The sequence below is a fragment of the Rhyacophila brunnea genome, unplaced genomic scaffold, assembly GCF_057557595.1.
Source record: "Rhyacophila brunnea isolate RB1 unplaced genomic scaffold, BYU_Rbru_1.0 scaffold_13, whole genome shotgun sequence".
NCBI lineage: Eukaryota > Metazoa > Arthropoda > Insecta > Trichoptera > Rhyacophilidae > Rhyacophila > Rhyacophila brunnea.
In genome coordinates this window covers 32,554,476-32,626,564 of record NW_028232785.1, presented here as the reverse complement: position 1 = coordinate 32,626,564, position 72,089 = coordinate 32,554,476, and the positions used below count along the sequence as shown (strand labels likewise).

The 72,089-nt window shown below is 36.4% G+C and overlaps 2 protein-coding genes and 1 pseudogene across 2 annotated transcripts; 1 reads left to right on the top strand and 2 right to left on the bottom strand.

The window, feature by feature from the left end:
* Nucleotides 1-32,453: 32,453 nt before the first annotated feature.
* LOC147077312 (uncharacterized) lies at nt 32,454-33,566 on the bottom strand (annotated as a pseudogene).
* An 83-nt stretch (nt 33,567-33,649) lies between these two features.
* Nucleotides 33,650-37,394, bottom strand: LOC147077311 (uncharacterized). Its single transcript, XM_085941050.1, has 4 exons — nt 37,185-37,394; nt 36,757-36,912; nt 33,783-34,907; nt 33,650-33,658 (listed from the first exon to the last, which is right to left on the bottom strand). Exons 1-4 carry the CDS (start codon nt 37,374-37,376, stop codon nt 33,650-33,652), a joined length of 1,482 nt encoding a protein of 493 aa, XP_085797176.1. The 5' UTR covers nt 37,377-37,394.
* Nucleotides 37,395-43,947: 6,553 nt separating this feature from the next.
* On the top strand, nt 43,948-48,081 carry LOC147077310 (uncharacterized). Its single transcript, XM_085940761.1, has 4 exons — nt 43,948-44,133; nt 44,941-45,072; nt 46,599-46,754; nt 47,737-48,081. Exons 1-4 carry the CDS (start codon nt 43,984-43,986, stop codon nt 47,839-47,841), a joined length of 543 nt encoding a protein of 180 aa, XP_085796887.1. The 5' UTR covers nt 43,948-43,983; the 3' UTR covers nt 47,842-48,081.
* Nucleotides 48,082-72,089: the final 24,008 nt, after the last annotated feature.

Genomic DNA, 72,089 nt, shown 5'->3' with positions numbered 1-72,089 from the left:
ACGGAGTATATAACTTTTACGAAAATAATTATAGTCAAACTCGGTTATTACGATCTCGGACATAGCGAGATCTCGGATGTAATAACGAAACATTTGTTGACAATTGGTTTATGATTTTCGCCATACATTTAATTTTTTCACTGTTATAACGAGCAACTTATCGGATATACCGAGCTAAAATACTGTTAATGTGTCGACCGTTTTAAAACATTTCGACCCTAAGCAATAAAATCCGATTGGACAGGATGCCGCCGGGGTCGGATTACGTTTATGACACTAGTAAAGTGTCTAAGTACCTACCTTATTGGTGTTTCACCGACAATAATAAAAAAGTATCCACGCATATGGTTGAAAAATCCAAGGTTTGTGAAGTCCGTAGGTACCTACCAGCGTTAATTACAATAAACAACTTCTTTTGTAGTTTATGAATGCCATGCTCGTTTCGGGGATTTTTACGATGGTTTCCAAATTTTTTATTTTCGACTTTTTGTGTAATGTGACATGCTCATTTAAAAATACCTATTCTCTGATATAACGAGTAACGCTTATAACAAGCAAATTCAGTCGGTCCCATCTTCCTCGTAATAACCAAGTTCGACTGTATGTTGTCTTGAAATTTAATTGTATTCATCAACATAAAATGTAGCTATACAGGTTGATTGTAATCAAGACGTACTTTTCTGACATTTCGTGAATACCTACAGTTCTAGGTATTAAATCTAATCGAGTACACATTTCTGTTAAACGTGACAAAAAAATACTTTTTCATACATTTTTATAAATTTCTATGCCTAAAATGTATGGAGAAGTTTTAAAATTTTGGTGGCGTATAACAGAAAGAGTATGACAGAGCCAGTGCCTGTCTCGCAATTATTTCAGTCTGGTGTTTTTTCTTTTCCTTCTGTTGTTTTTTTTTATCTCCATACTTTTATGTGCGCTATTTTTGCGTATTCAGATATATCACATACTTTTTTAATCTTTATTATATTATTATATTATAGTCAGGTTATTTTCTATATTTTTTAATGAAAATATTTTTGTTTTTCATACGAACAGACAAAATAAAATTTTTATAATCTATGAAGAACTAAACACACACTGTAAACCCAACTTTATGCATGCCATTTCGTTACTTTTACATTCCACATATACGTTACCACCAATATAGTTTCGGAATGGAAGTAACGGATTCTGTTTCAGAAGTGTTTGAAGCCAAAATTTAGCTTAGTTTTATTGTTAAACCTGCGATATGTTTTATTATATCTGTAGTATGAAAGATAAGCTCAATATGTGTAGTATGTGAAATAGAAATATGTGTTTTCTTACCTTATAAATCGTGGTAACAGTAGTGGAACTTCTTAAATGACCAACCCAGAAAGCAACCTGTTCCGATAGCGATACCGACACACACCAACAATTTAAAGTGTACATGGCGATCAGTGTTATACAAAAATGTTGCTACATTAAAAAAAAACATATTTATAGTGAAAATTTTTCGCCTTCATGCTAAAATCGTGGTAACGGAATGTGGAGTTCCACTTTTTCAAATATCCTGGGACACACTTTAAACGTGATTTTTTTTCAATATTGGTACAAATTTACGAAAAAACTATATATTTTCCAAAAATATATAATGTAAGCTGTTGAAAACACTACGAATTTAATTTTACACACTCAAAATTAATGACGAAATTAGACTTTGTTTATTTGAATTTATGGGTGGGACATGGTAAAAACGCACTACCTTTCGATCTAAATAATCAATTAAAAATATATACAGGTCAGATAGTTGTATTTAACTGATTGAATAGAGTAAATTAATAAATTTGCATGTTAAAAGTACATAACTTTCCAACATTTTATAATATAATAACTATGAAAAAATCAATCAAAGTCATGGGACATGCCAAAAACGCAATGTACAAACTTTGGCGAAAATGCCCATTTATCAAAATCGGTGATATTATATTTAAAAACATATTCATATCGTCATCATCATCATCAACCAGGATCCATCCACTGCTTAATAAAGACCTCCCTAGCCTGATTCTACTCCTTTTGTCATATGAATGTATGTATTTATCAAAATCTGTGATATTATATGTATCTACACATTCATATCGTCATCATCATCATCATCATTATCATATACCTGAACCAATCCACTGCTTAATAAAGACCCCCTTAGCCTAATTCTCCTCCTTTCTGTCATATGAATTTCTGTATTTATCAAAATCTGTGATATTATATTTATCTACATATTCATATCGTCATCATCATCATCATCATCGACCTGAACCAATCCACTGCTTAATAAAGACCTCCCTAGCCAGATTCTACTCCTTTCTGTCATATGGATTTCTGTATTTATCAAAATCGGTGATATTATATTTATTTACATATTCATATCGTCATCATCATCATCATTGACCTGAACCAATCCACTACTTAAAGACCTCCTTAGCCTGATTCTACTCCTTTCTGTCATATGCATTGCTGTATTTATCAAAATCGGTGATATTATATTTATCTACATATTCATATGGTCATTATCATTATCATCATCATTGACCTGAACCAATCCAATGCTTAATAAAGACCTTCCTAGCCAGATTCTACTCCTTTCTGTCATATGAATTGCTGTATTTATCAAAATTGGTGATATTATATTTATCTACATATTCATATCGTCATCATCATCATCATCGACCTAAACCAATCCACTGCTTAATAAAGACCTCCCTAGCTTGATTCTACTCCTTTCTGTCATATGAATTGCTGTATTTATCAAAATCGGTGATATTATATTTATTTACATATTCATATCGTCATCATCATCATCATTGACCTGAACCAATCCACTACTTAAAGACCTCCTTAGCCTGATTCTACTCCTTTCTGTCATATGCATTGCTGTATTTATCAAAATCGGTGATATTATATTTATCTACATATTCATATGGTCATTATCATCATCATCATCATCGACCTGAAACAATCCACTGCTTAATAAAGACCTCGCTAGCCTGATTCTACTCTTTTCTGTCATATGAATTTCTGTATTTATCAAAATCGGTGATATTATATTTATCTACATATTCATATCATCATTATCATCGACCTAAACCAATCCACTACTTAAAGACCTCCTTAGCCTGATTCTACTCCTTTCTGTGATATGAATTTCTGTATTTATCAAAATCGGTGATATTACATTTATCTACATATTCATATCGTCATCATCATCAACCAGGATCAATTCACTGCTGGATGAAGAGTTCCGCAACCTGATTCTACTACTATATTATACCTATTTCTATCGTCCTTATCATCATTGACCTGAACCCATCTATTGCTGGATAAAGGCCCCCCATGCCTGATTCTACTCCTTTCTGTCATTTGAATTGCTGTATTTATCAAAATCGGTGATAATATATTATGTCTATTTCCATTATCATTATGAACCTGAATCAATCCACCGGTGGATGAAGGCCTCTCTAAGTTGTTTGAATTTCTGTCGGTCATATGAATTACTATATTTATCAAAATTGCTGATATTATATTTTCCCATTCATAATATCGTCATTATCATCATCAACCAAGATTAATCCACTGCTGGATGAAGGTTATCCCAACCTAATTCTACTCTTCTTGGTCATATAAACTGCAATATTTTTTAAATTTGTGATTTTATATACCTACCCATTTATATCGTCATTATCGTCATCAACCTGTATCAATCCACTGCTGGATGAAGGCCTTTTTAAGCTGATTCCACATCTTTAGGTCTTATAAATTCCTATTCTTATCAGATATAATATGTATTACTTCATTATTTATCAACATTTGTCTCGATATGAATGTCCCGCACCGGGAAACTATATTGTTTAAGTTTAATTTTTAAAACAAAATATGATTTTTAAAATATTATTCTGTGGCTCCAAGCATTTATTTTTTATAGACAATGAGACAAAATAATGTTTAAATTTAATTTTTATGCTGCTAACCTTTTTCTATTATGTAAATGGGACCCGAAAGAGATTAATATTCGCGTTATATTGGATCGCTATTTATGATAATCACGATTGAGATGTATAACTATTTATCATATTTAAATGCACATACCTACACATATATTGTATTAAAATTAAAATGACAGTGGTAGCAATCGGCGATTGCCAGCTGTTTTGCTAGGCTTAGCAGCCTGAAATGGTGTCAGATGATATTGAGAAGGCCAGACTCCAGAATAGACTACGCACATGACTCCAAATTTGTATTTGCAGTGACGACATGCATATCGTAAAACTGACAAATCAGATAAATTTTCAATTGTCTGACGTGAATGAAAATCCATCCCGAAGGGACAACTATGGCGCCGTCTATACACACTTTACAATTATTATATTAAAATCCAACACCAAGTCACTATGATGAAAAGCTGTCTGCAAGACCTAGCGAGACAGACTGGCGAGAGCCAGCTGGCTCAGCTAGTAATTATTAATTATACATGATTCATACGCTGTCATTCGAAACGATAAGGTGGATAATAACTACTTATAATTTTGTTTATTGGTTGTCTTATTATTAAACGTACTTGAAATTGGGATTTTTAAAGTAACTAGCGTTGGATATAAAGCTTGCTCGTCATAAATTAATGCATAACGAAACATTTATGAACGCACGAGGTCTAAAGATACAGTGAAAGCCATCAATAATTTGTAAGATAAATAACAATAAATAGTAGGTATAATATTATTATATTGTGACATTGGAGTGATGAAAACGGTTTTTGGTGACAGCTATGACTGTTGCGAATGGCTTTGAAAAGTATATTTTGACGACGCACCAATAAAAATATATACAGGTGCTTTCCAAATTGACGCACGAAGATGTTGATTATCATTAATTAGTATAAATGGAAAACAGGTAGATAGGAGCCGTATTGGCTGTTTTGCGAAACTCTTTTGACCAGACCATCCATGCGGATGCGGTTGTTTTTGTTCGGGATATTTTGACGGGGTACTTAGTGAAAATGGAAAAATGCGAATTTTTCGCGTAATTTACATGGAAAAACAATAAAAAATATTTGAAAAATCATATAATTAAATTACTCAAAGGTATGCATTTAAAAAATGTGGAAAAAAAATGTTTGGTGTTAAAACTTGACGGCCAATCAAAATTAATTTTCTAAGTTAATATATAAGATAAAAATTTAAAAAATCGTGTTAAATTTTAAATAAATATACATAATCGTATGCACTTAACAAAAATTTTTTTAAGCAAATTTAATTGTTCAAGTATCAAGTCACTGAATTTAGAGAACTAATATCTCTCACGATATAATCTCGAAAACAAAAAAAGCACGTGCACAAACGTAAGCTAATAATAGGCAAATTGATGACTTAATAAAAAATTTAAAAAGTTTGTTGGATGGTTCTACTTAACGTTCATCAAATATTTCATATCGAATAACTCACGCACTATATGAGAAAAAAATAAAAAAGTATGCAGGATTGCGCATTAGCTATGCGACAAGAGATTTTACTACAAGAAATATTTTTAAACCCACGCAGTCAGGTTTTGCATACAAACTTAAAAATTTAATAGTGCGCTGAATACAGATGAAAAGACAAAAAAGAATCATGCACTAACGTTCACTACCAATGCACTAGTGTTTACAATTTAAATTTTGAAAAAAATCCAAGTTTTGTGACACAAGTATCCAGCATTTAGCTGGGTCACCCAAATTGAAATGCAAATAACCCCCTTAATGTGCGTGCACAAACGAAAAAAACGCGTGCACAAACGTGCACTAACGATGCACAAACGAATGCACTAAAAAAAAGTTGAAATTTCAACATTGGGTGACCCAACGTTTAGCTGGAACACCCAATTTGAAATTGGAATTTTCGGTTATTATAGGTGCACAAACGAAAAAAAATCGTGCACAAACGTGCACTAACGATGCACAAACAAATGCACACAAAAAAAGTTGGAGTTTTAACATTGGGTGATCCAGGTAAATGGACCTTCGCTGGAGAGTAGTAGAGAGTGAAGCCGTCACGAAAAAGATATCGTCAGTGTTGACATTATAGGAGAAAAAAAACCCAATTTCAATCATTTGTTATTATATCCTGAGATGCGCTGTTCTCGTTATGATTGAGGAAATGCTGACGATCATTTTCGCAACATTGTGTTGTTTAGACAACAAAACATACTTACCTACTTTGTGTGCTAATAAAATGTAAATTTTCGAAAAATTGTTTTTTTTACACTATTACGCTGCAATTTGAAATATTCCTTTGGAATTATCTAATTTAATTTAAATTCAACAATTTATTTTTATGGTACGTCAAAATCTTTCTCATCATTATAAGAGTTGTGAAACTATGCAAATGGTGGCAAAACTTGTTTTGTCACAAAACCACCATTTTTTACAGCTTAACCATGTAAACTATACCAATGTGCAATTGTTTAATTATTTGCCAGATGAGTGAGGCACCAATTAGTGATAGAATTAAAAGAATAATAATTATCCTTTAATTTTGATTTTTATTAGCCATCAAACTATATTTATTTCTTCTCCTGTAAAAAAGGACTTAAATTAAAACGAACATTTATCAACTTCTGCCATAACGCCACTAACTATTAATTATCCCCGCATGTGAAAAAAAAACGTAAAAATTAAATTGATCATGCAAAATAATCCCATTTTGTAAGGTGAGGTGGGAATTACAAACCTTTTGCTGAAATGAATCAGCCCTTTTGACAGTTATAGGTATGTGCATAGCATTATGATAGGATTGAAGGAAGGGGAGGTTTATAGGTACCTAGGTACATACCTAAATGAAATAAATTTAAAAGCATTAATTTTTCCATTATTTCAATGCATTTATAATAAAATTATTCATACTTTAATAGACAAACAGCAGGTCATGTTAAAAATATGCATTAATATAAAAGTAATATTTTAACACACAACTTTCGAGATTTATTATAGGTACTTACTTTGCAAAGTGTGGGTACGTAGGAATTACATTATTTTCAATTTTTACCTACATAATAATATTATCTAAAACAACCGGCGTTATCCTACCTGCAATACGTAGGTATTTGTAATTAATAATTAAAAAGGTCCTCTAACCTGAGGTACGCAACATTAATAATATAATTTCCCCTATTCTAAACGGGTCTCCAATTAAATTTACGAGAAAACGTTTTCATTTTTACTTAAATTTTACAATTTAATTTCAACGCACTACTATGATATTATAATATTATGTGTTTTAAATGCATACTATTATGCAATGCGTGATGATTTTTTCAGAATCCTCATTAACATTTTGTCGAGTTCCCTTTGGTATTTTGCTGCACCTCTGTATAGGAAAACCTTCGCGGATATTTAAAAAAAAAAGGGGTAACTTTAAGCCACACGATGTACAAATAATAATTGTTTCTATGTTAGTTTAACTGTTGGCAACACTGCTCAAAATGATGCGACGCCAATATTTTTTTGTATCACCGTTTGGTGAGCCCACGCTACAAATAATGATGTGTTCTCGTCCTAAGTCTAATTAAAACAGATCTATGAGTGTTCATCTTAATATTATCATATAAAAGTGATCTTTGTTCGCTATATAAATGAGTTAGTAATGAATAAAATGCTATTATAACAATACTTACGGAGATTAGCAGTCTTTTATAACCTATTCTCACACGTGGTATAATTGTTAATATTGTTAAAATGGATATCAAAAGTGAACCGTTAGACGTTGAGTCAGTTATAGAATATAATGTTATACCAAATTACCATTCGCTTTGTCCGGAAGGTCATCGATCAACACCAGAACTTGACGTCAACCCAATTCAGGTTATTTAAATAATGCCTTATTTATGTATACCTAGGTATTGCATTAAACGATGTTTTTACTTCGAAATGTCAAATTGAAACTGTATAGGTACCTAGATAATATATATTGGTTTGTTTGTAGGTTGATGTCAAACCTGACGTCGGTGTTTGCTCGACTGGGCCGCTGTTAAATGATGATTCACAGGTGGGTACCTACCTAACTGATTAATTATTTATTATTTATTATTATACTTATCTAGAAATGGATTGACTCTGGCTGATCATAATGGTGTTACTGTTACATAATATTATTAATCATGTTGTTATTTTCAGGAGTGTGAAGACAGCCTGATCAATATAAATTCAGAGAATGATAATGAGGATGTCATCATCAAACAAGAATTTGTTGACGTTGCAATTCGCCAAATCAATAATGAGACTCCTCAACCCGGCTCCTCCGATCAACAATACAGCCCAGTAGATCAGGTACGTTCATTTACAGGTTCATTTATAATACGACTTTTCAACATTTTTGGCATTAAAATGTTTATGGTCACCGCAGTTGTTTGAAGTTGAAATAATCCAGATATATCAAATCGCACCTCCTTAGAGGAGGCCAATAATTGTCAGGTTCATTTTTCAAAATCAACTGAAGCAATCGCTTATAATCGGTTCCCGAAAGAAAATAAATGACAATCGTGTCATACTTACCTCAACTCCACAAAAACTTGGTGGAGCTAGTAGTAGTAATTCTGAATGACAGTGAAAATGGAAAACCGTTCAGTTATGGGAATTCTATAAAAGAAGCGTGGTTAAAATAATCCGACGACCTTTTTGAAAAACCTGAAAACAGGAAAAATATATTTGAAGGATAAAAGATATGCCTTCGTCTAGAAACACGGTGAAATCTCAATGTTATTATTTCAACTTTTTATTAGAATACTCAAAAACTACTTTTTCTTTTTTTCTCAATTAAAAACTGCTCGGCACGTCAGACAGTCGAATGATTATATTTGGAAAATTTTGGCACTCGTGCCTACGTAAAAAGGTTCACCAACACCGTGTCTAGGTATAATATTTCTACCTCGATCTCATACTTATAATGAACTGTTATTTAAAAATCTCATAATTTATTAATACTTTCAAATGTATTTTTTAGATTATCGCTAGAAGCACTGTACCGGCCAATGTTGCGAGCCTCATGTCGTCCTGGGACGTGACTGAAGCACAAGCGTCTAGCGAAGACGTACATATTGAGGAACACGACATTAAGCAAGAACTCAAGGAATATGTTGAAAGGAACAAAGATGTCGCCTGTCGCAATAGTAAACGTGATATTTGTCAATCGAATATGGTAAACACAGGATTATTAGTGGCTGTTATACTACTAGAAAAAAAATCGTTTCATAAACAAAATTTTGTGTGCAGTATCTGTTTTGATTTTTTTTCATCGTTAGACCTAATGTTGCTTCACAAAGCGATACACAAAACCGCAATTGGGAAAACGACCAAATCCGATAATCATTTTTCAAGATATCGTTCTGGTCACGTCATGAAGTTACACAAAATGACTTATTCTGGTGAAAAGCCATTTAACTGTGATAAATGCAATTACTCATGCACGACGTCTGGTACCATGAAAAAACATAAAATGACTCATTCTGGTGAAAAGCCATTTAACTCTGATAATTGCAATTACTCATGCACGTCGTCTGGTACCATGAAAACACACAAAATGACCCATTCTGGTGAAAAGCCATTTAAATGTGACAAATGCAATTATTCATGCAAACGATTAGTCAACATGATAAGACAAAAAATGACGCATTCTGGTGAAAAGCTATTTAACTGTGATATATGTAAATACTCATGCAGACAGTCAGGAAACATGAAAACACACAAAATGACTCATTCTGGTGAAAAGCCATTTAACTGTGATAAATGCAATTACTCGTGCACGACTTCTAGTAGCATGAAAACACATAAAATGACTCATTCTGGCGAAAAGCCATTTCACTGTGATATATGCAAATACTCATGCACGACGTCTGGTACCATGAAAAAACATAAAATGACTCATTCTGGCGAAAAGCCATTTAACTGTGATAAATGCAATTACTCGTGCACGACTTCTAGTAGCATGAAAACCCATAAAATGACTCATTCTGGCAAAAAGCCATTTAACTGTGATAAATGCAATTACTCGTGCACGACTTCTAGTAACATGAAAACACATAAAATAACTCATTCTGGTGAAAACGCCTTTAAGTGTGATAAATGCAATTACTCATGCAGATTTTCTAGTAGCATGAAATTACATAAAATGACTCATTCGGGTGAAACGCCATTTAAATGCGATAAGTGCAATTACACATGCAGACAGTCAGGTAACATGAAAACACACAAAATAACCCATTCTGGTCAAAAGCCATTTAAATGTGGCAAGTGCGAATACTCGTGCAGACGTTCAAGTAACATGAAAAGACACAAATTGACTCATTCTGGTGAAAAGCCATTCAACTGTGATATATGTAATTACTCATGTAAACAATATAGTCATTTAAAAACACACAAAATGACTCATTCTAGTGAAAAGCCATTTTAAATGTGTCAAGTGCAAATACTCATGCAGACGTTCAAGTGAGATGAAAATACACAAAATGACTCATTCTAGTGAACACCAATTAAATGTGACACATGTACTTACTCATGCACGACGTCTGGTAACATGAAAAGACACAAACTGACTCATACTGGTAAAAAGTCATAATGTGATAAATGTAATTACCCATGTATAACGTTTAGTAGCATGAAAATGCACACGAAGACTCATTTTGGTGAAAGTTTTTTAAATGTGATTTATCTAATATTTACTCATGCATTTGATCTGGTAGCATGAAATGGCATAAAAAGACTCATTCTCGTGAGAAGCCATTTAAATCTTATATTTATGTAATTACTCATGCACAAGGTCCAGTGTCATAATATCGCAAAAATTGACTCTTTCTGTTTAAAGATCATTTTAATGAGATAAGTGTAGTAATAATTTTAATAAGATGAAATTACATGAAAGGACCCATTCCGGTAAAAAGCCAATTCATGTAAATTCTTATACGTATGCAAATTGTATGTAAAAACACTTAAATAAAAGACACTGCCTTTGCTTTTCAGTGAACTGTATACTGTGAAGGAATGATTTGAATGTAGGGAAGGGAGGATATGTCTAGAATGCCTGGCACTGACCTTTTATACTATTGAGGCTGGCTCCATGGCTTGGTTGTCAAGCCTGGTCGTATTATCGGTCTCGTTCGGTATTGTTCATTGGGTTATCCGGTGCGTGCACTTGACATTCTAGCTTAAGTAAGTGTTTATATGCGCACTGTTGATGAATGACTGACCATTATTTGTCGTGCCAAGCAAGGGTCAAGTTGTCAGGTGGGTAGGAATTTATCTCTTGCATTAAGGCCATCCTAATTGGCGTATTCTGACACGGCCATTTGAATGTGTAACACATGCATAACTTCTGATAGCATATTTCTTTATATTTTTTAAGAGATTCCGGATTTTTGGGACCTATTTTCAATATACTATAATATACCTATAAAGGCGTTGGCTACCCGTTCACTAATTAGCTAGGATAACGTATCTGTAGTAAAGACTTTGGAATAATGGTCAGTCGAGAAGGGACCGAACGTGCGTACGTCATTTTTATTATCAACCAATAACGTAAACAATTAATATATTTGTAGCCCATTCTATAGCGACATAATATTATTATGTAACCGTATGTTATATTATTTTAAATCATACAATAATAATTATTGGCTCTGTGCTTAATACAGTTTTTGAATACTTCAAACCCACTTGCTCTAAGATATCTCGTTTGTTGTTTGGTGTATTTTGGATTTGTTTAAGTGGACGTTAGGTCTTAGTGACATAAATTGAAGTGTATCGAACTCCACTTCCGTAAGCTAGTTGATTTTTTAAACCATATCCGATCCTAATAGGACCACATGGGCCTCCAACGGATTTTGTTTTTACGAGAATCGGATGTCAGCCACTTGCTCAACCTATTAAGTCCATACTCTGACCCTACACAATTCGAAAAACAATATGTGAACATGCCAGACCCAGGATTTGCACCTGGAACCCACGACGCTATAAGCCGACGCTTAAGACGCGTGGTAATCGTTGGGTTACCTGGTTAATAGCTTTGTGTGGGCGATCTGACAATATTGTGCACACTTTTTCATTATATTTATTTGTTTTCGTTGAATTAGAAATACATATCACTCGTGTCACTTTGTTTATTAAATTTGTTTAAATTTTCATGCCCTGCCTAAACTAAACTATATTTGACAAAAATATTATTCTATCTATAAAGAATCTTATTTTATGTATGATTAAATGGCATTATTTTAGATATTTTATGGATAAATGAGTATTTTTTGACAAATATATTCGGTTACCTATGGTTTGGTTTCGCAGGGTTTAAGGCGATAATATACATATTTTTGATAATAAACAATTTCAACTGTATCAATAAATAAATATTTAGGTATCTGAAAACATTGAAAAGAAAAATATTTTTTATTTTAAGTGTAAACTTACAATAATTGTAAAAAAATGTTTGAAAATGTAAAATTTGTCAAAGGACCCCTTATTATATTATAAGTATATCTTATTATTAGGTAGGAAATATTTAGGTATCATTAAAATTTAGTTTATTAAGTTTTCTATTTTGTACTTTTTTGATTTTTCACTAATTCATAGTTTTAGTATTTTTTATAAATATTATAAAAACCATCGATTTTTATTAAAGTTTAAATGTGTGCAAGCTTCGTATTTTTGCGCTAGGTGCCTTCGCACATCTATTCTGTACACACGATTGCTATCACGGGTAGTTTTTCATTTTTATATCGAAGTATTACCACGTATTTTAACAATTAAATTAAGTTAGCTTTCTAAAAAGTCAAAAATGTCTATCTCGCTATAAAATTTAATACAGAAAGGTGCTGTTAAAACATAGCACGTATTGTAACAATTACAACCAACTTATTGTAATTGCTACAATAAGTGCTAACACTTCGATACAAAAAAATGAAAAACTACCCTCAATAGTTGCCGATATAAGTCTAGTGTATAGAATAGATGCGCTGGTAACTAAAGACATCTTAATTGAATCGAAATACGTGTGACGTCACAAAAATGTACAACTGTCATCGTATTTTCGTTTATGCCTGTAAAATATTGTTGTTATTTAATGTTCTATGCATGCTCCTGTTAATTATTAAAAGTTTGCCTTGTTATGGTAATAATAGTTACCTATGTCAAAAGAGATTGGAATTGGTTCTGTCTAAATAAAATGTCAGCCGACGGAAGTTTTTGTTTTGAATGAATGAACCCAACATTATTAGCCGTTTGACAAGTGGAAGGTACCAACCTACTGAGTATGACGATAACTTGATTAAAAACTGTATTAATGACAATATGTACGATATTTTATATATAAATAAAGAAAATCGCAAACTTATTTGGTTTTAATCGCTTTTATACACACTATCCCATTCATAATAAGTAGCACCGGTACAATACCATCCTAGTACCTACATAGGTAAGTCAGCCATAGCCACTTTTGGCAAACCAATTGGAGATATAGCAGCAACGTGCTAGTACGGCACATGTTAAAGGTAATTTCAGGTACATCAATCCAAACCCGTAAAACCACCGGTTTGGGATCCAAGACGAGTGGTAGATCATCTTAGGAAAACAACACCGGTAGAATTCAGCCTATGCGAAACGTCTCGCAGGACAGCTACTCTGCTGCTCCTCGCATCGGGACAAAGGCTTCATGACTTCACACTACTCAGTAATAGTAGACAATGGATTAGTGGATAAAGGTGGCCACATAATTTTATGGCCAGTGTTTGGCGCAAAGCCAGATACCGCCAAGCATCATCAATCAGAATAGTAGTTAAGCAGTTCCACATGATTCACCGATATGTGTGTCAAACTCAAGGAGAGAGGAAGGTCGGGATATTTCAGAATTATTTATATCTTTAAAAGGACCACCACAACCAGCGACCAGGGCAGTTATAGGGAATTGGCTAAGATCAGTCCTGTTAGAAGCAGGGGTACAAAAACTACCAGGCAGTGTTCGATCATCGGTGGCTTACTTAAACTGCCTAGCAAAATACTCGACATATAACATCGTAGAGAGGGGTAACTGGCGTAGTGGTCGACATTTCACGACTAGGTACTACAAGAGAACGATGGACACACCACCATCAGAAGGGGAAAAGAACCATTAACTTCTCTATTCAACCCTATACATTGAATGGCACGATGGACTATAATACCTCGTCAATGAATTATGGTCACATACAGGAATTTGGCATACCCAACACCAGGTCTCGTTCACTATTGTTCATTGGGTCATCCGGTGCGTGGCACTTGACGGTTTAGCTTAGGTAAGTGTTTATATGCGCACGGTTGATGAATGACTGACCGGTACTTGTCGCGCCTGGTTGACCGGTTGACCTGGTGACCGTTCTGGTAGCATATTTCACAACGACTTATTTATTTGTAAAAATTCCCGCATTTTCGGGACATAATTTTAATATAATATATTATACCAATAAAGGCGTAAGCTACCCGTTCACTAATTATCTAGGATAAAGTATCTGTAGTAAAGACTTTGAAGTAATGGTCAGTCGAGAAGGGACCGAATGTGGGTACGACATTTTTATCATCAACCGATAACGTAAACAGTTAATATTTTTGTAACTCATTCTATAGCGACAATATTATTCAACCGTATGTAATACTATTTTAAAGCATCCACTAATAATTATTGTCTCTGTGTTAAAAACAGTTTTTGAATACTTCAAACCCACTTGCTATAAGAAATCTCGTTTGTTTTTTGGTGTATTTCGACTTATGTAAATGGACGTTAGGTCTTAGTGACATAAATTGAAGTGTATCGAACTACACTACCTACCGTTAGCAAGTTTTTTTTAATTAAACCATATCCGATCCTAATAGGAACACATGGGCCTCCAACAGATTTTGTTTTTACAAGAAACAAATGTCACCCACTTTCCAACCTATTAAGTCCATACTCTGACTCTACACAAATTGATAAACAATATGTGTACATGCCAGACCCAGGATTTGAATTTGGGACCCACGACGCTATAAGCCAACGCTTAAGACGTGCGGTCATCGTGGGATTAGCTAGTTCATAGCTTTGTTTAGGGGATCCGACAATATTAGCGAGTGGTGCAAGACTAGTCAATGAGCTCCCCAAATACGTAGATACTCGTATTTTCGATGACGTGAATGTTTTTTGTTTTTAAAATTTTATTTCTCTAGAGTCTAGAAAAATTGTACTTAGGGTCTGAAGTAAGTATGTTTTTATTTTTATTATTTTATATAGGTAGGTACTGTGACACCCCCGTATGGTCCCCATTTGGGTGTGTCTTTGTGTACCTGGAGACGCCCGAATCGGTATCAAAGCCAACAAATAATAACGGCTGATTGCGAAAATAATTAAATAATGTATAATACCACTAATAAATAATATCTGACCGGCAACATTGTCCAAAAAAAATACGTATGGCAACGTCGCATTGTGCACAGCTCGCGAGTCCAACGGTTTTCTTTTTTGGCGGGCAGATCGCGACAAGCAGCAAAATCGCGAACGCGTACATTTTGCGCTCCGTAGAATTAAATGAAAAAAAATGTAACCATATAGTATATATTAACACCAAATAAACCTCGTCGTTTCCGAAACCATTCCAGTGTGTCAATTATCTACCTTCATCCCAAATACAGACGATAAAAAAGAAAACAAAACACAAAGTGACAGTTGAAAAATCCACACATATCAAAATGGAGGGGAGTGATAAGTGGCCCCAGTCAACGTGGGACTACGCTTCTTGATTTTGATCGTCTGGAATCAAGAAGCAGGTGGAATTTCTTTCACCCGGACACACAACCCTGAGATCCAAACACCGGAATAGGAAACGGCGAGGAAGAAACATCCAGAGGCTTGCCTTTGGTGGCGCTCAACAAAGTATAATAATAAACAGTAGAAAGAGGATGCTGCCAAAGCCAAGCCAGTGAAGAAAAGAGCAGAAACACCCGGATTGCGAAGTCATGGCTCCCGATGTACTCCCGACCAACTGCATCCGCCAGCGAACTTGGCCCACGGACGAGTGTATCGGGCAAGTCCCTGGCTCCAACGAGGGAAAACGGCGTCAAATGCCCTGCATCATCAGCCGCTTGAGCCCTCTTCGTCAACAGCAGCGTGTCTGTGAGCCTTGCAATCAGCCCTGGCCCAGATGCACCATGATGAAGAGAGCTACAAAGCGGCCTTCTTCAGCTGAGCAAAGCAGCCTCCATCAGCGGATAGCAGCCAAGCAGCATCCTCAGCCATTAGCATCATAGATTAGTTAGTTTTAAGTGTTTTGTGTTTGGAAGCGATGTATAATAAGTTATTTTAGTGCTCAAAGTGGAAAATTTTACAACCCGGAGCGGTTGTATGAGGCAGAATGGCGTTCCGGTACATTTCGGGCCCTGATATATTTTTTAAATTATTTTTATGAACTTTAAAGCCATTTTAAGTATTAAATTAAGTTTTCTGCATATTATATTAGTATAATATCAGTGTAGTGCGTGTAATTCGATAGCCGCGGCAGGGCAAGCGAGCAAAAAAAGGGGGTCGAGTAATGCGCCGGTATGCACTTTCGTGAGGGATCGACTGATTTTCGGACGGTCGCTGTTGGGAAGGCTGGGTGCGACGTCCTCTCTCAGCATCCGCCCGTACGGTAGGCCTGGGAGCCGCGAACCACTACGCCCACAAAGCGGCGTAGTGCTGCATCCGAAACTCTCCGTTTGCCGACGGTCCGAGGGTGTTGAGAGGGCTGGGCGCGACGCCCTCCTCTCTCAGCAGCTTTACGGTGGGCCCGGGAACCGCGAACCACTATGCTACAGTGCTGCATCCGAGTCTCTCCGGCCGCCGACGTACCGGTGGGGCTTCGATCCTTCAACGTCTAGAGACGCAACTACCCCTTATCAAGCCACCGCACTGTTCAGTTACACACGCTATCGTAATCAGCCCTTAGTTGGCCCGACCCCATTCGGGCCTTTCCAGAGAGGTGCGCTTGTGACACCCCCGTATGGTCCCCATTTGGGTGTGTCTTTGTGTACCTGGAGACGCCCGAATCGGTATCAAAGCCAACAAATAATAACGGCTGATTGCGAAAATAATTAAATAATGTATAATACCACTAATAAATAATATCTGACCGGCAACATTGTCCAAAAAAAATACGTATGGCAACGTCGCATTGTGCACAGCTCGCGAGTCCAACGGTTTTCTTTTTTGGCGGGCAGATCGCGACAAGCAGCAAAATCGCGAACGCGTACATTTTGCGCTCCGTAGAATTAAATGAAAAAAAATGTAACCATATAGTATATATTAACACCAAATAAACCTCGTCGTTTCCGAAACCATTCCAGTGTGTCAATTATCTACCTTCATCCCAAATACAGACGATAAAAAAGAAAACAAAACACAAAGTGACAGTTGAAAAATCCACACATATCAAAATGGAGGGGAGTGATAGTACCTATTCTCTTCTTCTCTCTTGTAAGGGTACTTATATTTGTTATATTAAAAATCTCATGTTGTGTACGTCTTTAATTTAGATTAGCTATGTCAAAATGTCTTGTTTTCTTAAAAAATTAAATAAGCATAAAATTATATAATTAATTAAAAGTTCCTACCTACGTACCTACCTATTTATAATGATTTACAGTTAAGAATTTAAACAATGTCTCATATTTATAAAAATAAATCGCCTGTATAAGAAATATAACTATAATACTAGTTAAATAGTGTGTTTAATTACTGCACTCATTAAAATTATCACATCGTCCCCTTATTAACACAAAAATGTACAACAAAAAGTCGATTTTTTTGAGGAGTGGCAAAACAAACTTTTTTTTGTTTTAACAAATGTTTTTAACAATACTAAGAATCGTAGAAAGGTGAAATTTTGATTCGTATAATCTATGATCATTTCCCTGTTCAACATTTTTTTTTGTTTTTTTCTCATTATACATATTTAAAAATCTGATTATAAAATAAAGTCGATATACTTACGTTTTCGTGTTGCCAACAAATTTTCAGTCCATCACTGGTAAATACTACGGTTTCAAAAAATGATAGTCATTATTTATTTTTCTTAAGTATGTTTATTCTTAAAACTAGATTGCAATTATTTATATAGTTTTCTTATAAATAAAGTTAAAAAACAATATAAAACATCATCAATGGTAAAAATAATGAAAAAATTGAGCTGTTCGAAATAATTTTATTATAATACTTATGAAATTTAGGTTCATACCAGTGACGTCCCGTGGGGGTAGGCAGATTGAGCATCGCTTGGGGGCGGCAGTTACTCGAAGGGCGGAAAACCGAGAAGCATCATTAGGTATATATATAAATAGGTACATAAACTTAGTAAAATCACCTCACTAGTTGGAAACACAATGCATTAATTAACATAAAAGGTTTAACAGGACTCTGATTTTTTTGTCGGGGTTGCGATGTCTAGTTTACTTCCGTTATCCTTGGAAGTAACGCCCTTGATGACCAGCAATAAGACATGGAGATTTGCGAATTATATTTGAATTATAGGTAGATACATACTTATCTAATTAATTTATCCGAATAATGTTACTAGTCACTCACGAGTTTTGAAAGTTACATGTGTATTTTTTTATGTACATAACCTGAAACCGTGGACTCGTAATATTGTCTATTGAAGTATAAATGGCATTTCAATTAGGTTTAGTGGTATATATTTTGTTAGTAATGTATCCACACATGACACTTCTTTTGTTAGATATTGGTGTCATGAAAGGGTGATAAAAAATAATGTACTTATAAAAAAAATGGGGCGGCATTCTGGCGCTGCCTAAGGGCGGTATTTTGTCTAGGGACGCCACTGGTTCATACAGATTAATGAAAACTTTATTTAGATGGAAAAACATTAATTTCAATATACAGAGAAACAAATTAATACAATCACAATAGAAATAATAAATCCTATCAACCCAGATTAAACTCCTGTAAGGATAGTGAAGGACAAATGCTGATCGAAAAGGAGGACATTATGGAAAGATAGAAAGGCTACTTCACAACACTTTTAATGCATGCAATGCCTTCCTTAATAATTTGGATAATGAAAATAATGGAAACGTACTAAAGTGATGACCGTTAAGAATAGTCCTGCTGGAAAGATACCTACTTCTACGTCAATAATTTATTAAAAAGGAGAGTTTCCGATTTTTCTTATTTGAAAGATGACGTCATAATGTCACGCCTTCGAATTGCCCCAATTTGGGGATGTCTCCTCTGGGGGTCTAGAGAGGCCGTGTGTGTTTGTGTACACCGCTTTTATGGTGGGAGATCGCTTGCAGTGCTTAAGCGCGTCTCGCTGACAGCAGTATCAAAAAGCGTTTCTCGCTGAAAAGCGAGATCAAAAGCGAAAAAATTTAGGTCTCCAGAGATAATATTATACATCTCGCGTTCCGAAACAATGGTAAAAATTTAATAAAATTCGCTGGTTTAAAGGTAAAACTCATTATGTTACATTTTGAAGTTCTGAGATAATGAGGTTTGAACATATAATGTTTGAGGCTTTCACGGTTGTTTTTTATCGTAGTATATTCTTGGGTTTTCACCGTGTCTCCTTCTTCCTTCTTTACTCGACGTTTCGGGCTCGTTGCAGAGGCCATTATCAAGAGATATGTTTTATGATGAAATGTAGTGTATGTATGTGAATGTAAACGTTGCTCTAAGAAAGTCAAAAGGAATCCGATTATCTAAGAGCAAACGTTGTTCAGAGTAATCTGTCAATCATTACGACCGGAGATACTGGCTCGAATATTAGATTTTGCTGATAGTGCCGGAAGCCATGACGTTTTTAATCGTAATCCATCATCCCTATTAATGTTTTCAGGGTTTCTGTGGATTTCAATGGCCTCCTTTACCAATCGTGCGAAATATCCTTTATTCCGACCCAATATCTTTCGAGACCAAGATATTGGGTCGGAATAAAGGATATTTCGCACGATTGGTAAAGGAGGCCATTGAAATCCACAGAAACCCTGAAAACATTAATAGGGATGATGGATTACGATTAAAAACGTCATGGCTTCCGGCACTATCAGAAAAATCTAATATTCGAGCCAGTATCTCCGGTCGTAATGATTGACAGATTACTCTGAACAACGTTTGCTCTTAGATAATCGGATTCCTTTTGACTTTCTTAGAGCAACGTTTACATTCACATACATACACTACATTTCATCATAAAACATATCTCTTGATAATGGCCTCTGCAACGAGCCCGAAACGTCGAGTAAAGAAGGAAGAAGGAGACACGGTGAAAACCCAAGAATATACTACGATAGGTTTGAACATATTTTATGCAATTAAAAATCCCATTTCAAATAAACATTTTTTCTTCTTTTTGTATAAAATGTATAAAAAATCATAGAATACATTGAAGGTAATCAGATTCTGAAAAAAAATTAGGAACATTTAAAAAAAGAGTTTTTCCACACACAAGTTTGTTAGTAAGGTGATAGTATGTCAATACTTTGGCAAGGGTTTTGAAATGTTTTTTATTGTTTTAGATTCTTTTTGAGTAGGTACTTACTAAATTTAATAATAATATAAGAATAAAAATATTAAAAAACAGTTTTATTTTAACCAAAATAGGAATTAGTACCAATTAAAATTGAAAACAATTAAACGTACACTGAGGTTAATAATAATTATTTCACAATAATAATACACTGGTTATGATAATAAGGACAAAACAATAATTATAATAGATTGAGGTAATTTCTTTTATTTTGTTAACTGTCAATTCATGGTGGAACTGCATTGTATTGTTGTTTTAATTTAATAAAACGCATTTTTTTTTTGTAGAACTTATTCCACTTTTAATCAATAAATTAGGACCGGTTTCGTCCGCCTCAGAGGGACATTTTCAACTTGTGAAAATGTTGAAAATGTTCCTCTGAGGCGGACGAAACCGGTCCTAATTTATTGAATAAAAGTGGAATAAGTACTACAAAAAAGTGCGTTTTATTAAATTAAAAGAACAATAAATTTTGGTAAGATAAACAGCATTAAAAAATATTCTTTATTCCTCAACAATGTCTTCCAAAACGTCTGGCTCTGGTAATTTGTCTAATGTGTCGCGATCAATATAGATGGTCAATTTTCATACCAATATCTTAGCTCTTCCGGAACGTCACCGTTTTTACACAACTTCATAAGATCCTTTTTTTCAAATTAGATATTGGTAATATGGATTGATATGCACCTACTAATTGTGGAATAACATTACTCCGTCCCCCTTTTCCCGCTACATACATTTATCTGTAAGGTCCTGTATGGTTATACCGATATTGGATGATTCCAGGTAAATTTGTCTCATAACGTAGACATTTAATTTAGAGTAACATTACTCGCTCTCCATTTTCATCTATGTTCCTATTGTTTATTAATTTTAAATTTCTTCGTCGTATCGGGTCTTCAATAGCTACAATGTGTCGATCCAGAAGTTAGCGAAGATAATACTATTTTCCTCGGCTTGTAAAGTCAGCTAAGTTGCAGCTTACTGGGCAAGCCTTGCGTGAAAATAGGTGCTCCATGCTTTGCATTTCACCACACTCGCAGGTTTGGTCCTCAGAGAACCCCCACTTCACCATGTTGTCTCGGGTGCACCCTAACATGGTTCTCAGTCTGTTTAGGACTTTCCATGTGCGGTACCCAAGACTGGCTCCATGTGGGAGGTGCTCTGCTGGTTTTACCCAATCTTCGAAACCCTCAGAGGCTAGGTTAGCCACACATGCGGATAGTCTATCTTAACCAGGTGGGAAGGTCAGACGTATAGTTGTCGCCATAAAGCCTTTTCTGGATTTTAGCCTTGTTTTGCACATTTGATACCCATGCATGACGTGTCGCGGACTCTCTCTTGGGCTGCCTTTTCAACTAAGACTGCAGTTTGGAGTCGGATTAGAGGGGGGCTATTCCTGAAAGCACGTGAACTTTAATGACATGCGTGGATTTCAAGCCCCCCGTCACGATCCGGCAGGTTTCGTTGAGCGCAGTCCACATGTCTCGTGTGCGCAGACATATGCCACACCGGACAGGCATACTCGGCCACCGAGGTGCATAGTGCAAGGGCTGAGACCCTGAATGTATGTAGTTGAGCCCCCTACGTATTACTGGTTAGCTTTCTTAAGATACTGTTCTTTGCTGGTGTCTTCATTTTAGTGTTAATGCAGTGTTGCTTATTGGACAGCGTCTGATCTAAGGTGATTCCCAGGTATTTGTTGGCTGTATGTGGGTTCTAAATGCATCCCATCCCAAACAACATCAAGCAATGTCCCTGCGTCCATGTTTTGGAGATGGAATGCTCCTACCCGTGATTTACCTAGATTTGGCTTAAGTTGATTGAGGTCGTAGTATGTCTTTACCTCGCTTAATGTATCTTTAAGCTGTTTCTCAATCACTTCGAAGCTATTGTTTTGATATAGCATGACTAGATCATCTGCATAGAGGAAATGTTTTATGTTGACTCCAATTAGCTGATCATTAGTATAAATGTTGAACAGTATGGGTGCCAAGACGGTACCTTGTGAAAGGTCGTTCAGTTGTCGTCTCCAACGGCTGAATTTTCAGTCCAGTGTTACAAAGAGTCTTCGGTTGGCCAAACGCTTTTCAATCATTCCTGTTATTTGAAAATCATTCAGGAGGTTGTAAATGTAAAGTTTACTCAGCATAATTCTATTTTTAACTGTATCGTACACGGCTGTTAAGTCTACGAAGGGAAACTCTTAATGTGATCGATAACCAGTTTCATGTTTGCCTCACTAGTTTTATTGGCTAGACTTTTTTCCCCTCTTCGGTCATTGTTTGTGAATGATCCAGTTTCGGCTTAATCAAGACAAAGCTGTATTAATTGGTACATTTGAAATGCATAACATTTTTAACGTTCAGGCAGTATTTTGCATTAAACTTATTAACACCATCATTCTGATTATTTAGTATAAGTATCATTTATTCTCATCGTATATAAAAAAATCAACCAGTAACATACAGTTGGCACAAGATGATAGTTATAGACAATGCAAACCACAGACAATACACTCACTAACTTAAGGTTCAAATAGACTATATGACGATTGGGCACTTATGTGACAAGAGCGTTTTAGTGTCTATGATCATATCTATGCCATTCCGTTTAGACATGAGCCAATATATGTCAAATAAATCTGTGACAGAGGCGTGGGCATAGATTCTATGACACCTGTATGTGCCAATCCGTTTACACACGATGCCGTAAAATCTATTGTGTCACATATTTGCCACTGAAAAATACTACCAACATGACGTTTGACAAACTTTATGGTTGGTACGCCTTCGTAAATGTCAAACAGATGATAATAATATAAAACGAAATAAATCAGTGGGTTTGTTAGTTGTTTGTGAGATTTTAAATTTATTTATCTATTTGGTTCCTGTCCATATCATATTATAATGGCGGCGGATGGAGCTACTGCCGCAGCAATCGTGGCATATTTATTGTTGGTACCGTAAAACCCCCTAACTTCGCCAAGTGTCCCTAACTTCACCTAAATCAATTAAACACTAAAAACTCATGTTTTTACTATTGCACTACTTTAAGTCACTGAGGCGATTTTAAAGATAATATTTGTCCTGTCACCACACAATTTTCAAACCGCCATTATTTTCGCCGTGTTTGTGTTAGTACCGTTTTTTCGAGTCCGGTTTGAAGAGATTTTTTCGGAATACCTCTGAACTTTTGCTGATTTCTACGAATCTTGTAGAGGTAGGTTCTTCATATTTTTAATATAATATAGTGATATAGTCTGCTTGCCAAATGTAACGTGCGATTTCCGATATTTATAATAAAACATCAATTATTTGAGTATGCAATGTCAGGCTATGTTTTTTGAACTACTTGTTCCTACACTTCCCCTGGCTTTAGGGTTGTCACAAAAAAACGATTTTCTTGAAATAAATGTGTTTTTTTTTATTTTTATTGTTTTTAGACTAAAAACTATTCATCACTTTGAATCACCAGTTAACAATTTTTCTCATATTTCCTTTATTAAAAATTTACTATGTAAATCAACACATAAAAATGATACTATAATGCTTTGGGTTTTGGCAGCCCTAGCGTAAATTGGTAGGTTGTATGAAACAGTCATTGAAGTGATTCCTATCTTCGCCAACGTAGATATTTCTTTAAAATATGTCAAATTGTCTCTAGCATAAGACCTGAATTTGCTTAAGGCTATTTTTTAATAGATTTCGTGAGTATCCATAGACAATATTTTTTTATTTTACCTACTAAAACACATTAGGCGAAGTTAGAGAATCGTGCCGTAACTTCGTCTATATAAAAAATAGTGATTTATTGTATTATTTAGTATGAAAAGGGTTTTACTTCAATATAAATAAAATTAAACACTATCATTGTGCATTACATAAGATCTATAAGACTTCATATTGGTGGATATTTTGGTGGCAAAACGACTTTCTGTTAAAAAACCGGGCGAAGTTAGGGGGTTTTACGGTAGACCAGAAAAAACCAAGACGCAGACGAGTTTGGGTTCGTCAGTGGATTGATTGCAAGACGGGAGACTCTCGGATGTTATAGTAATTTAATAAGAGAGCTAAGAGCTGAGGATACGGCAATGTATAAAAATTTTGTACGCTTGTCGCTGGAAGATTTCGATACATTGTTGTTAAAGGTTGAGCCGATTATAAAAAAGAAAGACACCAACGTTATTCGTACGAAGGTTCTGACTTCGTACAAATTGTACCTAGGTTTGATAGAACATGAAATGTTATTAAAAATTCAAACAAAATCTTTTTCAGCAGATTTACATTGGCGTAGCCTAGACCAGGGGTCGGAATAAGCGGCTCTTTGCATAGACGCTTACGGCTATTCAGACATAAACTCCAATTTCACCTTATCTCAAGCAGCCTTATAACTTATGAGTTTATGAAATAGAGCCGCCAGACAAACTTAGACGTACAGCATACTCTACCACTATTTACTCTACTCATATTTGCATCGAGAAGCGCTTTGCGCCCAAACATTTCCCGAAGAAATGGTTACAGTAATGAATTTCATTATCAAAGTAACTAACAGCATCTTGGCCAAACCCCTCTATCATCACCAATTTAAGGTACTCCGGGACTTGGAAATTGATAACTAGTACCTAGATTTACTTCTGCACAATAAAGTTCGCTGGCTTTCAGAGGTAACATACTAACACGCTTTGCTTCGTGTTTAGAAGAAATAAAAAAATGGTTCCTACACGAAAAAACATCAAACATCAGGAATCAAGAATTGAGATCACAACGATATGGAGTAGAGTATCTTTACCTAGCTTAATAGCCTAAACAAGTCATCAATTGAAAAGAGAACTGAGACTGAATGGTCATAGGATATTGTGTTTAATTTCACAGAGCATCTGCCTAATATAATACACAGTTTCAGGAAGGAACGTACCTCAAGGCTGTCTACACTTGTGTGGATAGGTACCTAGGTACCTTTATACATTTCATAGAATAATAATATACTATAAATACTTTGCAAAGAGAGCTCATTATCTGAATTGGAATAGCTAGCCGCTAGAGAAACACTTAACTAGATGTGGAATGTCTAATAAAAATCGTTGCGATACTTACTAAATTTGAAGTAGTGGCGACAGCTATCGAGTCGCAGTCAAGGAACTTCAGGAGGCCGAAAAACTTCCATCTCACGTGGTACCTGTCGCTGGTCCCTTGGCCACTCTTTGTCGCCTTTTCCTTATTTTTATAGTCTTTGTATTGGCACTGCAAACTCTGCCATTTACGCGTGGCACCATCCACCGAGTACTGAGAGTGAGAACTGCTTTCAAGGCCCAAATCTTGTACTATTTGGACCCCAGCAGCATTTCTTTTGACCCTGTTTTTATAATCGGTCAGTGTACAGTCCCATAATAGTGGATTACCTTCAACCAATCCGATTAAATTAATGATTATTTCATCCGTCCACTCCAACACGATTTTGCGACTACTTTTGTCCATTTTTTACTAGGTATTGTTTCGTTTAGTGGTCAAGATTGTTAGGATGGCGTTTGAAATCAAAGACAGAAAAACACTTCCCGCGCGATCTATGACCCATAAACAATAATATATGACAACATGTTCGGCATAGATGTCACAGACATAAACTATTGTCACACAAAATTACCGAGGTGTTTACACTGAGCCGAAAATCTATGACATAGAAAGCCGTCATAGATCGTTTGACATATATGTGACAGTCTATGACATCGTATTTACACTCTATGACACAGGACGCCAACATAAGAAACGGGTTTTTCGACATATATGTGACCGATCGTCATATAGTGTATTTGAAGCATAACTCATATACATGTTTACAGTTCAGGAAAAAATCATTATGTGCGGGAATGAGTTTTTCCTGAACATAAATCTTAAATAGGTGCTGATAATGATTTCTTCCCCAGTTTTTTTCCGTTAATAGGATAGCTATTGTCACAGTGACTTTTTCCAGCTATAGATATCGTAAAAATTAGTGGATATAATGAAAAAACTCATTTTGGCCAAAAGTGCACATAATGAGTTTTACCTCCAAACCAGCGATTTGTGATTTGAGATTTTTAAACTTAATTCATTTTAAAACGAGAAAGGGAGAATCAATATGTCAAGCAATCTGGGATCTAATTTTGACAGCTGAACAGTGGACCACTCGTTGCTTGTGCAAAAAGATATGCTCAGGCTTGATTAATCTAAAGATGGCGCTGAATAGGTACAATATCACTTGACAAATGGCAAAACGTTAAATGGTACAATAATAATCTTCAACGTGGCAAAAGAACATATCTGTCAGTGCAATACAAACCAAATGCCATCATTATTTTGAACAAGGCACGCGGACATTGAGTGTGATTTGCACCATGCACGGATAGACAAGGCAAACTCAAAAGACACGGCCCTTTGACAATATCTTGTTTGTTATACTTACTGGATACTTGACTGAATGGGTAGGCAATAGTGTCCCTATTTTATTGTATTAATTGAATTATTATATCGGTTAAAAATAATAGTGTAGGTATTGAGATAAATCCCGGGTACTGTGGCTAGCTCGGGATGTTGGTAGGACCCGGGATTCACAAAAATTAAATAATAAATGAAAATTCTTTCTTTGTTTAACACGTAGGTAGCTTTATATTATTTTCAACGTTTATTTTAAAAAGAAACTTATGTTTAACAGTATCCCAATTAATCTTATATTGTTACGTTCCTAATGTATATAATATTTCGGGTTTGGGGGCGTTTAACATTGATTAAATCGAGGCATTGAGATTTGATGTTAACAGGAATGGCGGTGTTCAGGCACTCACGCATCACTCTCACGGTTTCACTTTTTTTTTGGGATAAATGATGATGGCAAGTTCAGGATGGATAATTACACGACGATCACTCAAACCATGTCAGATTTAGCGCAACAAAGGTCGGACAAATGCAGTTTTGATGTCACTGTGTGGTTAACGCGGCTTTGGTCGTACCCATAGTATCAAAACACGGCGCGATTGAGTCTTAGCTTTAACAAGCCTTAGCGTGTCCGCTGTATTGAAGTAACTGAACGTCGCTCACAATTCCGAACGACTCATGACCCGTAACTGCTGGTCGCCTGATTTTGCGACTATATCTAGGATTTCATTAGGGTAATAAAAAATAATGGTTTATGATCTTCAATATTTTATTTTTTGACAATTTATGAAAGAAATAATATGACAAAGTGCAGAACAGCACTCCTAAGTTAAAAGGAGATGTAATTAAAACATACCTAGTTAAAGTCCTAAATAAGTAAATGTACATAATATACATTATTAGTATGATTGATATGTAACTTAATTTGTAATTAACTCTACAACTTTATTTGATTGCGTGGTGACAGTATATAACATTTTCTTGTTTTACTGTTACGTTTCATTTATTGATACCTTAAACTTTATTCTATTTATCATACAATGATATAATTGCTAAAGTAATACGGCCGTAACAACAGCGATACTAGGCCAGTCCGGGCGTAAAAAATCCTAAAAACTTAATGAGATATGATCATTATATAATTTAGAAAAACACTTTCTAGTATATCGTTGGGTTAGTGCCAAAAGTTGGTAAGTCGATAGTTTAGGTATTTAGAGTTAACAACGGATTATGTGTCTATATATAAATATGTATACTAGAAAAAAAAATCAAGGTCATCCGATATATAGAACATAGTTTTTTAGCTATTCATTATTTTAATGAAAATACGTAACTCCCGTTTTTTCGATTATCCAACATCAAAAAAACTGTAAAGATGCTTACAGTATTAATCTAGATAAAAATCGAACCAAATATCAATGAAACGCGGTAGTCAAATCTTTGTAATGGCACTAACCGATTTATTTTAGTTCAATACTTGAGCTAAAAGTTAAAACTTCTTCTGAAATAAGTTTGTAATAACATTTACAGTATTCTCTTAAGCCGCAGTCGAGTCAAATTTAATGTAATAGTACTGCCAAATATTTGTAACTTCAGTTACAGCGCGCATTTGCCTATGGTTTTAGTCATTTTGCGGTAACTCTAGCCAGAATTATCATTCTTTCTCCTACAACTGTCAGAGCAGGTTGGTGCGTGATCGTAATTATTTGTGGAACGTTATTTAGTGTTAATATAAAATGGATAGTAAACCATTCCCAAAGTGCTTGTCATCTAGAGATGTGAGGATTTTATAATCAGTTTATAAAAATACAACCGATGGCTGTAAAACAAACTGATGTCCGATGTCATATTGATCAGGTAACTACATTTTGTTGATTCATTTGTCTTTACTTTCGTTGTTTGGCGATTAATAATTGTTATATTTCTCAATGTTTTGATAATAAGTATATTGATTATGATATTATAATATTACAAAAGTCCACGTGTTTATAAACGTGTAATAATTACTAATACAAATAATAGCTTATAGATTCGTGACGTGTCACAATGCACGGTGCATCAATTTGAATATCAATAAATAACTTCGTTTTAGTTTTGTTTGTAAGTTGTATTACCTCTAATAATAATATAACTTATCTTATATAACATTAACAGCCAAGTCTTCTGACCTATTTCTTAACTAATATAGAATCATAATAGCCAAGTTATGGCTTTGTGACGTGTTGCGTTTCAAGAGTAATACTTTAGAATGTCTGCCTAGCTTTAATGTCAGTGGCTTGGTTATCATTCGTTTTTTATAATTACAATGATGAATAAGATTTATTGACACAATAATAATTGTTCCAGGATCCTATGCTGTTATCAACTCCTACGGAAGAAATCAAGGATCACCAAAATCATTGCCCATACCGGACATTATACTAATTTTTTTATTAGTCATATGAGAGAGCGGCCTGTTATCAATGTGTTTAGTGAATTATTAAAGAATGGATATTATACTAAAATGTTGTGATAACTAAAGAAAAGAAAAGAAAAAGTGTGTCGTGCTGGAATAATTCCATAAGAACTAAATTCATGATAAAAAGGACTACCTACCTACAAGTGCATCATGTAGAAACATTATTCCCGAACCTTCCTTAAGTGATAATGAAATCGAAGAAGACGGTGTAGTGTAGTGTTTATTATAATAATCATTCAATTGTGTTAAAAAAGAACGGAAATAGTGAATAGAATCATGTTAAAACCAATTATTTGTAAATTGATCTCTTTATTCATGTGTTATTTCAATATAAGTTTGTATATTTTTATTATGTCCTCAATTTTGGAACTGTAAACTTTTGTAAGTATTATAAATTTATTTGTATTTTTTACTAATTAATATCAATATTTTCATATTAAGAGTGTCTTGTATTATGAATGTTTTTAAAATCAACTATTGATTGTCCATTAATAAATTAATTCATTTTATAATTGTATCATACCCATAAGTTTGTATGCTATTTTGGTGTACCCAGATTAATTAATACGATTTATTTTAAGTTTTTTCTCTTTATTAGCTCATGTGGGTAATTGATTATTAAAATAATTAAAGTTTATGTAATTTTATTATTTTCCTGACTTTTCCACTGTATACTGTTGAAAATAATGTAATTCCTATGACATTTTACTATAATAAATTTCGAAATTTGTATGATAAGTATTACTTATATTATGTGTATTTGTAATATGAACTGCCGTATGTCCATTAAAATATTTATAAATGCATTGAAATTGATCATTGAAAATATAAAATTGCTTTCAAATTTATTTCTTTAACCTATAAACCTTCCCTTTCTTCAATCCTAACACAATGCTATCCAAAGATAACTCTCAAAAGAGCTGATTCATTTCTGCCAAAGGTTTGTAAGTCCCACCTCATCTTACAAAATGCGATTATTTTGTATGATAAATTTAATTTTTGAGTTTTTTAACATGCAGGGATAACTGTTAATACTTTAATTCATCTAAATAAATAAAACACAAATAAATTAGCATTATGCCTGATTTTAGAAGGCATGTCAAACTTTCAAATTGCGATTACTCCATAACATGATTTCGAGACTTTTGGCAGTATACCGACGATATTTTGATATGACTGTAGGTATACACCTATCTTAGATAGGTAGGTATTGAGTTCGTGAAAGGATGATAAAAAATACTGTATAAAAATGGAGCAGCATTCTCGCGCTGCCTAGGGGCGGCATTTTGTCTAGGGATGTCACTGAAATCGAAACTCTTGTTGGACTCTGGACAATAATAAAAACTGCTATAATATAAGCGCCCGCGATGGCCGAGTAGTAATGTATCCGCGTGGTAAGTCGAGAGTCTCGGGTTCAAATCTTGGGTCTGGCAAAATTCACATTATGATTTTCAATGTGTGTTTGAATCCAGAGGATGAACCTTTTGGTTGAGCAAAATGGTTAACGTCCATTTCGCGTAAAAAATAATGTTATGAAACCTCTTCGTGAGGAGGAATTAATAATAACAATATAATAGGTATTTAAACTTTTTAATTATAAAGTATTATGTGATTATTATGTTAATTTACAGTAAATTATATTGAAAGAATAATAAACAATAGTATTACAATTTTTATTATCCAAACCTTATAATATAACAGGGCTGCAAACTACATTTTCAAAACAAAAATATAAAAAAAAAATTAATATACTTAGAATATTTTTTTTTAATACTGAATATAAAAACATCTAAAACAAACCCATCGCGAGACCTCATGAGTTCCGTCACCATGGACGACCCTCCCTTTCCCTGCAGCGATGCTACAAAAGAGATCTACGCGCTGCTCGTCTCACATATCGCGAGACGTGGTGATGGACCTAGGTAGGTAGAACGAAATAAATTGTTCTTGCACTATACCCCAACACTGGGTAATAAATGACATGGTGAAGTACGTAGAAAACAGCAATTATCAGTAAGTATACAAAATTTTATTTTATATTTATGAGCAAGCCCAATATTAATATATATAGTTAAGTTTTTTTATCAAATTTCGAAATGAAATGATAGAACATAAAACTAATACAATCCTAATTTACATGTCAGCATATTTTTAAGTGGGTAATTATGAAAATATACATGTACACGATTCGATAAATTGGTGTGGTTAATTTCCAACTTCTAATAATTTAAAAAAAAAAATTCTGGTCTTAAAGTCGTTTGTCACCAGTATGTGTCATTTTATGTATTTTTAGATCACTATTTGCGATGAACTTTTTAAAACACACTTCACATTGATGTGGTTTTTCACCAGTGTGCGTCATTTTATGTCTTTTGAGAGCACCAATATCCGGAAATTTTTCAAAACACATATCGCATTGATGTGGTTTTTCACTAGTATGAGTCATTTTATAACATTTTAGAGCATTAACTTGTCTAAATTTTTTAAAACAGACATCGCACTGATGTGGTTTTTCACCAGTATGTGTCATTTTATGATTTTTTAACAGATTGATTCGTTGAAAATTTTTAAAACACAAATCGCATTGATCTGTTTTTTCACCATTATGTGTCATTTTATGTATTTTGAGATCACTGTTTGCGATGAACTTTTTAAAACACACACCGCATTGATGTGGTTTTTCACCAGTGTATGTCATTTTATATCTTTTAAGAGCACCATTATTAGGATTTTTTTAAAAGCACATATCGCATTGATGTGGTTTTTCACTAGTATGAGTCATTTTATGATATTTAAGAGCAATATTATTTCGAAATTTTTTAAAACACACATCAGACTGATGGGTATTTTCACCAGTATGTGTCATTTTATGACTTTTTAAAAGATCGATTCGCCAAAAAATTTTAAAACACACATCGCATTGATGTGGTTTTTCACCAGTATGTGTCATCTTATGTATTTTGAGATCACTATTTGAGTTGCACTTTTTAAAACACACATCGCACTGATGTGGTTTTTCACCAGTATGAGTCATTTTATGTCTTCTGAGTTCATTATTATTGATGAATTTTTACAACACACATCGCATTAATGTGGTTTTTCACCAGTGTGTATCATTTTATGTTTTTTGAGCTTACTTCTTGTGATGAATTTTTTAAAACACACATCGCATTGATATGTTTTTTCACCAGTATGTGTCATTTTATGTCTTTTGAGTTCACTATTGTTGATGAATTTTTTACAACACACATCGCATTGATGTGGTTTTTCACCCGTATGTGTCATTTTATGGATTTTGAGTTTACTATTTGAGATTAACTTTTTAGATAACACATCGCATTGATGTGGTTTTTCACCACTATGTGTCATTTTAAGTGTTTTTAAATGTGCAATTTGCAGAATTTTTTTAAAACACACATCGCATTGATGTGGTTTTTCACCAGTGTGTATCTTTTTATGTATATTGAGAAATTTATTTTCACTGAACTTTTTAAAACACACATCGCAATGATGTGGTTTTTCAGCAATATGGGTAATTTTATGTCTTCTTAAATGACCAATTTGCAGAAATTTTTTAAAACAAACATCGCATTGATGTGGTTTTTCACCAGTATGAGTCATTATATGACCTTTAAGATGAGAAATTAGAGAGAATTGTTTAGAACACACATTACAATGATGTGGTTTTTCACCAGTATGTGTCATTTTATGTTTTTTGAGATCACAAATTTGCTGGAAATTCTTTAAACAAACATCGCATTGATGTGGTTTTTCACCAGTGTGAGTCATTTTGTGTATTTTGAGAGTACCAATTAGCTGGAATTTTTTTAAACAAACATCGCATTGATGTGGTTTTAACCAGTATGTGTCATTTTATGTATTTTCAGTTTACTATTTGCGTTGAACTTTTTAAAACACACATCGCATTGATATGGTTTTTCACCAGTATGAGTCATTATATGACCTTTAAGATTTGAAATACGAGAGAATTGTTTAGAACATACATGACATTGATATGGTTTTTCACCAGTATGTGTCATTTTATGTCTTTTCAGTTCACTATTTTTGATGAATTTTATACAACACACATCGCAGTGATGTAGTTTTTCACCCGTATGTGTCATTTTATGGATTTTGAGTTGACTATTTGAGATTAACTTTTTAGAACACACATCGTATTGATGTGGTTTTTCACCAGTATGAGTCATTATATGACCTTTAAGATTTGAAATACGAGAGAAATGTTTAGAACATACATGACATTGATGTGGTTTTTCACCAGTATGTGTAATTTTATGTATTTTCAGTTTACTCTTTGCGTTGAACTTTTTAAAACACACATCGCATTGATGTGGTTTTTCACCAGTATGTGTCATTTTATGTATTGTTAGTGTACTATTTGCGGTGAACTTTTTAAAACACACATCGCATTGATATGGTTTTTCACCGGTATGTGTCATTTTGTGTATATTGAGAGTACCAATTTGCTGGAAATTCTTTAAACAAACATCGCACTGATGTGGTTTTTCACCAGAATGTTTCATTTTATGTCTTTTTAGTTCATAATTTGCGATGAACTTTTTAAAACACACATCGCATTGATATGGTTTATCACCAGTATGAGTCTTTTTATGTTGTTTGAGATCACAAATTTGCTGAAAATTTTTTAAACACACATCGCACTGATGTGGTTTTTCACCAGTGAGTGTCATTTTATGTCTTTTGAGATCACTTATTGCAATAAACTTTTTAAAACACACATCGCATTGGTGTGGTTTTTCACCAGTATGTGTCATTTTATGTTTTTTTAGTTTGCTATTTGCGTTGAACTTTTTAAAACACACATCGCATTGATATGGATTTTCACCGGTGTGTGTCATTTTATGTTTTTTGAGATCACCAATTCGCTGGAAGTTCTTTAAACAAACATCGCATTGGTGTGGTTTTTCACCAGTATGTGTCATTTTATGTATTTTTAGTGTACTATTTGCGTTGAACTTTTTAAAACACACATCGCATTTATATGGTTTTTCACCGGTGTGTGTAATTTTATGTTTTTTAAGGTTACCAATTTGCAGAAAGGTTTCAAAACACACATCGCACTGATGTGGTTTTTTACCAATATGTGTTTTATATAACTTAGGATGCTGAGACTCCGTGCATGAAATGTAGTGACTATTTAGATGATTTACAGATTCAAACACTCCATAACAATTATTGCAAATAAAGTTACGTGGAAAATATGTAACTCTTCTCAACACAATTCGAACCACCTTTGGCAAGTATAATTTCGAAACTTCCTGTTTTACGTTTAGTACATCTGTAGTTATCTCTGAATATTGTATCATATTTTCCATTTTATTGGTTGAATTTGTTATGTTGTTATAGGTCAGTTTATTGTCAATTGTATCCTTTCTAGCTACGTCCAATGGATTATAATTTGTGAAACATTGCTGGGAAGAAATCTACAAAAAGAATAGGGTTGGTATATTTAATTCAACAATATTAAAGCAAATAAAAAAACATTTTGTTTTAACAGTTGTAAATGCTAGGTGTTTTTTTTTGCTAAGATAGAACTGACAAAAGAGTTAACTGTCAAATCGCTGTGTGATGTGTGACACCCGTTGACTTTATGACATTAATGATTGGTTTAGTCTAGCAAAGCAACACGAATAGAGTCACGTTGACAAATTTACCAAATCTACCTATAAAAAATGTTGTCGATTCGCGCAACCTATAATTGCATTTTCTCGCAAAATTGCTCTTTAGTGATTTAGCTCATTGTAGCTTAACGGGTTTGTTAGTATGGAAATATGCTGCATATGGCTTGAGACCGATCCTTAAAAATCCCTTGATTGCATTACCGGACAATATTTTTTCAAAATTAGGCTGAAGATTGCGTTATGGAACATTGATCAATAATATTTTTGAAAATATAATGACAAGCATCCGGACGAAATATGCCATACCACAACAGCACTCATCGAATATAAAATTTAGGGGATAAGTATGTTCCATTAATGGACCTGTCAATTGATCTCTAAAGTCATGCGATATTTTTTGTGGGGGTTTGTGAATTCACTGGCTGATGCCGATAGTTAACCAACAATTGACGCATTGAAAGCCAACATTATTCGTGTTATACAACTGGCAGTGCACGAAAAAGTGTTCTAAATTGGGTGACCAATATATGCTTCGTTGAGAACAGATACGGTGGCAATATGCCCTAAACCATTTAAAAAGGTTAATGCCATGCAAGTGTTTTTCGAATTCACTCCCACGTAAGTGAAATATATCATTATTCGAAGCGATTTCATTAAACATGGTTATTGCCCTCTCAATTGGAATTACTAATGGCAGGTTAGTTTTGAACCTTGGAAGAACAAACAACGGATGCCCTCGACTCCGATCAGAGACACACAAGCCAACACCACCAAGAATGGCAGAGTTTTCATTTACGCTGCGTATAAGTCGGGAAAACTATGTAGCTAAATAAAGATCCCTTCTTAATTTTAAGTTACAGTATGTAAACATTCCTAAGAGAAAGTCAGTCGGATAGACCCACGGATAATATCCATCCATGCATTGAAAACTGGTACAATACTCGTGAGGCATTAGTAAACCATCTCCAATATAATATATTATCTATATCAAGTTAGAGTTGACGACAATCGTCCAAGGCGACAACTTTCATGAAGAGTTTCAAGTCATCAGCAAACAACATAAACATAAACATAGCATTTTTAATTACCAATGCTATGTCATTTATAAAAAACGTGAACATCAATGGCCCCAAGTTTGAGCCCTGAGGCACACCAGAAAATGTTTTAAATGCCTGTGACTGATAGAAGCCGTATGTTTTCCAATGATAACTCCGTACCACTCTTATGAATAGGAGTATCCTTCGACATCTTCCATGCTTCCGGAAAGATACCCGTCTCCATTGTCAGGTAAAATATATATGAAATTAGGCCCTTGACAAAGTCAATACAGCTCTTTAAAAAAAATGTTGGAACATTTTATGCTGTCTCTAAGAGCGAGTATTCTTCATTTTTCTAATAAAATCTAAACACGTCACCCTCATCAATTGAGAAGATGTCAACGGATTGGGCACCGCATGATCGTTTTCTCTACATATATATGAACGCGACATACTTGTTACTCCGTCTAAACGCGCCCATTCATGCAGCGTCCCGAGACAATGGTGTCGCGTGTGAAACGGCTCTAAGATTAAAACATGTATTGCTAATTCCAACCTTCGATATAAGACTGCACTAAGGGAAGAAAAATAACACATTATACAATTGAACGAACCTGATGTATTGGCCTGTATTCTGAATAAGAACAACCCGGTTTAGGATCTTCAACATCACATAATGGGTCTATTACATCTTCAATAATCTCGCGCTTGATGACGGATAGTTGATCATCCGTCTCAGGTTTTATATTAGAGAGGTCCGCTAAAAGATACTGAAAGAAACATTATGGTTAACACAGTAAAACCACTCTCACTTGAACGACTAATTATAGTCAAAATGAATTAGAAGATAACCTGCCCTAACCTAAATCACAAATGTATCGTAGCTGTCAAAATGTATATCGAGTTATTTATAAATCAATGTTTAATATCGTTGTATGTCTCTACGGAGTATATAAAAAAGCAACATATTATAATAACATATTAATCGTTGTTAGTCACAATACAGAGTGATTGTAAATGAAATCAGTTTCCAAAAACTAACCTCGAAATTGCAACTTGAAACGTCGGCATACTCCTGCTTTATATGAGTGCGAACTTCCGGGCTGATTGGGTAGCTAGTCTGCGAATCAAACAAAGGCTTGCCTTCTGTATCAGATTGTTCTCCATCACATTCTCGCTTTACGTCCATTTTAATGTTAAATATGTCAGGAAGAACGTGACAAGCAGGTTCCATTCAAGGTACATTAATTTATGAGAAGTGTTGCCGCAATACGTAATCATTAATTATGTATGGCCGAAATACTGAATAGTCAATACCGTGGAAGCGATTAAACAATAAACTGTGTTTTATTAGATTTAAGTTTTGTACTATTCTATTTGAGTAGGTAGTTTTTTACAACTCGGGTTTTGCCTTTCGATATTTTCAAGCACTACACGTATTCACCAAGGACAAATACACACTAACAGCGTATATAACTGTTACACCCTTGACTATTGGGCCTCTCGCGATAGTCTAAATTACGAAATTATTAGGTGTAACCATGTCACCTGACCTCCTAGTCAACAATGGGCGTACGAACGTCCAAAATTCCGTGATTAATTGTCAATATATTCAACATGTACTTAGCACGTAAGAATTGTATCTAATTATATAAATAGTATGTCATAGAAGAATGTGATTGTGCCGAACAAAGGAAACGAAAGCCATAGAAATTTAATATTCGGGAGTATGTAAAAAAAAAAGATGGCACCACTGCTCAATATAAAAAGAGTGGAAAAAAATACATACCTAATCGCGGAAAGACGTGGTATTGAGTTCGCGAATTCCCGCGCTAAAAACTTAACAATAAACCGAATTCAGATATATATTAATACTAGCTGACCCGGCGAACTTCGTACCGCCTCAGAATCAATAATATTGTGTTAACTTATTAGCTGAATTAAATTCATTTTTTTATTAAGTTAAAATGAATATTCAAAATGAATTAAGTTCAATAAATGTGCAAAAATCAAACCAAAATGAAATGGATTACATAGTTTTGGTTGGTTCAGATTTCGAAGCATGATGACTACCGAGCCAACCTTCAGTTGTAAATTGTGCGGTGGCAAGCCAGGAAGATCCAATGAGTTTAAAAATTCAGTTGGTTAGTTGGTTGCTTCGTCTTCGTTTGTTAGTGCAAGAACGTAGTGGTCGCACGGGGGTGGCGCGCCGGCATCTTGCGAAACTCAAACGTATAACCGTGTGTAAAATGTTTGTAGACAGTGTCTTTTCGGGCATAATACACATGGCTATACGTTTGAGTTTCGCAAGATGCCGCCGCACCACGCCCGCCAAATTACTACGGCCGAGCACTTACACAGATAGATTTGAAGGAATGCAGTAGACCAACGATTTGATTTTGAATTGTGAAGTTTAAGTGATCCACATCTTTGTTCTTTGTCGCAAGAATTGCTCGTTCACTCAACCAATTGTTGACACGAAATTGCAAAAATTTAGTGGAAACGAAATCAATCCGTTCGATTCGTCGACAGGAACACGGCCGTTACCGATAGTCAGAAATTGCTTAGAGAAATCTTCGGCAGATGGATCGTTTATCAATGTAACTCGCATGTTTGTCGTCAGCTGAAGGTTCTTCACATAGCGCCACAGAGTCAATGGTTTGAGGCAAGCATTTATTTCATCGGCAGCGGTCGATATTGGAATGACTGGTAGTGTTTGGCGGAAATCGCCAGATAGTAGAATCATTGCGCCTCCAAAACATCTCTCACAATGCGCGTTTGTGCGCCATTCTGCATTCATCCCAGGTGATGATTTTACTTGTTACCAAAACTTTGGCCATTGCTGAATGTTTCGCAATATTGCATATCGGTTTTTCAGTCGTTTGAAGGTTTAACGGAAATTTCAACGCTGAATGAGCCGTTCGGCATCCTTTTAGCAACGTGGCCGCTATCCCGGAAAAAGCAACTGCTACAGCAATTTCGGATCTCGCACGAACAGTGGCCAAAATCAATGACATGATGAATGTCTTCCCAGTTCCACTGGGCGCATCGAGGAAAAATAAACCACCATTTACATCATCAATTGCCTTCATTAACGTATCGTGCACTACCTTCTGTTGGCCTAACCTAACATTGGTACATTCGTTCGAACTAATTAGTTCAATGCATCTCGATCATTTTCACGTTCACGTTCCAATTCTAGATTGAAAGCGTAATTCATTCCACGATGTGGCATTGGCATTCCTAACTTGACAAACAAACTGCCGCACATGAGGTAACACTTGTCTTCGATCAAAAGGAAAACCTGGTTATGTATCTCCTTATTTACCTCGAGATCAGGATTCCCTGAAATGACACGAATTCGATGTAAAATGTCTTCTGACATGTCATCCTTGTAGTTTTTCTACAGTTCAGGTGGATTCGATGGGAAGCATGTCGAAATAATGATAGCAAATAATGTGCGTATCTGACTTGGAGATGCAGAAACAAATGCTTTAGCGATTGTCATGTCCCAATGAGTATCATTTTCAAGTAAATTGAGCTTTTGACATGCAGCACGAAATGTTGGGCACACTACACTATTGATAGTTCGAAGTGATTCAAATGATGTTAGCCCACGAACATTCACCAGCAACAACCGCAAGTAGAATCATTCGCCATTCTTCGGATGAACTGTGTAAATGCGACCAAGAGCATCAGTAGAATGCACATCCGGATGATCAGGAACCGCATCGCCTTGCTTCCGACGCTGAAATTTCTTCGATGAAGCGTTCCAAGTGTAATAACGTGGTATCTTAGAGTAGAACAACGTTTAAATGAGGCCGTTTTTCTTCAATTTTGTTTTTTAGCTGGTCCAATAAAGATGCATAATAATCCCCTGTTATTGTTTTTCCTTTTTCCAAATAGTCAACGAAAATAATTCCACGTGCATCCCAAAATACAGTAGCCATAACCTTACCAGCTGATTTTACGGTTTTCGCCTTCTTTGGACATGGTTCGCCTTTCGCAATCCACTGCTTTGACTGTTCTTTCGTCTCGGGAGTATAGTGGTGTATCCATGTTTCATCTACAGTCACAAAGCGACGAAAAAATTCATCCGGATTGCGTTGCATGAGCGACAACAGGGCTTTAGAGGCCACCACCCTATTGCGCTTATTGTCGACTGTGAGCAAACGCGGCACCCATCTTGCAAAAATTTTTTTCATGCCCAATTTGTCATGTAAAATAGATATGACACTACCTTTTGAGATCCCTGTAACCTCAATTATCTCACTCAACTTTAATCTTCGGTCACTTAACACCATATCGTTGATTTTATTGATCATTTCTGGTGTAGTCACCTCTACAGGACGTCCTGAGCGTGGTTCATCCTTTGTTGATGTACGACCACGTTTAAATTCATTTAATCAGTTATAAATAGTTGCAAGTGAAGGAGCAGATGTGCCGTGAACTAAATCCAACTCATTTTTTATTTCCTTTGCTGTTAACCCTTTTATATTTAAATGTTTAATAGCAGCTCTAAACTCAATTTTCTCCATTTTTGTAAACAAGCAAATTTTTTTTTTTAATGTACGAGAAACACACAACAACCCGACCAATCTGATTGAAACTTCGCAGCATACTGAATCGGTAGTGCCGCTGCATGAAAACAAACCGCTTACAGTACTAGTCGCGCCACCTGTCGGCTTTTCTAAGGACTTATTGACCCACCCTCGTACAATACATTATATACCTAACATCAATGATCAAATGAGCATGTATATTATTTGAGTTACCTGTGAATCACCGTCAAACGTCGACACATCAATCTTTTCATACAAGTGACTGCTTTGGTCGCATGGAAAAGCCACTTCATCAAAAGTCAGCGACGCATCGTGCATATGTTTATGGTAGGTACTTCAAAATGTGCGCAGATGAAAAAAATTACAACCCTCGTTGCAAACAAAATTTTTAACGAAAAATGAAGTTCTGTTCAACCTCAGATGGACTTCTTTCGCAGTAGCAAGCGCTATTACCATTTTGATGTCAATTTGTTGCACTTCAATTTCATCAAACGACTGTGCAGACTGTCTCTTAAAGGCATCAGGTGCAATCATACAATCCATGTCGCAGTTAACTCGACCATAAATGTCCATTCAGTATTTTTGTTGCATTATTGGACACCGTTCGAAGCACTATACCTCTTTTGAAGATACTGTTGCGTTTTGCTTCTTGTTTACGTACCTACTACTTCGTTTAAAAAATGCCCTTCATTGAATAGGCACGTCAATGAGGTTTGATTGTTTCGCTACGCTCTTCTCCATGACCCTTAATTGATTCACTGATGACATAGTATTTACTAAATAATGACCTCATTTAAATATCATGATCATTATATCTAATGGTCAACTAATGCAAACGTGCCAGTCGCGGTGTTAGCACTAAATGAGTTAAGGCCAGTTCGGATCAGGCGAGAAGTATAGTCGAGTGGCAAGAAATTTAATAACTAAACGTGTACGAACAGACAAATTGAGTCGAGTACTTAGTCGAGTCTATCCATTGTTGTAATACCAAAGTGATGATATCGAATCGAACTCTATGCATAACAAATTTTGCTGGAATTATGGGACAATAGGACCAAAAGCGGGTTATTGATCGCATATGGTTACTAATGTATAATAGGTATCGATTACTAGTCTATAATATGCCTAATTCTACTGAACTCCTACTGTGTAAATGTCTAAAATATTAATATGAACATCTCACGATACATGGATGCAGAAGAATATCAATTTTTCTTAATCCTAAAAATATTATAATGTTCACAGGTAACGCAATTTTATGTTGAGAAAATGACATAGGTACGGAATATAATAAATTAGTGACTATCATTTTGAGGTAAGGTTCTGTCTGGACAGTTATTACCTACTTTGACAGATCGTGAGAAGTGGTTTGACGTTTCAGACCAAACCACTTCTGACGGTCAGAAAATGGTTTGAAGTTTGCTGGTACAGTGAACAAAACGATAAATCTAAAACTATTCCGGTTTACTTATAACGCATGCGCAGTGCGCCAGTTTTGACCTATCGAACCGTTTAGCTGGAACGCCTAAATTAATGTTGTCATGCAGCATGGTAGATAATTAAGTATAATTTGAGGATTACAAAATTAGTTTGTTACAAAAAAAATGAAAATATTGTTATTGGTCCATTCTCACACCATTTCACATAGATATTTCTTCCGTATATAGTATTTTATGGCTGCAAGTAGTTTTTTTATAGACAATAGGCTTACCTTGTATTACCTACCTAAAAAGGACTCACGGGCGATTAATTTTATTCACCATATAATCACAATTTTAGATAATCGCATTAATTACTGCTTTACATTCGAATGATTGTAATGTATAAATCACCATAAATAAATGCTCATATTTGACGAAAGATTTATAAACCTACCCTTAATTGTTTAAAATATCAATGTGAGCTAAAACCACTAAATGAAACAAGTTGGAGCGAAATAATAATGGTGCAATGAGTTTCAAAGTTGCATTTCTAATTCCAACCTTCTATATAAGACAGGACACATTAATTATCTACTTACAATTGGCATGTAATTTGAATATGAACAACCCGGTTGAGGATCTTCATCATATAATGGATGTGAAACATCTTCAATAATCTCACGCTTGACGACGGCTTGTTGATCATCTGTCTCAGATTTTATATTAGAGAGGTCCGCCATATTAAGGTACTGAAAGAAGCATTATTACATTTTGTAAACACGGTGAAAACAGTTTCGGGTCACGTAATCACCTTATAACATTGTGTAATATTTATATTTAACACCTTACCTACCTATAATATCACAGATGTATCGTACCTACATAGCTGTCAAATTGTTTAAACATGTATTTTTTTTAAATTAATTAATATCACCTTCCTACATCGTTTTTAAAAAAGACACAGTTTATAATATTAAACTAACCATTGTTATTCTAACTCTAATTTTATTTTAAAATAATTTAGTTTCCAAAAACTAACCTCGAAATTGCAACTTGAAACGTCCGCATTGTTTGGATTGCTAGTCAGCGTGTCAAACAAAGGCTTGCCTTCTATATCGGAGTGTTCTCCATCACATTCTCGCTTTACATCCATGTTACGGGTATATTCCAGAAGCCACGTGTTACGTGACAGATAGGATCCATTCAAGGTATTGTTAGAAAAGTGTTGCCGCAATACCTATATAACCGGTTTTTAAAGAAATAACCTTCTAAAAACTAACCTCGGCAGCGTCACAGGGGTCATTAGCATACTCTTGTTTGATGCAAGTCTTTAATTCTGGGTTATTTCCCTTTAAGGACACATCGAACCGATGTTGCTCATCTGCATCGGGTTGAAAGTCACCTGCTTCATGTTTTACGTCCATTTAACGCTTTGAAAATGTTCGTTCTCAAAGATTACCGAGTCACAATAATTAACTGTAATCTTCAAACCAATATGGCAGCCGTGATTATAGAAATAAAGATAAAGGGGTGCGCTGGGCGGGTATGACCAGTAATTAGAAAGGTAGACATGACCAACGAAAAGAAAAAGAAATAATTCAGTAAAATAACACCTCACAAGAAGAAAGAGCAAACCCGATCTCAGGGACTTCAAAGTACCTACCTAAAGATGAATAACAGGAGTTTTATTGGTAGGTAAAACTCCTTTCGTTAGTTTATATGGCCTAGTTGAATAATAATTATTGGTATTTTTTTTATAATTACTGGCAATACAATTCAATTTTTACATAAGACCAACGTCTATTGTCACGGCTGCCATTAATTTACATTGTCCATTATTTGTTTTAATCCCGTAGCAATGGATGTAAAACGCGAAGCGGGTGAAACTGAATCTTATTCAGAAGGGAAGCAATGGTTTGATGTGCCAATACTACGTCCAAACAGCTCGAATGACGGCATTTATAATATAAAACGGAAGAATGTCGACGGTGACATGTGCTCATTTGAGGTTAGTTTTTCAAATGTAATTTTCCGATAGTTTGAGATTTGTTTTCCGATTCAGACGACTTGAGCCGCATTGTCTTATTAAATAGCATCTCCGAAGCGTTCGCGTGTGCCGAAAATATAATTAATGATACCTATTGTTACACCCAAGCACTCGGGCTTCTCCCCGTGCACATAAATAACCACTTTAATAGTCTAAAACATAACCCCGATCTCACAAACGAGCGCTTTAGCAAAACACGTGCAGCCTGAGATATCTCTGCGTAAATTAAACTTCGCAAAATGGATGTAAAACGTGAACTAGATGGTTTTGAATCTGACACAGAAGTCCAGCAATGGTTTGATGTGCTAATAATCCATCCTAACAATCCGCTTACAAATATTTGTATTAAGCAAGAGAATGCTTATGATGCCAACTGCACCATTGAGGTTAGGTTTTCCAAACTTATTAATAATAATTGTAATATTGTGTTTATTCTTCATTGAAGTGGTTTTTTACTGATGCGTGATACACTTGACTTTACTAACTGAAACATGACGTAATAAATTATACATCGTTGTATTGACACTTCACAACGATTATTTGACTAGGTACCTACCTACCTATAGGTTCTGCGTCTCTGTGGCTGCAGGTTTACTACTTTTATTATTTTGAAGACAACTTTACTATTGAACATTTATTAATAATAGTAGGTACACAGTATTGAATCGTGATAAAAGGTCACTTACAGAAACGTCCTTGTGTCACATACAAAAATAATAATATAAGTGTAAACACGTATTATAAAATACCTTCTGTCTTGTTTTTCAGAGCCCTGTAACCAGCCTTGCCGATATTAAAACTGAGATTGATTCTCTCCGAGTTGATTTCAAAGATGCATTTTCCGAAGACAGTGATCCGCAACCTAGTTGCTCATATTCAAAAAGCGAGCCAATAAATCAGGTACATACTTACCTATTTATACAATATTTTAAATAGATAAATATTGTGTTATTCACATCGTGCTTGTATGCGATCATTTATATTAGTCTCCGTTATTATTATCATTGGATACAAATTGTATTTTATAAGAATATGTTTTATTCAAATTTAACGTAACGATCAAATGTTTGGACTGTACACTCCTTCGGTGCCTTGTTTTACGATTCTAGATTTGTGAAAAAGACTGCCTGTTATTTTTATTAGTATATTGGTATTTTATTATTGACATTCAATAATATGTCTTATTAAATGGGTCGAATAAATTTGTTGCATAATCAATACCGGTGCTGTGAGTATCTACAGCAGTGTTTGCCAATCGTTTTTACTCCACGGTACACTCGTGAATGGGATTTATTCCGCGGCACACAAAATGCGTTAAAAAGGAAATTTTCCTTATTAATATGAATAAAGAAAATCATAGTGTGGGTTGATCCATTTTTTAATATTTTAAGAACAAATATGTACCCAGGTGGTAATAATTTTATTAGTGAGAAGAATGCAATTGATTTTTAGAAAGAATTCTGTAAAACGCGGCTCTAAATTAGATAAACAAATACGTAACTCCACATCTACCATTTTTTCTCGCTCTCATTTAACGATTTCATTTCCACGAGTGCTGAAAAACCAAATTCGTAAAGATACGACGATCCAAACGGAGACAGAGATTAAATTCCTGTTGTAACCAATTGAGGATATTGACGCCAAAACGATATTCAAAATGCTGACAACACTAGCTCAGAAAATGAGGCTTTGTGCTCAGGATCGTTTTTTAGATCTATTCAGATATCCTCCTCTGTTAATGTCAGGTGTGTACCGTCGAATCTTGAGAATGGATTGATCACCCACTGGTACATTATTTGATAATCATCATCATAAGTCGAAGTCATTCCACTGCTGGATGAAGGCCTCCTCAAGCTTCTTCCAACTCTCTCGGTCCTGTGTCATTTGCTGCCACGTATTTTCGCCGAACTTTACCAGTTCGTCATTCCAGGGCAACCCTGTGGCCGTGTCGTGCCCCTTGGGTACCACTGGATGACGGCATTTGTCCAGCGACTATCCTTTCGGCGAGCAATTTGCCTCGTCCAACTCCATTTCATCTGTTTGGCAACGTCTATCACAACGCGTACTCCTGTCTGCTTTCTAACCCATTCGTTTATCTTTCGGTCCTTTCGCATGTAGCCGAACATACACCTCTCCATGCCTCGCTGTGCCAATTACTCAAGATCATGTAATTTGCAGTTACGATCCTATAGATCTCAATGTGCTATATGTTAACAAAAAGGCAGATTAAACTACGCAATGTACTGCAGTTAGCTGGAATGTCTTTCAGTGAGTATACATTCACTTGCCAAATGCAGTCGTACATTGGTGGTCACCGAAAGCAGAGGATACAGCTGTGGCAGGTCTTATCCAGAAATGGATTGACTCTGGCTGATCATAATGGTGATACTGTTACATAATATTATTAATCATGTTGTTATTTTCAGGAGTGTGAAGACAGCCTGATCAATATTATAAAGTCGGAGAATGATAATGAAAATGTCATCATCAAACGAGAATTTTTTGACGAAGCAATTCGCCAAATCAATAATGAGAATCCTCAACCCGGCTCCTTCGATCGACAAAACAGCCCAGTAGACCAGGTACGTTCATTTACAGGTTCTCCAATAACACAACTTTTAAACATTTTTTTTTTATATTCTAAACATCCACATCTACATGGTATTAAAATTTATATGGTCACCGCAGTTGTTCTCAAGGAATACAACTCTGGTCACCCAATTTGAATGTCACTTATTCGAGCATTGCTGGTCGTATATCGCGAACAATATTGGCTTCCATCGGGTTTATCAGCATAAACCAGTGACTCCACGAAGTTTTACAGGAAATAGTCCAGATATATCAAATTGCACTACCTTGGAGGACGCCGATAATTTTATTGTCAGGTCCATTTTTCGAAATCAACTAAAGCAGTCGTTTATAATCTGTCCACGAAAGAAAATAAATGACAATCGTGTCGTACTCACTTCATCAGGCGGCGGAGGACGCCGCTGCGCGAACTTCTGATTTTGATCGATTTACAATGCTTGAGACCACTAGCGAGAGAATGCCTCATCTGAGTACTACAGTAACAAACCATTTAATTGGCACCAACAAAAATGCCTGCACGAAATAAAAAACAAAAACTTGGAGGAGCTAGTAGTAGTAATTCTGACAGACAGTAATAATGGAAAACCGTTCAGTTATGTGAAATCTATAAAAGAAGCGTGGTTTAAATGCTCCCACGACCTTTTTGAAAAATTTGAAAACATGCTAAAATAATATATTCAAAGAATAAAAGATATGCAATTCTCTAAAAACACGGTGAAAGATAGAATCTCTCATTGCAAAATTAAAGCCTTTTTTAATTGAATTCTGAAAAACTACTTTTTCATTTTTTCATTCACAATAAAAAACTGCTCGGCACGTCAAACAGTCGAAAGATTATATTTGGAAAACTTTGGCTCGCATGCCTACGTAAAAAGGTTTGCTAAAACCGTGTCTAGGTATAATATTTCTACCTGGATCTCTTACTTATAATAAACTGTTATTTAAAAATCTCATATTAAAAAATGTCTTTTTTAGATTATCGCTAGAAGCACTGTCTCGGCCAATGTTGTGAGTCTCATATCGTCCATGGACGAGACTGAAGCACAGGCGTCTAGCGAATACCTACACATTGAGGAATAAAATATAAAGAAAGAACTAGGGGAATATATTGAAAGGTACAAAGATGTCGCCTGTCGCAATAGTAAACGTGATATTTGTCAATCGAATATGGTAACCACAGAATTATTAGTGGCTGTTATACAACTGGAAAAAAAATCATTTCATAAAGAAAATTTTGTGTGCAGTATCTGTTTTGATTTTTTTTCATCGTTCGACCTAATGTTGCTTCACAAAGCGATACATAAAACCACAATTGCAAAAACGACCGATTCCGTTGCAAGGCTGGTTATATGTGACGATGGTCATTTTTCAAGATTTCGTTCTGGTCACGTCGTGAAGTCACCCAAAATGACTCATTCTGATGAAAAGAAATTTAACTGTGATAAATGCAATTACTCATGCAGACAATCAAGTCAGATGAAAACACACAAAATGACTCATTCTGGTGAAAAGCCATTTAACTGTGATAAATGCAATTACTCATGCAGACAGTTTGTAACATATTAGAGATAAATGGATATTTTATCTACAGATATTTAACAAGAAATTTAGATCGGTACATATTTGGAATAGCTTTACCTACATCAGACTTATACTTCTGAAGCCGCTCGTTCCGACCTCGCTCTCTCGTCCACCTAACTTTGCCACCTTCTGGTGTAGAACATGAGAATTTCTTATCAAAGGGAGTGGATCCGACCGCTATTTGGAGCAGCTAAACCCACGCCGGGAAGCAACTCCCTTGGCGTGGATTCCCAGACTCACCAGGAGTCTGGAGTTAGGCTTGCACGTTTCCTTCAACCTTTGAGGTGCCCCCGTCCAACAGGGTTGGACGCCAGCTAGCTTTTCTTTGGGAGGGAAACAGCTGCAAAAGACCATGTGTTTACTGGGACTCTAGGTTGATAAGTGAAAGAGGTTTCAAAGTATGTCGCTGAAATGCGGTTACATTTAATGAGAGATTATTTCAGCGATGGTTTACAAAAAGATTATAAAGAAGTGGGACGGAGGCCCTCACAGGAGCGTCTCCGTCACCAGCAAATGGCACTAACCTAGACACAATTTATAATTACATATTTACATGCATCGAGCCCTCCTTAACGTCCTTCCATTCCCAAGTCCAAGGGGTGTATTCCCGGGTGAAGATGACACCAACACTTTACCCTTCGACACGGGTATGGAAATATGCCATCCATCGTTGAAGCGTGTGCTCCTAACACGACCGCGTTGCGCGGCACGAGCGCGTCCGCCCGGTAGAACGTTTGGAACCCGAAGAAGGAAGTTGCCTCCCACGCACTTGTGTTCTCGCCCCCGCCGCTACGTCCCCCCCACCTTGTCTGCTCCGGCCGTTGATTATTTGCAGCCAGCATGAGTTTGGTGTTGCCAGTTAAGAAAGTATATTTATGGTTTCTTTAGGTGACGAGTTCATCGCGTTACATCACCCGCTTGGTCAGGAAGAAATTGAGTCATGGGTGTCAATTTCCTGCCAGGGGCGTTCTCCGCTTCTTGGTGATGAGAAGTTGGTGCAGTCAGGTGGGACGGTCGGGGCAGGTGACGAAACTGCTGACGGCGGAGCTGCTGACGGCGATCCAGCGCAGACCCTCTTGTGTGCGGGTGAAGTGCGCGCCAACGTCTCCTCGTCGCTCCTTGCTCCCTTCATCCATCCTTCTGGGGGGGTTACCTTGCATCACATAGAGGCCTTTTTAAGAAATATAGTTTTGCACAGTACAAATTTTACAAATTAAAGTATCTGTCAACAATATGACTATTGTTCGGTAATCAAATTACAGTTTTTGACGGAACTCATCCTTGATGAGGCCGTCGGCTACTTGGCTGATTACATTTCTTACAATCTTCTCCATTGAGAAGTTGTTTCCTAATTGACAGACAGTTGGACCTCTGTCTCCCCACGCGGGCCTTGCATGTAAGCATGTCGCAAGGGCAGGAATGATAGGTTTATCGGTGCTGTCTAGGCACGCTTACGACTATCTAGTGTGGTGGGGCTCTTCAGACCTCCTCCACTTCTATGGTATCCTGACCGATGCCAGACCTAGATGTAGCTTCAGTTTCCCATTCTAAAAGGAGTCTATCCTTCTTGAACTGGTACTTTTTGAGTTTGCCGCTGCTTCCTCCCACAGCTCAAAGCAAACCGATTGCTAATGCAACTTATTCTCAGCGCTTGAGAAGCTAATTCTCAGCGCTCCTTCTTCCGCGTCTGAGGTATGCCATTTCGGGCTCCCTCATGTTGACGTCTAAATTGCTTCTGGAGTGACCAACGTACGATGTCGTGACGCGAGCTTCTCCAAGCTCATCTTGTTTACTATCTGAATCTGAAAATGGATGGTTTACTAGACCATCGGATGCCTATCGTGGCAATTAAGCGGTGACGATAAGTGTGGTATTCTGAAAGACATATGCACAAGTGATGCAGCTTGAAGGGGAACCGCGTGAAGCGGGCTCGGACCTCTCTCTGAAAATGAATTTATTATACAAGAAAATACCATTCATTGCCACGTTGGCTTATTGAACTACCATTAAAATAATAAATTTCTGTTTGGGCGCGCAGAAGTTTATATTTATCATGAATCTATAACCTACTAACTTTGTTCAGGGTTGACCGGCGGACGGGTCCATCCCGCCGAAGGCTCTGACTTCGAGACTACATTAATTTATACAATGACCACCGTCATCTGTATGTCATCGGGAGGTTCATACGCCAACGCTCAAACCCTTTGGTTTCGCAACTGCGGAGCTGCGCAGCACACATGGATCTCCCGAGGACGACCTTAATCATACTTATATCCTAGGCTGCTAACTACTCCTACTTCATTAGGGTAGACGTCCACCGAGCAACTCTGCCAGTTCCTCTTGTGCCTTCGTAGCAGTCGCTTCCCTGACGCTGCTTAAAAACTAACTTGCATACTTGATGCGGCAGGGTTGCGACGCACTAGAGCGATCTGATGCTGCAAGGAATTTACCCAGGGATCAGCCCGATGCACCACATCACCGCTCACCTCCAAACTTGCATTGCCTCTAATGTTAAATTTTGTGACGTGTTGAGTCACACCTCTTGTTGACCGGTCTTTATGCCGAGTCGTTATTTCCGAAAATTATTAATTCTAAATGCTTCCAGCTTATGCGGAATAAGTAACCACAAGCGTTCATATGTATTGGACAATATGAATTACTAAGCTAGTAAGAGTTGGTTCTTGAGGTCCCCACTTGAGTTTGCTTGGTCGCGCACCCTAAAAATTTGATAGAATGGACTTTTCCAGTACCTTCCTATCAACAGTCATATCACAGCGCCAGGACACACTGCTTTTCCCAGCTGGATTGACCCTCTCCCAATTACACGACTCACAACACAGAGTCCGGTGTGTAATTAGAGAATTGACCAAACAAACAGAGCAAGTGAGACTAGACCTCTCAGTTGTTTTTCTCACAGCTGCCAAGCTCTTATACTAAATGCTTTAATTAAGCTATATTTACAAGTTTACAACATCTTAGTGTCCTTCATAGCGATTTCATCTGTATCGTGAGATCGGGTGTACATCTCTGGTACAGATCTCGTTGCGTGTTCGCAACATCAAGGTTACATTGTTGGAAGAGACACACTCTTTCTACGGAGTTGTGTCGTAAATTCCATATGCATGACTTACATGCAAGCTCTACGTTTACAATAGTTGGGAAACATTACAAAGAGGTCAACTTAACTTTCATCTGGTATTCACAGCACAGGCTGTGACGCAGCACGTCTCAGACCAGCAGGAGTTCAAGCGTATTTCATGGCCGCAATGGTGCTCATTACTTGCTGTCTATCCCCTGTGGATCTCTACGTTACTGCTAGCACACGAAATCATCGTCCAGATGTAACATTATGTTGAATACAGCAATTCTGAAATTGATAACAAACTTTTGTATGCAAAACAAACAACATTTCTTACATTAGTTAAGCTTATCTTGTTACGTAGAAACGCAACTATAGTATTTCTTAACAATAATATGAGAATTCATTTTTTATAAAAAATAGAATCTTATACATTTTCATCGTGCATACCGCACAATAATTTTCACATAGTGAGTACAGTTTTTCCATGGTATTCCCATCAGGTATGGATGTCTTTGAACAGACATATTTGTGCTCTTCCCATATTGAAAGAATTTACATTTTGCTTATAAATTACTAGCAAGTATGATCATTTTGTGATTCAAGTGTACTTGTTAAGACATAAATATGGATTTTAACCATAGTTTGTGTGGCACAGACCGCTACATTATTTTTGTAAGTACCATGACCAGGTGATGATGGTACGTTCGCAGTTGCATTTTAACTACATTGTTAAATGCTAAATTATAGTAAATTTAAATTATATTGTTAAATACTAAGGGGACGGCACATGTTACCCTATTTAATAATAACTAAATCCCGGTAAGGTAGATCCTTCATCGATACGATGCAGAACGCCATATTGCGGGTGTCTCTCAGTGAAACATAATGAATGCCGTGTACCTTGGAGGGGTACATAACTTTGTAAGTTGCAAGACAACCATTCGTGTCATTCCTTTACTGATGTTCCAAGAGACGAGACAGCTTTGGTGCTATCATGTAAAACATGAAAGTTTGAACACTTATTTAACTATACTTATTATCGAAATGACAACACAGTACATAGAAGGCGCTTGATGTTACCATCCAGCTTGTGTCGAACGCAGAGGAAACTGTTGTTCGAATTCGGTACAGACATGTGTACTTAGTGCGAAGGATAGGTTATATGCTATCGCTGTACAATATGATCGTACGAGTACTTCGTTCACTATACTTATATTGAAGTGACAATACAGTATGTAAACAAAGACCGCTAGATGTGTACATATAGCATGTGTCAAACACAGAGGAATCTGTGGTATGACCATCACCCCTTTCGCCAAATGACGAAGAAGAGCATGAATGTCCTCTCTTGGAGTTCGTGGGCACGGATATACATTGCTTGGAGCTTACAAGGCTACTTGAACAAATGCAATTTTCCAGACGCAGAGCGACGTCCGTTGTCTGGGAATCATAGGTGATTCGAGGCAGTTGGGAGTGCAACCACAGAACTCTGCAAGGAACGGGGTGGTCAAACTAGACACATATGACATGTCAGGGAAGAAGATAGACTGTAGAAAAGGGGTTCACATCCACCTACCATGTGAAGTGCCCGTGAAAATGCACAGACGGCTAACATGGAGACCTTATGTGTTATAACACGATAACGGTTCCGTTAGTATGTTACTTACAATGGTGCGATCAAAACGCACTTTACTTAATTTATGGATGTTTATGCCTATGGGACAACACACACAAAAACTTAAGTAAATAAACATGTAAGTAAAATTAATACAGACTTTGAGACATCAAGAAGATTCTCTCAGTAGGTGGAATAATATCCTAGCAACACTTGATGTGCGCTTGGAAATATTATTAAGGACTACTTGCACTGAAACGACGTGCAAATTTGCATTTGTTAGTGGTTAGTAGTGATGTACCTAGTGACACTACTAGATTTTCATGCTTCCTGCATGTGAAATCTGTGTTACGCTAGAAATGAGGAATAGACAAGTCTTTTTGAAACAATGAAGACCAAATCGATGCTTGTTTATGTAAGGTCTCACCAGTTGTGCTGCTGGCTGTCTGCTTTTAGCACACTTGACTGGCTCGAGAAGACGAGTGGACAAAGTCAGCGACAAGTTAACGGGAGTGTGTAATCATTAATTGCACCTCCTGAACATTGTGTTTCGCGACGAGTGTCAACTTGAATGAGAAGTATTGGACTTGGGACTCGCATTGTCAATTACCATAAATGTTAAATCGATCCATGGTGAATTGACCCGAGTTACGTAAGTAAGAAGAAAGAGATTGAATTGCGCACTGTGACTTTGGTGATGTTCGCGCACACCGTAGGCAGGCACAAAGTGACGCAAGTCGAAACCCCAAGTTGTATATATGAGACTGTTCCTCTGCAGCAAACAGAGAGCAGTAATACACCCCTTCAACACATTACTTGCCTTGGAATGTGATAGTGACCATGGAGCAAAAGATGAAAAATGAAAACTGCGTTTAGTGAGATTTCCGTTTTCATCGAAATCTCACACAACTCCGCAACCTCACTTGAGCGAAAGTTTGCTCACCTATCGAATTCCTTCCAACGCCAACAACCGCTATTCTCCGTGTGAACGCAATGGTCAATGTAGTTGGACCAAGGTTTCACTGTACTTAACTTAGCGACAAAATCTTATGTTAAAAGACTTATGTCAAAATATACTAGACTTGTGTATATGACAAGGCACAATATGAAGTAATATATCTAACGATGATGTTGGACGAGACAATTACTAACTAATATTTGGCGATGTCCTTTATGTGAAATCGACCTAACGGCTTACCATTCAGATCACCTAATTCATAAACCAACGGAGAGATCTTAGTTAAAACTATATTTTCCACGTACCGTTGCGCGAGCTTGGTACTGAAATAATTTGCCGCATCTGAGATTCTGAAGTTCTTACGCCAGACCCTCTGGCCTACGACAAGTTCAGCATCTTTCCTTCGGAGATTATACCTTTTGGCGTTCGATTGAAAATTTTCCAGAAGCTGAGCTTGGACGATTTCAAAGACGAACGGCAAGTTCTGTATGCGATCAGCATACTGCGCACAGTCTGCTGCCGCGGGGAGAACTGAGTCTTTGGCCTTGAGATAGTCTTTTGGAAGATGAAAACGACCATCCAAGATTATCTCTCGACCATGCATGAGGAAAAAGGGGGAGTACTTGGTTGCTAAGTTTACAGATGCGTTTATCGCAGTCTGCACGCTTTGAAGATATTGCGACCAGAGTCTCTGATCCTTTCCTACTAGGATTGCCAGTGAGGTACCCACTGTCTGGTTATATCTCTCAACTGTGTTGCTTTGCGGAGAGTACACCGCATTAAGGAACAATTTGGGGATAGAATACTTCTTAATGAACGCCTTGAATTCTTTAGATATGAATTGACGCCCATTGTCCGATAGAATACTGTTAGGTACTCCATGTTTAAGAAAGATCTCCTGTTCAATGAATTTTATGATAGGTGTTGCTGTGGCTTTTCTAAGTGGGTGTAACCACACATATTTAGAAAAGACGTCGACAACTGAAAGAATATGCATGTATCCCTCCTTTGATTTTGGTAGAGGCCCTATCAAATCAATCGACAACGATTGCATCGGGCGGTCAACTTCCTTCGGATTCGACATTAGTCCCGCCGGTGCACTAGTTGTGTGTTTATATGCTTTGCATATAGCACAACTCTTAATGAATAATTTAATATCTCTGTAAATCCCTGGCCAATAGAACAGTGAGGAAATGCGCTTGAAAGTTTTGAATGTGCCAAAATGCACAGAAGCGTTTCCACTATGAAACTCTGAGATCAGTTTTGTTCTATCCGCGCCCTTGACGCACTCTTTCCAATTAGAGTCATCAAGGGGCAGATCTCCTGCCTTGAACCTGAGTAGTTTATCTCCCTCAAATTTGAATCTCGGGAATTTTTCTGGGTGAGACTTCACGTTATTGACTAAGTTCTCGAACCAAAGGTCCGGTGGGTCTGCAGTGTTGCTAGCACTAACAGATGAAATCACGACTGGATTTCTTGATAACACATCAGGGACGGTGTTAAGCCTTCCTGGACGATGTTTTATTGAGAAGTCATATTGTGAAAGTCTCGCTGCCCAGCGAGCGAGCCTACCCTGTGGGCTTTCGAGCGTCGTTAACCATTTTAAACTAGCGTGGTCAGTGATTACCGTAAACTTATTTCCCTCTAGGTATCTCCTAAAATGAAATATACTGTCTAAAATAGCTAGTAGTTCTAGTTCAGTGGTTGTGTAGTTGCGTTGAGGCTTTGTTAAGGTGCGAGAGTAAAATGCAATCGGGTGCTCGCCATCAGAAAATTCCTGCGTGAGGACCGATCCTAGCCCTAGGTTAGAAGCATCACAATGTAAAGTGAACGGACTAGCGAAATCAGGACATGCCAAGACTGGGGCTGAGGTCAGTGCGAGTTTGAGTGCCTCAAACGACGCCTGAGCCTCATCTGACCAAGTGAACGCGGAAGCTCCCTTGCGCACACTTGTCAAGCCTGTCAAAGGACTCGCTACCTTGGCAAAGTTGTCTATAAACCTCCTATAATATGAACACAGTCCTAAAAACGATTTCACGTCCCGAGAATTCTTGGGAACGGGAAAGTTCCTGACGCTGTCAAGTTTCACTGGATCACAGTGTAATCCCTCCTCATTTACTACATAACCTAGGTATTTTAGTTCTTTTCTGCAAAATTCTGATTTAGAGAAATTTATAGTCATGCCTGATTGTTTAAACTTTTCAAAAACGCGATCTAGTAACTTCATGTGGCTATCAAAGTCTTCAGATATCACTATCACGTCGTCAATATAACAGAAAACCTTGGCCTCGAATTCCGGGCCGAACAAACTGTCAGACAATCTTTGTAACTCCGCGCTCGAGTTTTTGGTGCCAAACGGCATGACGACAAATTCGAACAAACCTCTGCGCGGAACCACAAAAGCCGTCTTTCCGCAAGAGTCCTCCGTTAGAGGAATCTGCCAAAAGGCCTTCGACAAGTCTATTGATGAAATAAATTTTGCGTCTCTTAAATTATCTAATATCTGCGAAATATAAGGCAACGGATAACTGTCTGGGACTGTGATCGCGTTCAGTTTGCGCGAATCCAAACAAAATCTCCCGGTGCCATCTTTTTTTGGCACGATTAAGATCGGATTGCTCCACGCGGAACGTGATCTCCTGACTACTCCAAGCTTGAGCATATCGTCTAGCTCATTCTCTAAAGTAGCCTGTTTTGCAGGGGAAAGCGGATAATAGCGTTGTTTGATTGGGCCCCCATTGGTTACAATGCGGTGCTGAATCAAGTGGGTCCTCCCCAAACCACAACGTTCGAAGGAAATCGACTCAAATTTTTCTTTAACCGAGGCTAGCTGACTGTGTTCTACTTCTGATAAGTTAATTGAATTTTTTGATGTGATAGAATTTATTTTAAACGAGTCATGATTACGATTCTTGTTAAGATAGACTATTTCTGGTGCTATGTTGAACAACTTCCAAAAGTCGATGCCCAGAATGACATCGGGTTGGAGGTTAGGTATTACGGTAAAGTATACAGTTTTCGTTTCGTGGCCTACTTTAACTGGTATTTTTAAAGCGCAGAATGCGGGCTGGACTGTACCATCCACTGATTCAATCGAAATTCTAGACTTGTATAACTTAAATCCTTTCTCGAGCAAGGTGGCGGCAGCATCCTTACTTAAGCAGGAAAGAGAGGCACCGGAATCTAATAGACCCCGTGCCCCAATACCTCCTAACCAAAACTTCAAAAAAGGTCTCTCATCCACATACTCTTTTTTGCAAATAGGAGCGACTAACTTATCGTTCCTAAAAAAATATTTTGTATAGTTAACTATATCTATCCACTCTCTTTTACGTACTTGTTTGGACGGTCTGAGAGAATGGATGGCTACTCGTTTTTTGACGAGCCGCTGTGCTTCCTGGAAGTGCATGCGTGCTGGCTCCTGATAGACTGTTTGTCATCACTACCAATTCTCACTGACTTCGGTGAATGCGTGTCACTGCAACACGCGGCATGCTCGTTGCAACTGGAATTGTTGCGCGATTTGCTGAGCGGTTTACAGTAACGTGCGTTATGCTTATGTTTCTGAAACCGGTCGGAACTAATTCTGATATTATCATTAACCGAAGTCGAAGGATGAGCGTGTATTGCCGTAACTTCGCGTTCTGAAGGGTTGGTCGAAATGAAAGAGATTGGAGCCAACTTTGATCTCTCAATGTCGCTACAAACTCTTACTAACTCAGTGAACGTCTTGGGCTTTTGCAGGCTGACACCTGTGCGAATGCGTTCTACCATTCTGCTCGTGATTATTTCCATTAAATCACTAACAGAGTATGCAGGTCTCAATCTACCCGCTAGCAATCTCATATCAAGTATGAAATCGCAGGCTGGTTCCTGCTCTTTTTGCCTTTTAATTAACATACTCTCAACCAACGCGGCGCCGACCGTCGACCCTTCGAATTGTAAATACAAAGCTGATTTTAACTCCTGCCATGTATTTACTTCGCTTTCCACCAAGCGGAACCAACCCAAAGCTCTACCCTGTAATATCTCTGAAAAGTACACCATCATTGTAGTGAATGATAGCCCACGATTTCTCATAATGTCCTCGACTCTTATGACAAAGTCGTGAACTGGTGTAGAACCGTCATATTTAATGTGCATTGAATTTAGCACTTTGTAATTAATAGCAGGTTTTATTTCTACTATTTGAGAAAATGACGAGAGTGATTCGAAATCCTCAGCTTTTTCCTCAAGCGGTCCGGGACATAGCTTACTATTCCATATCTCCGCCTGCTCCTGCATTTGCGAGAGCTTTTTACTGGGTTGAATACCCCTGGCTTCTAGCGCTGACCTCAGGGTGTTCGCCTTGCAGCTTTCCCTGATGCCAATTGCAACGTTGTTAACGTTCGACCAAACCATCTTGAGAAGGCGAAATACGACTAAACGAGTAATCTTATACTAAATGAAAGATGACGCGGATGTCTACATCCATACCATAATTTAATTGCTAGCTGTGTACTAGCTATCACATATCTTTTTACGGGATATGAGTATTATTTGTTGCTATACTAAAACGTAAATGCACCAAGCCACAACGAACAACCACCGACCTATACACTGATCGAAACTGAGTAAACAAACTGGCACACAATTTACAGAGAAATACAATAATAATTATCCTGAAATAATTTCATTGTAAAATTATTCTAATCCTACCTATGACTAAACATAGCATGACGTAACTACAATGACATCACACAATTCTTAACCGAATATTCTGGAATGACCCGCACTACAAATATTAAAACACTCGAAATTAATTACGGCACGGCGCTGTGAAGTTTTGTGAAAAGAAAAAAACATTCCTTCGCGAGTCGATGTTGTTTTTGCCTTGTTTTGGCAAGAGGTGAGCGCTCGTGAATTTTGTAACAAAAAGTTGTTACGAAATTACGATTTCCACTGAAATTGTTATTTGGATCGAACCAAAAAATAAATTTTACCATTAATCTGAGGACGCACAAGATATGCTATGTGACCAAATGGAAACAATAGTCTGACTATCTTGTAAGTTTTCATTCAAGCTAATCTTTTTATAGACGAGAATTCATTTAAGTAATTACAGGAAGACTTAGCTTTGATTGAGAACGTCGAACATCGTCGTGAACTGGGCGGCCACGCGACTTCAACGTCTTATCCATCATCCTTCAGAAGCGACTTCACGTTCCTCCAACGTGAAAAATCCTAGAGTGCCTCCTGGGTGTATGGCAGGGAATGAAAATAAAAACGTCCTCTCCGTCGTCTTTCACCATTAGTCTCAAGTTTCCTGACTTGATTATGATGATTGATATCCACGAACATGTGCTTTTCAATAAATTCTATAACAGTATATTGGAAGGCACAACATGTTAATTATACAAAAGCGCGTTAAATGATTAACGCAAAAGTTATAAGTGTGCATGGATTGCACAGATAAACGTGGATGTGAGGCGGATGTTGGATTCTAACCAACCATCCATGCGGGTAGAAAGCGGATATGCTCCCTCAAAAACTTCACACTAGTTCACAGCCGACAACGTGTCGTCATTTATTTGATAGTATCAAATAAATAAAAATTAATTTCCACAATGCAGAAACGTTTTCAAAACCACACTAATGTTACTATTATCAATACTAAAACTGAGTAAAGTTAACTAAGTTACTATGGCAGAGCGCAAGTAATGTGCGTCCTGCTATTGTGAATGTTCAACTAGAAGTTCCCGCATCTTTTTCAAGAATGCGCGCAGTCGCTCACTTCTCAAATACCCAACCACAAATGTTCCGTGATTATAGCACATTCCAGAACCGCTCGGCTAACCAAAAAAATGCACTACGGAAGAAATACATACAAGTATAACATATAATATGATTGAATGCTGGTGACAAAAACTCTCGCAAGGCACCGGAAACATGAAACCAACTTCACCGTCCAAATCGCGTTGGAGGCGCCAATGTAACATATTTGGAGATAAATGGATATTTTATCTACAGATATTTAACAAGAAATTTAGATCGGTACATATTTGGAATAGCTTTACCTACATCAGACTTATACTTCTGAAGCCGCTCGTTCCGACCTCGCTCTCTCGTCCACCTAACTTTGCCACCTTCTGGTGTAGAACATGAGAATTTCTTATCAAAGGGAGTGGATCCGACCGCTATTTGGAGCAGCTAAACCCACGCCGGGAAGCAACTCCCTTGGCGTGGATTCCCAGACTCACCAGGAGTCTGGAGTTAGGCTTGCACGTTTCCTTCAACCTTTGAGGTGCCCCCGTCCAACAGGGTTGGACGCCAGCTAGCTTTTCTTTGGGAGGGAAACAGCTGCAAAAGACCATGTGTTTACTGGGACTCTAGGTTGATAAGTGAAAGAGGTTTCAAAGTATGTCGCTGAAATGCGGTTACATTTAATGAGAGATTATTTCAGCGATGGTTTACAACAAGATTATAAAGAAGTGGGACGGAGGCCCTCACAGGAGCGTCTCCGTCACCAGCAAATTGCACTAACCTAGACACAATTTATAATTACATATTTACATGCATCGAGCCCTCCTTAACGTCCTTCCATTCCCAAGTCCAAGGGGTGTATTCCCGGGTGAAGATGACACCAACACTTTACCCTTCGACACGGGTATGGAAATATGCCATCCATTGTTGAAGCGTGTGCTCCTAACACGACCGCGTTGCGCGGCACGAGCGCGTCCGCCCGGTAGAACGTTTGGAACCCGAAGAAGGAAGTTGCCTCCCACGCACTTGTGTTCTCGCCCCCGCCGCTACGTCCCCCCCACCTTGTCTGCTCCGGCCGTTGATTATTTGCAGCCAGCATGAGTTTGGTGTTGCCAGTTAAGAAAGTATATTTATGGTTTCTTTAGGTGACGAGTTCATCGCGTTACATTATTCACCATACAATTGATCACAATTTTAGATAATCGCATTCATTATTGCTTTATATTCGAATTTATTGTGATATATAAATTACCATATTTAAATATAGGTACCTTTTCAAAAGATTTATATACCTACTCAATACTGTCTCAAAATATTTGTTTTAGCAATCGCCAATAACTCGAATCTACTCCGCATTTAATAAACGAAACAAGTATGGCCGAATTATAATATAATAGTTCCTTATGAAGTTTCAAAGATGCATTACAAAATCAAACCTTCAATGTAAGACGGCATCAAGGGAAGAAAACGGCACATATACCTACGTACAATTGAACGTACCTGATGTATTTGCCTGTTATCTGAATTCTAACAACCCGGTTCAGGGTATTCATCATCATATAATGGGTGTGATATATCTTCAATGATCTCGCGCTTGACGACAGCTGGTTGATCATCGGATGTCTTATCAGAGAGTTCCGCTATAAGGTACTGAAAGAAGCATTATTACATTTTGTAAACACAGTAAAACCAGTTTCAGTTCACGATACATCCATACAATGGTGTATAATAATTACATTTAACGTGAATTAGTAGATAACCTAACTTATATCACACGTATGTATCATAGCTGTCAAATTGTATAAACATGTAATTTTTTGAAACAAAGTTTAATATTCACTTTATGTTCCTACATTGTATGTAAAAAAGCCACAGTTTACAATATTAAGCTAATCATTGTTGTTCTCAATCTAAAGTGATTGTAAAGGAATTTAGTTTCCAAAAACTAACCTCGAAATTGCAACTTGAATCGTCCGCATTCTCTTGCGTTACATGAAAGCGAGGGTCCGGGTTGTTTCGATGGCTAGTCAGCGTGTCAAACAAGGGCTTGCCTTCTATATCGGAGTGTTCTCCATCACATTCTTGCTTTACATCCATGTTAAGGGTATATATTCCAGAAGCAACGTGTTACGTGACAGACAGGATCCATTTGTAATGTTAGAAAAGTGTTGCCACATTACTGAAAACTATTTTCCGTCGAAACTAATATTTAATAGGTCATTACCGACTCAAGTAGAAATCCGTTAATTCACAACGACTGGTCCTACTTTTTCCGCCCCTCCCGTTTTTCGTCAATGGATGAAATGTTATTGTTCTATAGAGTGCTTATACTGAGGCGTCTGTCGTGTTAACACAGGGAAAAGTTCGATTCGAATAGTTACGTGATAAATAATAGACTATAATTAATACACCTACAAATGTAATGCATAGATCAATGCTGCATATCTTTTGCAAATTGATATTACCACCGGTTTTTTTGTGAAGGACTAGTCTGATTTTGACATCTAATGAATTACGGGAATGTATATTATTTATACCTGATTTATTAATATTTGTGATTTGAGATTTTTAAACTTAATTCAATTTGAAACAAGAAAGGGAGAATCGAAAGGGAGAAAGATGGCGATGAATAGGTACAATAACACTTGACACACTTCAATAATATGAATGAAGTATTTGTATGTTTTGTTGTCAAAACAAAACAATGCAGAAAAATGAAAATGAGCATTTCCTCAATCATAACGAGACCAGCGCATCTCAAAATTCAAATGGCAAAATAGCCCATCTGCATTTTTTCTATTTTCAAGTTTTCTTCTAAAGATGTTAAATAATACAATAATAATCTTTAACGTGGCAAAGAAGACATCTGTAAGTGCAATACAAACCAAATGCCACCCGTATTTTGAGCCAGGGTCACGGACATTAAATTTAGGTGTGATTTGCACCATGCACGGAAAGACAAGGCAAAGTATTAAGACATGGCCCTTCGACAATGTCTTATCCGTTATACTTACTTTTGATCCTTGACTGAATGGGTAGCAATTTTATTAAGTGTCCCTACTTTATTGTATTAATAGATCTGATTTAATATAAAGGTTGAAAATAACAGTGCAGGTATACATTAGTGTGTATTTTTTGACATTGGTGATTACGAGTTTAGTACCTATTGCTTGTAAATATCGAAACGCAAAACCCGAGTGGAAAAAAACTTCTCAAATAGAATAGTAGGTACATAACTTAAATCCAAAAAAACACAGTTTATTGTTTGATAGCTTCCACGGAATAGATGTCTCAGAATTTCGGCCATTGATAATAAATAATAGCGTATTCTGGCAACACTTCTCTAAAAAGGTACCTTGGATGGATCCTGTTTGTCACGTTCTTCCTGACATATTTACCATTACAATGGACGTAAAGCGAGAATGTGATGGAGGACAATCTGAAGAAGAAGGCAAGCTTTTGTTTGATACGCAGACTAGCCACCCAATAAGCCCGGAAGTTCGCACTCATGTAAAGCAGGAGAATGCCGACGTTTCAAGTTGCAATTTCGAGGTTAGTTTTTTGAAACTGATTTTTTTAGATCGGAAATAACAACGATTGGTGTGTAATAATAAAATGTTTCTTTTTTTACAAACTGCGTAGGAACATACGATGACATAAATATTGTTTCAAAAAATGACTCGATTATACTATTTGACAGTTACGATACATTTGTGACATGTTAGGTAGGGTCACCTACTTACTAATTGAAGTAATTATAATAATTATTAGTATACATTGTTATATGCATATTCTATAAAGTTTTCACATTTTGAGGTTAGTTTTTTGAAACTGTTTCCTACGTCGTCTTTCACAATCAATAATTTGGAATAACAACGATAAGTATAAGATTATATTACAATGTTGCGTTTTTGACAAAATATGTAGGAACATTACAATGATATTAAACTTTGTTTCGAAAAATACAGGGAATGGTGCCTTTCATAACTTTCTTTTTAGACTAAACATAACCTGACCTTATCTTATCTAACCTAACCCAACCTTAGTGTGTGATAATGATGCATCCAGCGTTAACGAAGCCGTAATATTTTTCGATCAATAAAATATTTAAAGTTATGCCATTCATGCATTCAATATTATTTTAGATATTTTGTTCCTAGAATAATTTTGGTTAGACAGGGTTTAATAGATTTTAGAAAACTAACCTACACCATCTGTGATTTAATATATTATTAATTTAACCAAAATAAATATGACTGAAAAATTGTGCACTGTTTTTCTCGAATCGCCCATAGCATCTTTTATATATTATTATCCTAAGAGATTAATATGATGTGATGTTAAGGGTACCTAAATAGGATCTACAAGGGGGTATCATATATAAATATATAAGGGGCAATTGGAATTATAGAATACGGAAAAGGGAATTCAGGTAGAGCGAGGAGAAGTTAGTTTCAGGAAGTGGGTCTCGATCTCCGTACCTACGCAGCTCACGTGCCATCCAACAATATAACTTACGGTTTAACTTATGGCCGAGAAGATTCTGAAATAATAAAATACTTAATGGACGCCACCCCCGGAGGGGAAAATGTCAGATGTAACAAAAATATAAGCTCAGTTAAATAAAAGGCGGCGGTAGTTATAATAAATAAATAAATATATTTTCTCAAAAGACAATGGTGAATACATCTGACATGGTAAAACAAAGAACACCAGAATTAATTGAATTTAAATAGATTGGAACGGAGCTATGGTGATCTAACTATAGAAACATAATACTAGCCACGATGTCCGGATGCTAAATACCAAAAGACCACGTGAAACGATACAGATTAATACTTGCAGTTCAACTCGATAGATGACAGTTCTTTGACATTGTTCTTTCAGGTTAAAAAGGTGCACTGAATTTAAAGTAAGCCCACCGGTTACTAAGTTCACCGGGGGGCTTACGCTAACACTGGACTCGACGACGGCTGGGTATAAAAAAGCCCTGTAATCACGCCGGATTATCTTTTTATATCATCCTTAATCGGCGGAACCTGTCAGAAAACAACGTCAGTGTTGACGTTTCGGCTGCCGTGTCGCTATGTTTGTTACAGGTCGCCGGGCGAAATGGTGTTGCCATCGCCTCGACAGATATCCTTATGTTTACTCGTTGGTTGTGTTATTTGAACATAACAATATCCCGGTCCTTGGAGAGAGAAGACCAACCCGACGAGCGGTCTTCGACTAGAGGCGTACTGGAGTGTCTTCAGTAGTAGACGTTCTTCCTAGGGCTCGTACATAGAGTGCGGGTCGGAAATCTCGGCATCTCCGTAGAATGGTATGGCTGGCCTCGAGGCGGATGTGTAGTAACAACGGCAAAAAATTTGGTTCCGTACATGGATGATAAGTGAAAATTTTGAAGAAACGTGGAGAAACCAGTAACGAGCAGGGTCCTGAGGGGAAGTGAAGTTCTAGATGTCATCGCAGGGCTTCCCTACCTAACCACAGTTCACCACGTATCTATACTAAATGCAAATTTATCTGACTAATACAAAAACCATAACGTTCCAATCAAGCAAGTATAAAAGAGAGAAATTTTAGTAAGCTTTTAACATAATTATAACCTTAAATGGTCACACAGCACATTAATCAGGATGTGACCCGTAATTCACAATGGTGAATTGTATTTCCAAATTTTACTTCAAATATTATCAAAAAAAAATAGAACAACATTTAACAGATACAACCCAAGGTTAAAATTTGACAGCATCATTTAATAGTTATTTAAGTGTATGAATTTATAAATTAAGATGCTTTAAAATCTCTTTAAAAAGTTTAAATAAAAATATTTCAATAAAACAGCACAAGAGTACTGACAGCTAAAGGCTGATGGAAAATTTTTAAAATGAGTTGAGAGAAAAAGAACCCAGTATGGTGGTAATAGAATATACTGCCGACGGGGTGATCGCGCAGTATTGTAAAAGTACAGCTGTAGTGTGACAAAGAAAATAACCACCAATAGGGTTGATTACAATTGTGAATTATAGGATACAAATATAACTTACAACTAAAGGTATACAAGGCTACGTTTGAGTTGGCGTGCGTATGAGGCTAACGGTATAATGTATCGACGACAAACGTCAATCCGTACATTTAATAAATTTAGCGAAATTCAATTACGAGAAAAGAGTACAGACTACCAAATCTGACTAATATACCAGCGGAGTTAACAACCGATCGCGGCATCTTGGATGTCCGGAATGCAAAAAATATATAAAAGTAACGTGAGCTGATGATCTAAGCTGTGTACTGAATTACGCGTAGATTTCTATTAATTACCAAAACAAGCGAACGAAGAGAGGAAGAAAAAAAACAAAACGAGTGAAGCTCCGCGATAAGTAAATTTAAATAAACTACGTTAAAGGTCTACGATTGCGGTACGAGACTGTCGTAGACTTCAACAAACACGGTTCAATCTTCGAGGTTACTCTATCTTAACTAACTTAACCTAAAATATAGTTACCACACCGTGAACGCTAAAATGAACTCGATCCCGCAACACAAGAGACTACTCGTGGTACACTACTCTTCCGGGTGCATTATTTCATGCCTGGGAATGCACTAGTCCCAAACCTGAAATCCTTCAGAGGTGGCCTCGGATAATAAAAAAAAATAAAGAAGCTAAAGGAAACGCTACAAGCAAAACAGACAACTGCAAAGGCACCAGTATCGCGACGGAAGTTAAATGTAATTAATAACCAATATAGGTTATAGCGCAACTCACATTCAAGTGAGGGCTATATAAAAAAAACAAATAAACTAACATGCAACAGGTTCCGTATAACTAACGGCCAAGAGAATTTACACTAAAGATTGGTTCCTTATCAATTCAATCCAGGCAACGCCAAAAATAACCTTCAATCATCAGAGCGCACTGGTTTCCACACGTCAAGCACGGAAACCAGCCGCACGTGTGCAAAAAGGGCAAGCCAAACGCCCTCCCTTTAGGACACAATTCAACTGCTAGAAAAATAAAACCACCTGCCTTGGGAACCATCTTCCGCACCCAAGGTCTTTGAGAAAAAAGACGCCATTGGATTTCGATCCATTCCAATGGACGTACAGAACGCAGGCTAGCAGTTAAATTAGAAACTCATCATCTTCGACTCTTCCATCCTTCAAATAAAAAAATAAAAAAAAAATCTCCCACCATCCTGGATTGAATTGAGCGCGACTAAGCTAGGATACATCTTAGTTAAATATAAAAATCATTACAATAAAATCAAAAAAAATCACACGCCAAAACAAGTACAATAGCAAACCTTTCAAACAAATAGAGCAGTAAAAGCCTGAGTAAAAATATCTGTAAAAAAAAATCACATTGAGCAGTAGTATCTAACAGTAGATTCCCGCCGAAGATCGACAACTCCTCCGCCCAAGAATGAAATGCCGCCTCCCGAAGTGAGAGCCCTAAAGCTTGTTTTAAGCGTCGATTGATTTTTCTTGATTAACTTGAAATCTTGATAATAAATTGCTTGATAAACGGTATAGGGTACTTCTCCGCTCCGGGAAACTGCAAGACAGGGTCTTCATCTGGGCTGGATTTGGTAGTTGAAGATCCACGAACAAGAACCACTGCAGACGAACATCTGAAACCCACAAAATAAGATCTATAGTATGATGTAAAATAGCGTACAATAGCCATAACATATATAAAAGGCAAAATTACTGCTGCTATGAGAAATTTCAGACTTCTAAATATCACAAGACTTTGAATTGTTAAGTAATAATGCTATAAAGAGGCAAGATTAATTAACCTAGGGTAGATATCACAATTTAATACATATAAAATTAAAACACTGATTCCTTTTTAAACAATAAGATGGTAATAACAATTAAAAATATTAAATTCATTTTGATATGTTTGAAAATTGTAATTGTACAAAATAAATGGAAAATTACAATATTGATTCTGTGTCATTGTTGAATCACAGTAAATAGCAAGTAGCCATTATATTGTATAAGTTGGCTTGCAATTAATTTGAAAAAAAAAAAAAATAGTTACAAAAATATAACAATATACAAAACACTAAACAATGTCCAACCGCAGACGGATTGTCGCAGAAGATCAAAAAAATAGATCTATAGTTGAAATTGCAACCGCAATGAGTACCCCGCTGACTTTAAAAAGAAAAAAAAACTCGAACCCACAAACAGGCAATAAAGCAAAAGGAAGTTAAGTTGAAAATAAAATGGCAAAAATTTAATATTAATAATTAGAATCAAAAGGATAGAATAACAAACTTTAGTTAGTGTCACTGTAAGTTTAACCAAAACTGAATTTAATAACGTTTTACTGGAATTTTGAAATATTTAATAGGTATAATTGTTTAATAGTTCAGAAAAATTAGAAAAAGATGACAATATACTATTGTTATTGATGTTAAGTTCCGAACAAAAGATTCTAATAATTTGATTTAATAATAAACTTTAGTTTTGCACAAAAAAAATAGTCGGAACGTACTAGGATAATAAACTAAAGGTCAAAGTGTACACAACTTATGAAAGATTACTAAAATTGAGCTTAATTTTCTGAAGGAAAAGGAATTTTACTGTTTCAAAATATCTTTGACGTGAAATCGGCCGACAGATCTTCCATTAAGATCGCCTAGTAAATACACAGTAGGAGAAATTGTCTGCAAAACAATGTTTTCAACGAACCTCGGAGCCAATTTGTGTGAAAAATATGAGGCCGCTTTAGATAAAACAAAATTTCTCCTCCAGACAGTATCACCAGGGTCAAACTGAACCCGTTTTCTGCGTAAATTGTAACGCTGAGCACTGGAATGGAAATTTTCAAGAAGCTGGTCTTGTACCATCTCGAAAATTTCCGGGAGATTCAACAGCTGGTCAGGGAAAACAGAACGGTTTGCAGCGTCTGGGGGGACTAGATCTACATCAGTCCTTCCAACCCACGTTGCGTCCATTTGCTCTCTGGATCATATTTCTCTCACTTCTGTTCAAGCCCAAACCTTAGAGTCTATTAAAAACAATTTTTTTTCCATATCTTTCGAAAATTGCGGTTTGGGTCGTACTCATTTAATTTCTCATCAAATCGAAACTACAGGCCCACCTATTAAGCAAAGGTATTATCCACTATCTCCTGCCAAACAGGCTATTATGGAAAAGGAGCTGAATGAGATGCTGGCTTTAGGTGTGGTCACTCCGTCTAATTCCGCTTGGTCTAATCCCACTATTATCGTTCCTAAGAAGGATGGTTCCGGGAGATTATGTCTTGACTCTAGAAAATTGAACGCAGTTACAAAACCGGATAGATACCCTTTACCTTACATCTCTCAAATACTAGATCATCTTCGCGATGCAAAATTTATTTCATCTATAGATTTATCTAAGGCATTTTGGCATCGGTTAAAAAATCGGTTATATTATATTTATCTACATATTCATATCGTCATCATCAGCATCACATCGACCTGAACCAATACACTGCTTAATAAAGACCTCCCTAGCCTGATTTTACTCCGTTATGTCATATGAATCCCTGTATTTATAAAAATCGGTGATATTATATATTTTATCTGCATATTCATATCATCATCATCATCATCATCAACCAGGATTAATCCACTGCTTAATAAAGACCTCCCTAGCCTGATTCTACTCCTTTCTGTCATATGAATTTCTGTATTTATCAAAATCGGTGATATTATATTTATTTACATATTCATATCGTCATCATCATCATCATCGACCTGAACCAATCCACTGCTTAATAAAGACCTCCTTAGCTTGATTCTACTCCTTTCTGTGATATGAATTTCTGTATTTATCAAAATTGGTGATATTACATTTATCTACATATTCATATCGTCATCATCATCAACCAGGATCAATCCACTGCTGGATGAAGGGTTCCGCAACCTGATTCTACTACTATATTATACCTATTTCTATCGTCCTTATCATCATTGACCTGGACCCATCTACTGCTGGATAATGGCCTCCCAAGCCTGATTCTACTCCTTTCTGTCATTTGAATTGCTGTATTTATCAAAATCGGTGATATTATATTATATCTATTTATATTTCCATTATCATTATGAGCCTGAATCAATCCACCGGTGGATGAAGGCCTCTCTAAGTTGTTTGAATTTCTGTCGGTCATATGAATTGCTATATTTATCAAAATTGCTGATATTATATTTACCCATTCATAATATCGTCATTATCATCATCAACCAAGATTAATCCACTGCTGGATGAAGGTTATCCCAACCTAATTCTACTCTTCTTGGTCATATAAACTGCAATATTTTTTTAAATTTGTGATTTTATATACCTACCCATTTATATCGTCATTATCGTCATCAACCTGTATCAATCCACTGCTGTATGAAGGCCTCTTTAAGCTGATTCCACATCTTTAGGTCTTATAAATTCCTATTTTTATCAGATATAATATGTATTGCTTCATTATTTATCAACATTTGTCTCGATATGAATGTCCCGCACCGGGAAACTATATTGTTTAAGGTTAATTTTTAAATCAAAATATGATTTTTTAAATATTATTCTATGGCTCCGAGCATTTATTTTTTATAGACAATGAAACAAAATAATGTTTAAATTAATTTTTTATGCTGCTAACCTTTTTCTATTATGTAAATGGGACCCGAAAGAGATTAGAGCGTTATATTGGATCGCTATTTATGATAATCCCGATTGAGATGTATAATTATTTATCATATTTAAATGCACATACCTACACATATATTGTATTAAAATTAAAATGACAGTGGTAGCAATCGGCGATTGCCAGCTGTTCTGCTAGGCCTAGCAGTCTGAAATGGTGTCAGACGATATTGAGAAGGCCAGACTCCAGAATAGACTACGCACATGACTCCAAATTTGTATTGGCAGTGACGACATGCAGATTGTAAAACTGACAAATCAGCTAAATTTTCAACTGTCTGACGTGAATGAAAATCCATCCCGAAGGGAAAACTATGGCGCCGTCTATACACGCTTTACAATTTTTATATTAAAATCCAACACCAAGTCACTATGTCGAAAAGCTGTCTGCAAGACCTAGCGAGACAGACTGGCGAGAGCCAGCTGGCTCAGCTAGTAACTTATTAATGTATTATGGTTTACTTTAGGCAGGGTTTAATAGAATTTAAAAAAATAGCCAGCAACATCTGCAGTTTGTATTCTTAGTTTAATGAAAATAAACAAGTAGGTATTAGCTTAGTGTCCACTATTTATGTCGGATCTGAACAGCCTACTTCCACCTAGATTATAACATTTTAATTAGTCATAATAATAATATGTACATATCGACAACATGTTATATAGGTAAACGTTGTTTTTTTCAGTTAGCTGCGACGGGTGTCACTGAGACTGGCATAAAGCATGAGTTCACTGAAGACGAAATACCACCATTTTCTGATGAAGATCCTCAACCCGGATGTTCGCATTCAGATTACACACCAGGACATGGGGTACATTCAAGTTTATATATTGTAACATTTGCTTCTCTATTCCCTGATTTCTACCGAAGGTTGATGTTTAAAATTTCAATAAATCCCCATAATATTCCAGCCTGTCATATCAGCTATCAGTAGCGAAGGGTGGAGATAGGCTGTTAAGATCCGCCATAAATAGTTTACATCGAAATTCGCTAGTCATACGTATTTGTTTTTATTGAACTAAAACTACAATTTACAGATGGTGTTGGTTAGTTTTTAAAAATCAATTAAACCCTTCCTAATCCAAACCATCATAGTTTTGGTATACTTTGGGCAATACGACAAAATTGTGAACACTTTATGATTCACACTTATTTGTTTTCGTTGGATTTAGAATACATATTATACATATTGTCGGTTCATTTAGTTAAATTCATAGTCCTGCCTAAACCAAACTATAATAGATAAAACATATTTTTGAACCCATAAAATATTAAAATTTATTTATGATTTAATTGGACGATTTATGATATTTTATGGATCGACGAATATATTTACTATTAAGAGCGTACTTCAGTGAAACGGCAAATATTTTTCAACAGCAGGTGCGACGAAATTTCGCACTCGTCGCCAATCAAAAACCGATAGTTGAGGTGTGCGCACATCGATTTGTTTTGTCATTGCGTCGGATGAGTATATTCTTAAATCGTGTAAAGATGACTGAAAAACTTTACGTATGTAATTGAAAAAGAAAAAGAAATGAATATACTATTATTATTAGTAACAAGTAATATAACAATAAACATAACATTAAATGGACGCAAGTTGAATTTTTAAGACAAATTATATTTCGTTCGGCACGCGTCATTTGCACAA

Coding starts and splice junctions, on each gene's coding strand:
- LOC147077311 (XM_085941050.1), bottom strand. CDS start 37,376: ATGGAACCTGCTTGTCACGTTCTTCCTGACATATTTAACATTAAAATG. Junction 36,913..37,184: donor TTTCAAGTTGCAATTTCGAG/GTTAGTTTTTGG, acceptor TGTTTCTTTCAG/TATCTTTTAGCGGACCTCTC. Junction 34,908..36,756: donor AATACAGGCCAATACATCAG/GTTCGTTCAATT, acceptor TTCTTTTTGTAG/ATTTCTTCCCAGCAATGTTT.
- LOC147077310 (XM_085940761.1), top strand. CDS start 43,984: ATGGATGTAAAACGCGAAGCGGGTGAAACTGAATCTTATTCAGAAGGG. Junction 44,134..44,940: donor GTGACATGTGCTCATTTGAG/GTTAGTTTTTCA, acceptor CTTGTTTTTCAG/AGCCCTGTAACCAGCCTTGC. Junction 45,073..46,598: donor AAAGCGAGCCAATAAATCAG/GTACATACTTAC, acceptor TGTTATTTTCAG/GAGTGTGAAGACAGCCTGAT.